The following is a 66,839-nucleotide window of genomic DNA, read 5'->3' as shown; positions in this document are numbered from 1 at the left end:
GATGTGTGTGGAGGTGCAGGTGAATTTGAGGCGGATATGGAAGTATCCCTTGGGGCCTTGGAGGGAAGTAAGGGGGGAGGTGTGGGCGCAAGTTTTGCATTTCTTGCGGTTGCAGGGGAAGGTGCTGCGAGTGGAGGTTGGGTTGGTGGGGGGTGTGGACCCGACGAGGGAGTCACGGAGGGAGTGGTCTTTTCAGAACACTGATAGGGGAGGGGAGGGAAATATATTCCTGGTGGTGGGGTCCGTTTGAAGGTGGCGGAAATGACGGCGGATGACAGCGGCCCCCACGCCCAACCCCGCCCCCCCTCCCAAACCCTCTGGGACACCCGGACAAACCAACCCAACCAATTGCAGCAAGATATCCTTGCTCCTGTACGTGGATTCTCCCGCAATGAAGGCCATCATACCATTTGCCTTTGTTACCACCTGCTGCACCTGAATGCTTACCTGCAACAACTGTTGTACAAGGACACCCAGATGTTATTGCACCACGTCCTTCCCCAATCTATCTCCATTCAGATTGTCAAACAACCATGATTATTAATTAATTCCCACTGATTCTGCCTATTACTTTTGGGCAGGGGTCATACACAAGCTGGCAAGATCCTGTTAAAGAGTGCTTTGAAAGCTGATATCAGAATTAAAGATGAAGGTTTACTTGATGGTTTGTGTTTTTTCATTACCTGAAATGCCATGTCTGCCAGAATTTCTCCATATCTTCATGTATTCCAAGCCACTAACAACATTTTAGACATTTCCTGATACCCAAGTAGCCTCTGTCCTGAACCTAGTTGATGGTCCAACTGGCCAAATCAGATCTCAGAATGAAACCTGGCTTAATAGATTTTTTTTAAACTTTCGTTAATGTGGTGGTCATTAACTGAAACAGGCAGCAGAGTTTCTTCAACAAGAGGTTTATTACACAAAAAAATCAATTACATAAATATAGAATACAGTTTGAAAGCCTTAAAATACAGTTAAAGTTTCATTATTTTTGCTGACATCATCCATTGCAGACACTCAAAACTGGAGAAATTATCCCTATGCACCTGACCTTTCGATTCAACTTAACAGATTCTCCCCACTTCTTTCATATGAATGCCAGAATCTTTTTCCAAATTACTCTCAAAACCAAGAGCTTAAATTTTCTGAACTTCTAATAATCTGCAGACATTTCTGGTCTGGACATTGTAAAAACTAAACTTTTATATTGAGATAATTATTAGCTACTAGATCATGAGTTTCATTTTTGCATCGATCGCTATGGTGGTTTGTCAATCTTCAGCAGTCAGTCCAATGCGACGTTATAAATTCCTACTTCTGAAACGGACTAAAGGTTGGGACACAGACAGACTCTAACCTCACACCTTTAATGCTTTGTCTGAGCTGAGATGTCACTTCCTTTTAATAAAACCTGAAGTTATCTCGGGACTGTGACTTGAAAGTAGTTCTGGGATTTACATATTAATCAATTGAAACCTGCATCCCCACTCTAAATGATTAAAGACTTGACAGCAATCTAGGTTTGTTCAATACATCACATCATGACACACTGATCTTTTACTGTAAATTCTGTATCCTATGATCTTGCCCCACTAGCTACTTGCAGAAAGAGCAACACTCCGAAAGCTAGTACTGCCAAATAAACTTGTTGGACTATGACCTGACGCTGTGTGATTTTGAACTCTCTAACAAGAGAAACAGTAATCACCTCCCAATGTTTAAATGCACTTTTGTTGTGATATTCCACCATCAACATCTAGAGAGACTCCACTGAACTAGAAACATAACTGAACCAACCACATAAGTATTGGTAATGAGAGTAAGTCACAGATGGTGTGTTCTGCAGCTATTCACTCATATCCTGACCTCCCCAATTTTTTATAGATAACAAGGTCAGGTGTGTGATCCAATACTGTCCACTTGCTTAGAAAGGTACGGCTCAGCTAATCCAAGCATAGTAGCATTCCATCCACCATACTTACTGTGCCAACTAGAGTGGTTTCAGTGTGTGCCACCTCCAAGAATTTCCCCCAGTTCTTCTACAGGATCTCCCATACCCACAATTTCTAGTGTATAGGGCTAGATGAGCTAGTACATCAGGACCCATGAACTATAACGTTCCTTCCTCGTAAATATTGAGGAAAGAGATGAATCTGAGACTGGTACAACTGGGACAAAGTGCGAATCAAACAATCAGGACAGACAGGAACAAACCATAGAACAAGGTAGGACTGATGAATTAAACTGCATTTATTTCAATGCAAGGGGCCTAACAGGGGAGGCAGATAAACTCAGGGCATGGTTAAGAATGGAACTGGGATGTCACAGCAACTCCAGAAACATGGCTCAGGGGCAGACAGGGCTGGCAGCTTAATATTCCAGGATACAAATGCTATTGGGGGGGGGGGGGCAAGAAAAGAGCGGGAGTAGTGTTTTTGTTCAGGGATAGCATTACAGCTATAGTTAGGGAGGATATTCTTGGGAATACGTTGGGGGAAGTTATTTGGGTGGAACTGAGAAATAGGAAAAGAATGATCACCTTATTGAGATTGTATGATAGACCCCCTAATAGTCAGAGGGAAATTGAGAAACAAATTTGTAAGCAGATCTCCGTTATCTGTAAGAATATCAGGGTGGTTATGGTAGGGGATTTTAACTTTCCAAACATAGACTGGGGCTGTCATAGTGTGAAGGGTTTCGATGGAGAGGAATTTGTTAAATGTGTACAACAAAAATTTCTGATTCAGTATGTGAATGTACCTACTGGAGAAGGTGCAAAACTTGACCTACTCTTGGGAAATAAAGGCAGGGCAGGTGACTGAGGTGTCAGTGGGAGATCACTTTGGGGCCAGCAACCATAATGCTATTTGTTTTAAAATAGTGATGGAACAGGATAGAGCAGATCTAAAAGTTGAACTTCTAAATTGGAGGAAGGCCAACTTTGACAGTATTAGGTAAGAACTTTCAAAAGTGGATTGGGGGCAGATGTTCACAGTTAAAGGGACAGCGGGAAAATGGGAAGCCTTCAGAAGTTAAATAACGAGAAACCAGAGACAGTATGTTCCTGTTAGGGTGAAAGGAAAGGCTGGTAGGTGTAGGGAATGCTGGATGACCAGAGAAATTGAGGTTTTAGTTAAGAAAAAGGAAGCATATGTCAGGTATAGACAAGATAGATCAAGTGAATCCTTAAAGGCAGTAGGAGTTGACTTAAGAGGGAAATCAGGAGGGCAAAAAGGGGACATGAGATAGCTTTGGCAAACAGAATTAAGGAGAATCCAAAGGGATTTTATAAATATATTAAGGACAAAGAGCAACTAGGGAGAGGATAGGGGCCCTCAAAGATCAGCAAGATAGCCCATGTGTGGAATCACAGGAGATGGGGACATACTAAACGAGTATTTTGCATCAGTGTTTACTGTGGAGAAGAACATGGAAGATATAGAATGTAGGGAAATAGATGGTGACATCTTGAAAAGTGTCTATATTACGGAGGAGGTGGTGATGCATGTCTGAAAATGGATAAAAGTGAATAAATCCCCAGGACCTGATCAGGTGTAGCCTAGAATTCTGTAAGAAGCTAGGGAGGTGATTGCTGGACCCCCTGCTGAGATACTTGCATCATCGATAGTCACTGGTGAGGTGCCCAGACTGGAGGTTGGCTAACGTGGTGCCATTATTTAAGAAGGGTGGTAAGGAAAAGCCAGGGAACAATAGACCAGTGAGCCTGATGTCAGTGGTGGGCAAGCTATTGGGGGGAGTCCTGAGGGACAGGATTTACATATATTTGGAAAGGTAAGAACTGATTAGGGATAGTCAACATGACTGTGTGTGTGGGATATCTCACAAATTTGATTGAGTTTTTTGAGGAAGTAACGAAGAGGATTGATGAGGGCAAAGTGGTGAACGTGATCTAAATGGACTTCAGTAAGGCGTTCGACAAGGTTCCTCATAGTAGACTGGTCAGCAAAGTTAGATCTCATGGAATACAGGGAGAACTAGCTATTTGGAAAGAAGGTAGAAGACAGAGGGTGTTGGTGAAGGGTAGCCTTTCAGTCTGGAGACCTGTGACTAGTGGTGAGCCACAAGGATTGGTGCTGGATCCACTGCTTTTCATCATGTATATAAATGATTTGGATGTGAAAATAGGAGGTATAGTTAGTAAGTCTGCATATGACACCAAAATTGGAGGTGCAGTGGACAGTGAAGAAGGTTACCTCACAGTACAACAGGATCTTGACCAGATGGGCCAATGGGATGAGAAGTGGCAGATGGAGTTTAATTCAGATAAATGCGAGGTGCTGCATTTTGGGAAAGCAAATCTTAGCAAGACTTATACACTTAATGGTAAGGTCTGAGGGAGTGTTGCTGAACAAAGAGACCTTGGAGTCCAGGTTCATAGCTCCTTGAAAGTAGAGTCGCAGATAAATTGGGTAGTGAAGGCGGCATTTGGTATGCGTTCCTTTATTGGACAGAGCATTGAGTATAGGAGTTGGGAGGTCATGTTGTGGCTGTACAGGACATTGGTTAGATGATTTTTGGAATATCGTGTGCAATTTTGGTCTCCGTCCAATCAGAAGGAAGTTGTGAAATTTGAAAGGGTTCAGAAAAAATTTACAAAGATCTTGCCAGGTTTGGAGGATTTGAGCTATAGGGAGAGGCTGAATAGGCTGGGGCTATTTTCCCTGGAGCATCAGAGGCTGAGGGGTGACCTTATAAAATTTAAAATCATGAGGAGCATGGATAGGGTAAATAGAGAAGGTCTTTTCCCAGGGGTGGGGGAGTCCAGAACTAGAAGTAATGGTTTTGTGGCAAGAGGAGAAAAAATTAAAAAGGAACTAAAGGACAACGTTTTCACACAGAGTGGAATGTTTATGGAATGAGCTGCCAGAGGCAGTGGTGGAGGCTGATACAAGTATAACATTTAAAAGGTATCTGGATCGATATATAAATAGGAAGGGTTTAAAGGGATATGGGCTGGGTGCTGGCAGGTGGGACTAGATTGGGTTGGGATATCTGGTCAGCATGGACAGGTTGGACCGAAGGGTCTGTTTCCATGCTGTGCATCTCTATGACTCTATAACACACCATCTTGACCTCGAAATATATCACTGTTGCTTCATCACATGTCAAAATCCTAGAAACTCCCTAACCGTAGTGAGAATACCTCCACAACAATGACTGATGGTTCAAGGTGTCTCACTATTATCTGCTCAAGGGCCATTAGGGATAAGTGAACACACCCATGCCCTGTGATATTTACAAAGTTAGATTTAACTGGTGTGTAAGATTGAAGAGTCTCGATCAAGAGGACTATATATTTTAGAAATTAATAACACTGGGTATAGATTTAGCTTGGGGGGAATTTATCATAAGAATATAAAAAATAGGAACAGGAGTTGGCCATTCAGCCCCTCAAGCCTGCTGCACCGTTTAACAAGACTTTTTTTTTTCCCCACCTAAAGAATGATAACTGGACCTGGGAAGGTGGGAGCAGAAATTCTCATTGCACATAAAAAGTATTTGGACATTCACTTAAAGTGCTGTTCCTATAAGGCTATGGACCAAAATCTAGAAAATCAATTGACAGCTTTTTTCTAGCTACCAATTATAATGCATTAACTAGCCATCTTCTGTGTAGTAACTGTTTGTAATTTTTCCTTCTTTACTCAGTAAAGAGACACTCTATGGAGCCCTTATTGCCCAGCACACCAGGTTTTAGGATAGACTCTGAAAAAAAGCAATAGTGTTACAGGAAGGAAGATTTTCAAAAAGAAAGAGTTGCACCTATATAATGCATTTCACAACTTGGAACGAAAGAGTAAAGGATACAGAAATCTACAGAGGACTAGACACATGGAGAGTATTAATCACATGCCTGACTTGTTTTCTGTAAGTGATGTAAAGAATGGAAGATTCAGGAGGTCAGTCAATTGCCGGAGAATACACCACTTGCTCTTGTAGTGAGTATTTGTGTTGCAGGTCAACTATTATGATGTTTCGGATCCAGTGAAATTTCTTCAGCACACAAGAGTCACCAGACTAGAATCATTCACTCTGCTTTGTCTCAATAATGCCCCAGCAATTTCTGTTTTTTGTTACTGTCAAATATTGCCTTTACTTGTGCAGATCTTAAGCTAAAGAATTCCATTTCCACTAACCAGTGCCTTAAAATCTACCACACAGACCAAGATTTTCATCACTTGTTTGGCATCCCCTTTGAATCAGCATCAAATGTGTCTGATGATGCTCCTATGAAATGCCATGGGGTGTTCTACCAGCATTAAAAATGCTGTTAAAATAGCAAATAAAAACCAAAAGAACTGCGGATGCTGTTAATCAGAAACTGTTCTGGGGAAGGGTCATTCAGCCCACAACATTAACTCTGATTTCTTGCCACAGATGCTGCCAGACCTACTGAGCTTTTCCAGCAATTTCTGTTTTTGTTGTTAAAATGTCAATGGATGGTATTACAATAAATCTTTTTTTAAATTTTCTCAAATCCAACATGGCATCAGTAAATTTAATCATCTCTGAAAAAATACATCCATTTTAGCTTTTAAGAAGCTGATTGTTTAAAGGAATCCCATTCACTGATCCCAATACGTCTATATCACAGCAGTTCTGCAACTGGAGCCAAATTCATTAATTTTATGAAATGTTGTGCCAAAATGTAACAAATCTAGAAACTAGTGAATGAGACAAGGGGAGGAAAAAACTCAATCATTTGTGTAGTGCTTCACCCTTCCAATCAGAAGGGGAAAATCAGCCAGGCTTTTTTGTGACTCAAATCTCAATGCGTTGTTTTTTAAAAAAATTCTCCAAAGCAGGGTCATGACTTGTAGCAGCAACTAGAATCATAGAATGATACAGCACACAGGAAGGCCATTTGATCCACTGTGTCATGCAAATTCTTTAATGATTCTCCAACTAAATTAATTCTCCATATTTTTCTTCATTTAAGTATGTTCCATAAGGTATTATTAGAACTGCTGCCACCATCTTTGCATAGAATGATGGATACCTGTATTAAAAAGTTGGCACATATGTAGTTGTACTTCTACTACACTTGTATGAGGGCATTAAAACATAAATTCACAGCACAAAAGGCAGCTATTCAGTACAAGTTGACCACATCTAGAATATTTTGAACAGATTTGAACCCCTTACGTAAGGGAAGATCATGAAGTAAAACCTATATCTCAGCCACGAATGTATTAGTAAGGTAATCAAGGGAACAAGTTATCCCAAGAATCCACCTCCACTGTCCTTCTCCTTCTGCTGCTATAGCATTAAAGGCATCTTGTGAAGCAGCTCAAAGAAGGATGCTAATAGGAGGAAATGTTTGCAATAATTTGTGGTTTCAGGAGGCAGCATTGCAATGCTGAGCAGATCTGTTTTGGACAGAGGTTGGCAACGGTGGCCATGGTCAATACATGTTTGGAATATTGCATGTGGTTCTGGTCTCCTTCCTATCAGAAGGATTTGTGAAATTTGAAAGGGTTCAGAAAAGATTTACAAGGATAGTGCCAGGGTTGGAGAAATTTAGCTATAGGGAGAGGCTGAGGCTATTTTCTCTAGAGTATCAGAGGCTGAGGGGTGACTTTATACAGTTTATAAAATTATGACAGGCATGGATAAGATAAATAGACAAAGTTTTTTTCCCTGAGTTGGGAAGTCCAGAACTATAGGGAATAGGTTTAAGGTGAGAGGGGAAAGATATAAAAGGGACCTATGGGACAACTTTTTCTACATAGAGGGTGTGTATGGAATGAGCTGCCAGAAAAGTGGTGGAGGCTGGTACAATTACATTTAAATGACATCTGGATGGGTATATGAATAGGAAGGGTTTGGAGGGATATGGACCAAATGAGACTAGATTAAGTTAGAATATCTTGTCGGCAGGGACGAGTTAGACCAAAGGATCTGTTTCTATGCTGTACATTTCTACGTTGGTAATGGGGATCCATGGTCAATGGAAGTCGGTAATGGGGATCCATAGTCAGTAGAAGCTGCTGCTGCTGCCCCCTCCCTGGAAACGGCGGGAAATACAAACTGGAACCGCCTCACTCACCAACAACAGCCGCGTCTCCCTCCGCCTCCTCAAAGTAGTGCCCTCAAATTTTACACTCGTCAACCGCACCCTATGTTAATTTAGGCCGCGAAGGTAAACCACACGTACTGAAAAAAAAGAACGATTTTCTCCGGACACCTTTCGTGGAGAAACTCTTTACGATTCGCTCCCGGAGTGGTCGGTCTGATTCGCAGAGAAAATGTTCCAGAGTTCAGGGCAGGCGGTAAAGTTGGATTAAGGTTGGAGGCAGCCCCAGGGCGGGGGAAGTAAGAAAAGGGGTTGGAGAGAGAGACATAACCCTCCCTGGAAACAGCCTCAAGGTCGGAGCGGGCAATATTCGAAATTCGGCCGAGAGCAAAGACAAGAGCGGCTCAGCCAATCAGGGGTCACCTTGAATAACATCAGGCGGCGGCCGGTGAAGAGCTGTAACGTCCCAGGCCACTGGCGCACGCGCTTAACCAATCAGGAGTCTATTTAGATAGGCAGTAGGGATGTAACGGCAGTGGGCATTGACTGACGCGAAAGACGAGTCGGAGGTCGTGTAAGATAACGCCCAGCTGCCGTTGACGGGCTGTGATACGCACGGTTAGTGGCAAACGCGATCCACCAATCGGAAATGGCAATGGATAGATTACAGTGCCCTGGCGTCACAAACCAATGAGAGATCGTGTTAGTTAAGACAACCGTTTGGCGGTATATGATGACATACACCAATCGAGGAATGCGTTGGATATCCGCGCTACTGACTAATGAAAAACCGCATTAGATAGAGTCGGGAAGTAGTGGCGGGCCAGTAGGAAAGCGGAACAAGCGCGCTCGCGCTGCGCCTGGCGACATCCGCCAATCCGATCGGGCATTGGATTGCCTGGGCATCTACGGGCCAATGGGAGGTCACATTAGATAGTGGTTGATTGCGTGAGTGGAGCAGGACGTGGGGGGCGTGGTGCTGTCTGGCCACTTGGCGACGGCTTTGTGCGACTGACGTATAGACGAGCCAATCAGGCGGAACAGACTGCGCGTGTGGACCGGCCAATGGGGAGGCGCGTTACGGGGAGCGGCGGTTTGCGACTGGAAAGGAGGGGGAGGGGAGAGGCGCGCGCGCGGCCGGTGCTATATCGCTCCGCCGCCGGCAGCACTCGGCTTTTGCGCAGCTGCGGAGCCGGGTAAAGGCGTGAGAGAAGCTTGCGCTCTTTGAAGGAGCGAGTGCGAAAGAGAAAACAGCCAATAAAATATAACACCTCTCCATAATAAATCCCCTCCGTTTATCTATCTATCGTTCTTTTTAACCCCCCCCCCCCCGCCCTCCTTCCCCGCCGTGTGTGTGTACATCATATTTTCTGAAAGGAAGCAGAATCTGAGTGACCCAGAACCATTTATGGCCGTTTCTGCCTGAGAAAAATCCTCGTTGTTTCCCACATGAGATTCGTTAACATGGAGCTTATCACAATTTTAGAGAAAACCGTCTCACCAGGTAAGGGGCCTGATGGTGGAGGGAAGGGGGTATTATTTTCTTTTTCTCTCTCTCTTCCGTGTTATTTTAAACTATTCCTTTTTTTCCCGCCCGCCCTTCTCTCTCTTTCTCCCCCCCTTTCCTCCCCAGATCGTAATGAGCTGGAAGCAGCGCAGAAGTTTCTGGAACAGGCGGCTGTTGAGAATTTGGTCAGTATTGGATTCTGTTTTAATTTTTTTTTGAATGGACGAAGGGGGCGATGGTTTGATCTAAATCTTCGGTTTTACAAAAAAAATGTCGTGCGTGGGTTGATGGGGGAGTGTTGTTGGTTTTTAATTTTTTTAGACAATAATAAATCTATTCATTTTAAAGGGGGGGGGGAAACCAAGGGCCTTCATTGAGAAAAGGTTCCCCCCCCCGCCCCCCAATTTTCCCCACCTCCCGCCCGCACGGGCGGGGGAGAGGGGAAACTGGAGTGAAAAAAATGGACAACCGAACTTGTTGGCAGGAATTGACCCGGTGATTGGCAAGGCGTACGAGCCAATTGGCGCACGCTAATGGCTGGTGGGCTTGCCCGCTGGCCAATGAGGACACGCCGAAGGGGCCGGGTTTCCGCTCTGCGCAAGTTTGGTTGATGGGAAGGGAAGCTGGGAGTCGAGGCCTGAACGCATGTTGCCGGCTCAGCCTCCTCTCCCTGTGTGTGTCTGAGAGAGAGAGAGAGCAGCCTAGCCCCTGTACAGACCGGTGGGGGAGGCCGCGAACCATTATAACGCATGATAAACTTATCACCTTTACATAATCAGAGCATTATTCCTTTCTCAATAATATTTGAAGATCTGCTCAATTTAGGGCTTGACATCATGCGTGTGATTTCCTCCTGTGGTGCTATCGTATAATCTTTTAATTTAGTTAAAGTGGGTTGGGAGCTTCTATTTCTTACTCAGTATTCGTATCAATTGATCAATTTGTAATACATCGAGAGATAAGTTTGAAGTGACAACAGCTGTTCAGCCCATCAGGTTTGAACCAAACGAAAAATGGCCACTCGCCCGCATCCTAATCTTGGTCTACGTAGATTACAGCATTTTGGATGCAAATTAGCTTTTGCGTTTTATTTGCTATCGCCTTACATGTGCGAGATTCCTATTTGGGTCCTTTGATGAAAGGCAATTCTTGTCAACCTTTCCTTAATTCTTTTGTCAGTTGTTTCAAATCTATCTTTCTAATGGAAATACCTTCCTTCCTGCTGTCCAGGTGTCTTAATGGACTTCAGTTAAATCTTTCATCTGTCTTTTATATTAGAAACATGGATAATAGGAACAGGTATAGGCCCATCAGTCCTTTGAGCGTGCCTCACCATTCAGTATGTTTGTGGCTGATTGTTCAGCTTGGTACTCTGTTCCTGCTTTCTCCACTTTTTTTGATCCTAGAATAACTACCTTCTGAAAACGTTCAATATTTTGGCCTCAGTTGCTTTATGTGACAGAATTTCACAGGCTCACCACTTTCTGGACAAATAAATTTAGAGCCGAAGATATAGATGCAGAATTTAGCCATTTTGGCCCTTCGAGTCCGACCTGAGAGATTTCTCAATCCCATTCTTCCCTCTCTCTAACCCTTGATCCCCTTATTAATCAAGAACCTATCTATATCTCTTAAATACAATCAATGACTTGGCCTTTACAACCTTCTGTGGCCAGAAATTTCTTCTCCTCAGTTCTAAATGGTCAACTCCTTAAATTCTTAAACTGTGACCATTGATTTTGCATTCCCCAGTTGTTGGCAGTATCCTGAATTTACCCTGTCTAGACCTGTTGGAATCTTTTAGGTTAACTAGTGTTGCAAACTTAATATATTGCATTTGATAGAACATCTGGTTTTAAGATTTTAAAATCCAAGTGCAACTGTTACTATAGCAGGGTCATGGGCTGTATTTTGAGCTTTTTTTAAAAAAAAAGATTGCATTCTGTTGAAGGTTATTGATGCTTTTTTGGTTTAAGTGGCTTGGCATGTTTTTTCATGATGAATTCTCAATTATTTTGTTTTAAACAAGGTTACTTGAATAATATATGTAAAAGAGTAGGTCAATCTGTTAGTTGACCTCTTTAACACCCAAGAATCTTGGAAGCAAAGCAGTAAGTATCATTGGCTTTCTTGAAACAATCTCGTTAGAGCTCATAGCAAGAAAGGAAAAGTGAATGGAAAATTAGTTAGGTGGATTGACACTAGTCAGGAATCCAAATCCATGGTTATTTTCCTAATGGAAATGCAAGTACATTGTGAGGGCAGATTTGGCTTTCATTGGGCAAGTAACAAGTGCATTGAGGCAGCATTTGATTATTTGACGTTAGGTATGGATCCTATAGACACCTGTGAGCTCCTCACAGAAAATGGGATTGTAGAGTGAACATTGAAGATGGGGATATTAAGCTTTTTAAAATTCAGATAGTCATCTGGACAGCTATTTTTGAACTTGCATATCACTTATTTGCCACTAATTTGTCTGCACTGTTTCCCTTTTGTCATAGTTAGTCTTCACCTGAAGACTCTTAATATAATTCTACAGCTAGCCTGTCAGTACTGCACTCAAATGTGAGTGTATATCATGTACATCAGCCTTACACTGCATTCCCTTTAAGCATTGGCTCATGGAATAAGAATGAATAGCAGAGGTTGCAGCTGACTTGTTTTTTGTCATCAGCTGATTCAACATCCTGCATTCAAACCTGCTGTCATTTTGGTCTGAATGGCACCAAGCTCCAGTGAGTGGAGCCTTTGGCTAGTAAATCACCAGGAAACCTTTCTGACCAAGAAGGCATATGCCATGACCAGGCTTGTGTGGCTATAGGCGTCTGAAATTGAATGTATTCAAGCAACGTCTTGCTCCCCATTACTTGTATGTGTAAAAACTTGATTTGTGTTCAAAAACATGGCTGCCAGCCGTTGTTATTGTGTGGTGCATATGGACGATAGACCAGTGTGCCCCTCCATTCTGCTACGAGGACATTTGTCCTGTTTCCACTGGTTTGGGGGCAAATAATTTCTTCATATTTCAAGTTGATATTTTCAATTCTGCTAAAGTGGCGGTTTTGCCTATGAATTATTGCACTGTAGAAATTCAGTTTGGGAAAGTTGGTCCTGTACTACATTTAACTGAGACCCTTAATCTGTCCAAGGATATCTGATTAACCTAATAGTTTGGTGTACTACAAATATGCTATTGATTTTATAGGATGCTACTAAATTAAAAAGGTAGAGTTTTCAGGTGACTGAGCAATAGGTACATGCAGGGCTACAATTCCAGCTAGGAAACTGGAATAGTTCTTTAATAATGTAAGTTGATTTGCTGTATGTCAGGGCTGCTTCAAACTTAAATTGATGTCTTATCTTGAAAATATCAATTTCACCTGAATGTTTCCAATGTTTTCCTTCAATGCTCATTTCCTGCACAGTTCTATTTCTGCTTTTAAATGGTGCCATTAATGTCAAAGTGGTCATAATCAGTAAAATAAAATAAAGAACTAACAGTACTGGAAATCTGAAACAAAAACAAATCGCTGGAAAATTCAGGTCTGGCAGCAACATTGATAAAGACAGCAGAATTAACAATCCAAATCTGTTGACTTTTTATCAGAGCAGTTCAGAAGAGTTCTGATGAAGTCCCCAGACTTGAATCAGGTCTGAAGGGAGCAAGCTTTAGTTTCTCCAGTTTCTGTTTTGATCGTAAACAGTACTGCATAAACCTCTCATAAACTATCTTTAGATTTTATCCTGAGTGATATGAGAACGAGTTTCAAGTACTTTTGAGACTTGACTGCAGTTTTAAATATTTAATCCTATCTAATGGGCGGCACAGTGATTAGCACTGCTGTGTCTCAGTACCAGGGATCAGATCGCTTTGTAGGGGTGGTGCAGGCTTGATGGATCTCAATTGGTCTCTGTGTACACTGTAAGGATTCTGAGTCAACACCCGTTTCGTTTTGTACTTTTAAGCATCTCTGATTTCCATGCTTCTTCAGACCTTTTATTTACTTGTCCCACAACCAGTTGTTTATTTTGGCCTTACAGTATGGACCCCTTTCTCTTTGTCAAGGTCATGATTATCCTGACCTAATCTAATGGTAGGTATCTTAATTGAAAGAAAGGCCACAACCTGTAAAGCAAGCGCTTTCTCTCTGCAAGAATGCTCCTGTACATTGGTGCTTCCAGCAAATTTTTTTCTATAGTTCCAACATCTGCAGTAGTTTGCAGTATGATATTTCATATCATTCTGCCATGGGCAGCTTTTTGGTATCTCAATGTGTGGGTAACTGAATATGAATCTTCTGATGGGTCTCAGGGTTTACTGAATTAAAGGCCATAACGAATGGTGATTTTTGATTAGTTCACATTAAAGTGTGGCTTCAATTTTTCACTGATCCCAGGGAGAACATATTTGTAGCTGTCTTTGTCTCCTTGATAATATGTCTGCATTTGCACTAGTGGAGGCAGCTTGAATACAGAATCCCTGTAGAATTCTCCAACTGTATCATGAACGGGGAGAATTACTGCCCACTAACCCTTCTACCTCTGGGACAGAATGAGTCATACCAAAAAATGAAATATATGAAATATAACAATACGTCACCAAAAAATGGATAGTTCTATTTTAAATAAAATATTTCTGAATAGTTGATTTTCCTTTAATATTTGTATAAATTCCATGCAAATTAAATGCAGTTTTGTGTTGCCACAATATTTCTGCAGATCAGAAATCTGGCCACTTGAATTGAGCAAATTAATAATGTTCTGAGGAAGAGTCACTTGACCTGCAACATTAACTGATTTCTCTCTAAAGATGCTGCCAGACCTGCTGTGCTTTTTCAGCAATCTTTGTTTCTGATTTACAGCATCTGCAGTTCTTTCGATTTAAATTAATACATTGGTTGTTGTAATTTAAGGTAGTTGGGCTCTTAGATTTTTATAGAGATTGTAGATGCGCCCCCACACTCCGAACCTTTTCAGTATAATACTTATTTCACTGTCCTGTGCTGCTTCTGCAATCTCATTCTGATAGCAGCGATTAAAGGTTGGACCGTGCAGTTGGTTAGAATGAGTTTCTATAGTTTTGATGCTTGTTCCAATAATCGTGTAAATGCATGGCATAAGATATTTTAATAATCCAACCAGTTTTTTAAATGTTAATACACTTTTATTTTAAATTGATGACACCATCATTATCCCTTAAGTTCTGTCCCATCAAGACCCCAATGAGACCTCATCAATGGAAGTGAGGATACACAATTGGGAAGCTGAAAGCTAATACATTGGCATGTCGATCAGTGTGCAGAACCTTCAAATAGCTTTGCAGCTTTTAATGAACATGGTCAATAGTGGTGTCCCTGTGTAAAGTCCTAAATCATGTAGCTGCTAGACTGGCTCTGCAACAGGTGGCAAGGAAATTAATGAGCAGAAAAAAGTGTTTCAGCAACACTGAAGAAATTAAGCAGATCGGATCACACCTTGAGAGACACAAATAGTTAACATTGATTCTAGTGACTTTTCAAAGAATTAGTGTTTCAGGGCAGTAAGTAGCCTGTTGCAGTGCTGTATGTGTGGAGCTGCCCAAGAAAGTGATATATAATTGTAAACATTGTCTCAACCTTTCCTTATCAGCTGTTCCCAGGGATGCCCCCTAACAGGGGGTAATGTGAGTAGCTCTTTTGAAAGGAAACTTTGCATTTGAGTTGTGTACAGGTTAGAGACAAGAGTTGTACTTTTTTTTTGATAGATTTTCAATTGATACGTGAAACAGGATAAGAGTAGGTCATTTGGCTCCATGAATCTGTTCTTCCATTCAGTGTAATCTTGGCTGGTCTGCAACCCAAGTCCACAAATCCTGTGACACACCTTTTCGCCAACTCCTTAGATTTTTGCCTAACTTTCATCAACCTTGATTACTACTTGCAGAAGTGAGTTCCAAACTCGTACCAACCTTTGGATACAGCTCTATTTCCCACTGAAAGGGCTAGTTATAATAATCTACAGTGTAGTAAAATATGCATATTATGTTACATGTTTAAAAGTGTTTCTGATATTTAGTGGAAAATCTTGCAAGACAGACCGTATTTTCTGAAATTTCTGCAGCTGGCTTGTTAAAAGTATGGCAGTTGAGTAAACAAACCTCAACAGAAGTTCATCCCCATTGACTTTCATTGTTCCACGCTGTCTTTACTTGCAGCATACATTTTTAAAGCTTAAGAGGTGATGGGAAAGGAGAATGGTAACGTGGTGATGTCTCAGGGCCAAGTCTTCTATTCACTCATGAGAGTTGGGCACTTTTTTTGCCTGTATGTCAAGAAAATGGCAGTGGGCACTGTTGCCTTGAACTGCTGCAGTCCATGTGCTGCAAGTAGACCCACATTGCCACTGGGGAAGGAATTCTATGACTTTGAAGCAGTGATACTGAAAGAACAGTGATATATTTCCTAGTCAGGATGATGAATGACTTGGAGTGAAACTTGCATCTAGTGATTTGTGTATGAGCTGGCCTGACATTCCAGCAACCTTAGCTAATGCAAATCTACCATAGATGGATTTCATTTTGCTGAATAAAGCACTCTAATGACATGCAACCAGTATTGATTTTTTTAAAAAGTCCTGTTCACTGAAGTGGGCAACATTGAAGGAAAGTCTGGCCTATATGTGACTCCAGATCCACTGTTTCATGGTTGACTCATAACTGCCTTCTGAGATGTATCAAATTATGACAGTCTGATTTTTAAAAGTGAAACTGGGCAGACCATCTGGCACTGACCAAGGTGCCTAGAATATGTACAACCCTGTTGACCCTGCAGAGTGCTCACTAATGTAACATCTGGGGTCTTGTACCATAATTGGGAGAACACTCCCACAAGCTAGCCAAGCAACAAGCTGATGTAGTTGTTTCCATGGAGTCAAACTTGCAGGCAATCTCCTGGCAGTTGCCATCACTGTACCTATGTTGTATCCCACTGACAGGACTGACTCTGGTGGTGGTGTATGTAAGGATGCCAGGAATTGGCATGCCAGTCAGTGCACATGGAACCCATAAGAATGCTGCTGAGGAGCACCACTATTGGCCAAATCCTAAAACAATTAGCTTCTGACTGGGTGTGCAGTAGGTAGTGAAGAATCGACTCGTGCAAAATGCTAAAAGAAATTGAGTGGGTCTGGCCAAGTTTTATGAAAAGAAACAGTTAACGTTTTAAATCCAGTTACACTTAAGTTCTAAAGAGACATTGGACTTGGTGTTAACTTAGTCTTTCCAGATATACTGCTAGATCTGCAAAATTTTTTTCAATTTGTGGATCTATTTCTGTTCCAATGTATAATATTAGTTTTATTTGAAGGAAATGCATACTCGCTCATGCTTGTTCATCTACTTGTCATAGATGCATCTGTCCTTGGCCATGTTAATGACAGACGTTGTCCTTGTGGAGATAAAGTCCTATGTTCAAATTGAGCATGCCTTCCATTGGGTTGTGTGGCATATTGAATTGGTATAAATTTCTAGCACCTCAACATGATGCATTATGGGTTTTCAGAATTGTGTTCAACTGCAATCTATTACTAATGAATCCTCAACTCTGCCATTGCTCCGAGCCAGAAGATAACTCTTGCTCAATGAAGAGTGTGGGAGTGATTGGTTGTAGCAGCACCAGAATAGTCTAAAAATGGTATCAACCTGGATAAGCTACTATTCAGGAATGAATTACTACAGATGCTGGGACGGTGGCACAGTGGTTAGCACTGCTGCCTCACAGCGCCAGAGACCTGGGTTCAATTCCCGCCTCAGGCAACTGACTGTGTGGAGTTTTAATTTTCTCCCCGTGTCTGCGTGGGTTTCCTCCGGGTGCTCCGGTTTCCTCCCACAGTCCAAAGATATGCAGGTTAAGTGAACTGGCCATGCTAAATTGCCCGTAGTGTTAGATAAGGGGTAAATATAGGGGTATGGGTGGGTTGTGCTTCGACAGGTCGGTGTGGACTTGTTGGGCCGAAGGGCCTGTTTCCACACTGTAATCTAATCTAACAACAAATGCTGAAGATCGCAGTAGGTCAGGCAACATTTGTGGAGATAGACCTGAAATGTTAGCCTGCTCTAAATGACTCTTCAGAGCTGAAGTGTGAAGGGGGATGCATTTATGCTTGGGGCTGAGGGGGTGGTTTGGGTGTAGAATGCTGGGGAGCAGAAAGGTGATGTTGATAGTTACCATTCAGGATTGCTTGAGTTTCAAGCATGAGTTGAAACTTTATTGCTGGAACTGCACAGCAGGTCAGGCAGCATCCAGGGAACAGGAGATTCGACGTTTCGGGCACAGGCCCTTCTTCAGGAAGGGCCTGAGTTTCAAGCAGCATAGCTACACTCAGCTAAGCCATCCCATGACTGATGGATCTGAAGTCCCGTTGCATCCAGTCATGGTAGGCAATTAAACAACTTATTGGAGGAGGAGAAGGCTGTACAAATAACCCCATCCTTAACAATGAATTTTATGACCAGCTCGTGGTTATACTGAGCTTTGTCATTCATATGCGTGCCAAATGTCTTAAAGCTGCAACGCTACACCTCTCACCTGTACCTTAATTTGCTGACCATTCAGCTGAGGCTTAATGTTATCCAGCATTGACAAGTTTCGTGTTTGGTAAAGCAAAAATAATTTGTGTACAGAGAAAGAATTCTGGCTTCGAAGGCAGAATTTGACCTGATCCCGTTTATAAAGCTAATCCAGAGGATATTTTGGTCTAGTATGAGTTATTAACAATTCAGTAACACTGTTGTTGATTGTTGATTTAGTTTCTCAGCACATTGCGGAGCCCACAGGCAGATGATATTTTACTGTATTTTGTGGATACCAGGATGTTGCGGTGGATTTCTAATTGTAATGTTGAATACTTTCCAGTAAACTAAAATGCTGGAAAGCGATCAGCAGGGCAACAGAGCTTACTAGTGTCATTGCTTGAACTGAATCATTCGAGTCAGTTTACTAGGTCGTAGTGAAAATTTTTGAAATCAGAATAGTATTTGACCTGTGACAGTTGGTGCCATTGTCCTTGAAATTTTGAAGTCAGCTCGTCAACAACAGAATGAAGACACATCCTGCTCCTGGTAAATGCTTCAGGTGGTATATGAGGGCATTTCCCTATGGCCTTGCCCCTTAGTTTGGTCTACCAATGCATGCTGTCCAGCCTCATGCTTGAACAATAATGTTCAGAAAGATACAGCTTTCACATTAGTTAATCGCCTTGTTTCTCAGAAATGCGTCATGTCTTGAACCTGTTTCTGCAGTCTAACAAGTAGAAGCTCCCTTAACTAACTGCCGACTCAAACCCCCTCCCTGGTAACTGAGGCTTAACTAGGCTGTTCACAACCATGCTAACTTGTTTGATCTTGAACTAAATTCATTTTATGTTGCTAACATTATAGAGTTGATTGGCTTTGTCTTACTCAAATGCTTCTGCTGTTAAAATACTCAGCTCTGTCTTTGTTACCTATGGCTTGAATTGTTACCTGTTGCTGTCCTGCATAGTAATTTATGTAAATGTAAGGTTATCCAAAATTCAGCCTGTGACTAGAGTCCCAACAAACTCTGTTCAGTACCATCCTGTACCTGCTGATCTACATTGGTTCTTCAGGCAAAATCTGTTTTAAAATTCTCACCCTCTTCATTTCGCTCCATGGTCTCACCCTCCCCACCTCAATATCTTCCAGCTCCACAGCAGAGATATGTTCCTCTTGTATATTCCCAAACTTTAGTCACTCCTTTTTTTTTAATGGCTGTGGCTTTATTTGGCTGGGCCTTAAATTCTAGAATCCACTTCCTAAAGTCTCAGCCTCTCTAGTTCTTTTCGGTTTTGAGTTGCTGCATAAAGCCTATGTATTTGCCCTAATGTGACTGTTGCAATTTTGTTAGCATTCCTGCAGAATGCTTTGGGAAGGTGTTTTACCATGTTAAGTACATTTTATAAGTTATTTGCTTTTGTTAGCTCATGCACTAACTTTCCAACTTTTATTTGTCGCTTGGAACTCTGTAGTTGCGCTTGCACTTTCAAGTGACTGGCGATGACTTTGGATGGAACAAGTTTGTTTTAAGTCTCTTGCATTGTTGACTAGTGTAGTGTTCAGGGCTCTTACCTCTGCATCTAAAGGTTGTAAATTCAAACTGCAGGCTAAGCTTGAACACCACAACTTAAAGTGACTTGGCTATCAAAGATGCTGGTTTTTTTAGTAGCCTGTGAACTCCTGAAGTAGCTTGGTTAAATTTTTTTTCTCTATACCTTTTACCTTCTGTAGTATGGATCTCTATCATGGTGGCAGAAGCTACCCAGACATAACTTCTCTTTTGATTGAAAGGTCTCTGATCAGTTCATCAGAGTTTTCTTAAAGACTTGAATCTGATACTGCTTTCTGGTTCTGAGCATTAATGCTGAAGTTCGTTGTCATCCAATTATCCGAACTACTTTGTAAAGATAACTGTAGACTTGCATTCCTGAAGAAGGGCTTATGTCCGAAACGCCGATTCTCCTGTTCCCTGGATGCTGCCTGAACTGCGCTTTTCCAGCAACACATTTTCAGCTCTGATCTCCAGCATCTGCAGACCTCACTTTCTCCTAACTGTAGACTTGTCCATTGCCATTTTACCAAATGTATAAGTTGGAAATCTTTAATGTATGACTCAAGTACAAACTATAGACTATTATCCAAGATGTCTAGGGTTCTGGGTGAAATGTGTTTGTAAGCATTAAACTAAAAGTGCTTGGTTAGTAATAACTGCTATACATGAAATTAATTCTTCTATATTTCTATTAATCTAGCCTACCTTCTTGGTGGAACTCTCAAAAGTGCTAGCAAATCCAGGAAACAGTCAAGTTGCTCGAATTGCAGCTGGTCTACAAATCAAGAATTCCCTGACATCTAAGGATCTCGATGTCAAAACACAATACCAACAAAGGTGGCTTGCAATCGACACCAATGCCCGACGAGAAATCAAAACCTTTGTAAGTTGTCACTGCAGTGATAACCTTTTAAATAAATTCTAATATTAAAAATGTATTTACTACTTGGGAGAATGAGGCTTTATGCCTTTCAAACATTATTTTACACTTGCCAAAATAAAAATCTAACTGATCGTGAAAAGGGAGTAGTCCTTCACATTTTTGACTTGGTCAACTTCAATGTGGATTAAGTAGTGTTTTTCTTTGGATAACAACAATTATTTGTCTGTAGGTGAGTATAGCTTTACAGCAGATAACAGGGGTTAACCTCTTTGCCCATGGTGTGTAGTTTTGCGTGCATGACTAATGTCCAAAAGCTATACTTCAGAGCAAAGTTTTATTGAAAAGAAAATTAAATCCTGATTTTGAAGTATGTTTGGGCAGTCTCTAGCTCCTAGCAAGCTAGGAAAATAAAATAAACCTGATTTAAAAATTTGTTCTGTTCACTATATTTAAATCTGGTGGTGTTTGGGGGTCTAAGCAAATACAATGGATTATTAATAATGGCTTATCAAAAATAGCTTGCAGCTTAGCTACTAACCAGTAATGTAAATACATAAGTGACATGACCTATATCTAGTTTTAAATCTTTGCTTCTTCCAGGCGTCCCCAAATCACTGTCCATCTTTAGGCAATTTCATTCACTGCAAATGATATCTAGAAATGGCTGGTGCACTAGATACTTTACAAAAGAACTATGGGCCCTTGTGACATTTTGGCAATAGTCCTGAGACTTTCAGCTCCAGAACTTGCCACACCCCTAAGTCCAACTATTTCAATGCAGTAGCATTATTAGTATTTGGCCAACAAAATGTGGGAAATTGTCCAGCTATGTCCTGTGTGCGCACAGTAGGACAAATCCAACAATCATTTACTGTCTCTTATTTGTATAATCAACCATAAATAGTGATGGAAGATGTCATCAAAAATAGGGGTTCCTCAGGATGGTGTCCTGGGTCCAACCATTTTCAGATGCTTAGTGAATCATCTTTGTTCCGTAAAGTCAAAAGTGGGGTGTGTTCACCAATACTTGTTACTGAACATAGTACAATCATAATGGAAGATTGGGAGCAGGCCATGTGATCCTTCCAGGTTGCTCTGTCATTCAGTATGATCATGGCTGATCTGTATCTCGTGCATTTCTCTACATGACTTTGTGTTTTTCATATCAAAAATGCGTCTAACTCTCTTGTGTTTGCTCAATGACCTGTCATTGGTACGAAATTACATGCTTTGAAGAAATGCTTACTCACTGCACGGTGGCTCAGTTGTTAGCACTGCTGTCTCACAGCACCAGGGACCCAGTTTCCATTCCCACCTCTGGCGACTGTCTGTGTGGAGTTTGCACATTTTCCCAGTGTCTGCGTGGGTTTCCTCCGGGTACTCCAGTTTACTCCAACAGTCCAAAGATATGCAGGTCAGAAGAATCAGCCATAGTGTTGGATGCCTTAGTCAGGGGGATTGAGTCTGGGTCGATTACTCTGGGAGGATCGGTGTGGACTTGTTGGGCTGAAGGGCCTGTTTCCATACTGTAAATAATCTAATCTAATCTCTTTGCTAAATTGGCCACTCTAGTCAAGAGACTGTGACCTCTGATTCCAGGTTCCCCAACCAAACTCCATGCATCTAGTCTGCCTTGTAGTGTTGGAATATTCTGAATTGAATTGTCTAGATTCCTTGAAAGCTAATGAATGCAGGTTCAAGGATCAGAAAATGAACTGGACTGACCTTTACTTGAGATGACAAGAACCAATCAGAGGCTAGAGATCTTGCAGCAATTAATTCGTTGCCTGGCTCCCCAAAGCTTTCCCACCATCTAAAAGGCACAAGTGAGGAGTGTGATGGAATACTCCCTGTTCTTGAATGCATGCAGCTCCACTAACACTTAAACTTTACACCAAAGTAGCTTGCTTGATTGGCACCATTTTCACTCTGTCCACACAAACACAAAACTAGCCATGTGAACCTTTAAATGTGAATTGCAGAAATTTACCAAGGTTCCTTATATAACACGTTCTAAACCAATGACCCCTACTGACACAAAGAAGCAGGGCATTTTCTCAGCAACTACAATAGGAAATAATTGCTGGTTCACCACATGTGTTCTGAAGGATAATGGAATAGGAGGTCCAAGGAAGGTATTAGTGAGGATATGGTGCATCACAACTGGACAGATTGTGTATTAATGTTTCTTGCAAGTTAAACTCCCTTTTGGTCACTTTATTTTCAAGTCCCAAATTTTGATGTTATGACAAAGTTATTTATCAGTGCAGTTAATGAATATTTGAGTATGTTTGTATAATATTGAGTTGTATAACTCAGTGTACACATACTACTAATGTAAGATTGAAAACTCACTGGAAGATTTATCTATGTAAGAACTTTTCAGACCTGTTTGCAACAGTGGCAAATCCATTATGTAAATCTGTCCGTACATTTCAGAAAATGTCTGCTTAATGCCATCTTAATCTTTGTTTTTATTTTGCATGTGCACTGGCTGTGGTACTGATCAAAAATATCCCAATATTATGCATGAATACACGAGAAACTAATTTGCTTGCCCCTTCATGCTTCCTTCTGTTTATTGTTTAACATAAAGCCATAGTGTCACTTCTGAAATAAGATAATGTCTGAAGTGTAAATTTTCAATTCTTAGTGATGACTTGATCTTTTCATTTTTTTGACTTTGATATGCACACCTGTGGTGACTTTGCTAAATACAGATTTTAGCTTCAATACCATAATCTGAACCAAAGCAGTTAGTCTTTGCTATTTATTTCTGATCTCTGCTGTTAAAACAATGAACTGTTTAAAACAGTGCTATTACGATAATAGATTAAGAGCCCAAGTTCAGTTTGTGATGTCTGTTTTCTAACTTCACTGGCAGCTCCAAATCTTGTTGGACTGGGGTGAACAAAGTTAAAAATCGCACAACACCAGGTTATAGTCCAACAGGTTTATTTGGATGCACTAGCTTTTGAGGTGCTGCCTCTTCATCAGGTGGTTGATGAAGAGGCAGTGCCTTGAAAGCTAGTGCTTCCAAATAAACCTGTTGGACTATAAGCTGGTGTTTTGTTTTGAAATTAGAAGTTAAAACTCGCAATGTGGTGCAAGATCTGACCTACATAGTATGTGTATGTTTTAGTAGGCTCTTGGGAATCAACCATTCATATCGTTCTGGTACAAATAATATATTTCAAAGTTTCCTATGATCTGAATTTGCTTTCTTTACTGGTGGAAGTATTTTTCTTTTCTGCATCTGTTTGTTTTATGTATCTATAAAGTGGCCAGTTTGAAGCTTAATCTATTCTAACCTAACCTAATTATATCACTCTAGACCTTTCCTGATCTTTTAGCTTCATGATTTTTTTGTGATGGAAATGTTGCAAATACTGTTGCTTATCATTGAAGAAAGATCTTGATTTAAATTTTAACTTCTCCCACAGGTCCTGCAAACTCTGGGCACAGAGACCTACAGGCCCAGCTCAGCATCCCAATGCGTTGCAGGAATTGCATGTGCAGAGATCCCCGTTGTTCAATGGCCTGAGCTCATTCCTCACTTGGTTGCAAATGTTACAAACCCCAATAGCACTGAACATATGAAAGAGGCTACTTTGGAAGCTATTGGTTATATATGCCAGGATATAGTGAGTATTTTCTTCGTTATCCTCAAATACAGTATTGATGCAGTTAAGCTTGCTTTCGTCTTTACGACCAATGACTTTTTGCAACTGTCATTGAATATTAACTTTCATTTTGAATTGTGAATGCCACTGTTGCTTGTGAATTGCATATTGATCTGAGAGCCTGCCTAGCACTGCATACTTAAATTGCCATTTATTTCATTTTTCCATCAATTGCAATTTACACTGAAGAACTGATGCTGATATCAATTTTAGTACTTAAATTTATATGTACTTGCCGTATAATATGGGCTAGCTTGTATTGTGCAAGAATGCATTCAGCAGCAATGCACTTGATTGCATTTGAATTTCAGCTTGGTTTGGATGATTCTGTTGTGAAGGAAGATTCAAATGCCAGCAATTTGTATGGCTTCATATAGTGGTGGATGCAGCTTCATGGTTGTTAATATTCCTCTCAACCAATTATTATCAATTATGAATTTGAGGTTATTCCAAAGGTATTGTCTGCAGCTTATTTGCCATCAATGCACGTAGCCCTACAAAATAAAAGGAGCTGTAGATTTAATTTGAATATTGAATGTTGGTTTGGATTATAAACCTGTTCCTGAATACTGATAATACCGAAATATTGTTTAGGAATATTCTATCTACAAAGACATATTATCCACTATGAAGTGTTTGATTGTAGCTAAGGATTGGCTGACTTATGTATCACGGTAGTACGTGATTTTCTTTGCTCGTCAAGCCTATTAACCTTGCATGAATTGCATATCTTTACCTGTTAGAAAAGGAAGGAGTCATACTGGGTAGAACTTCCAATCTTTTGGCTGACTTAATTTTGCTCAGATGGTAACTTGATATTTTGTGTGCCCATTTACACCTTCATCTGATGCAAAGAGGTTATTATTTCTCTCGAGGTTTTTAGACCAGTGGGTTATCTCAATTCCTAGCAGCTGAGTGTCTCCTAAGTTACATGAGGGAACTTTGCATTAAATGAAATTAATTTTAAAATGCAAGTTTGAAGATGAACTGAACATTTTTAGATTAAAATTGCAAACAGTTTAAAACTAGTGAGCTGACTTAGTGAAAATGAAAAAAAAAGCTGAACTTATTCAAATAACCACTAATTCTTGTGATTCTGCCTTGAGAATTTGGCATGTTAGAGCATTGTATAATCTTTAAAGAATATGTCTAGCAAGGTCAAAGTGAAGAGGAAAGTGCAAAAGCTGAATAACACTTATGCTTTTTGAAGGACCCTGAGCAACTACAGGACAAATCAAATGAAATCCTGACTGCAATTATTCAAGGAATGCGGAAGGAGGAGCCCAGTAACAACGTGAAATTGGCTGCAACAAATGCACTGTTGAACTCATTGGAATTCACCAAAGCTAATTTTGACAAAGAGGTAATCTACCATGCCTTTGTATTAACATTTAACATTGTTTGAGAGATTCCTCTATCTGGATGCAACCTGGCAGAAAACGTCAAAGCAAGCCAATCAGATTCTGTGTGACAAAGCAATATTTAGGAATGTAGGTGTATTGGGGTTCTCCTCTATCTTCCTCTTTCTTTCCCCTCTCTTCTCCCCCTCCTCCTCCTTGCTCCTCCCAAAAAATTAGTCAGCTTAGCATTATAGTTCTTTGGTCAGAAGTCTATGATGAGAAATCATGCACCACGCTGCAATGCACCTGATGAAACAATGAAATTAAAACTGAGACTTGTTGACCATGCTTCTAGTAAAATGTTCTGCTATTGAAAATGATGTAGTGTTTGTTTCACACTGTAAACCCCATCTTTCTGATCATTTGGTACCTCAACTGAAAATTAATTTCGATGCAGTGTTAATGTACTTTCCAAATGGAAAAAAAGCTGCAAGGTTAAAGAATTATAAAAAAAGTTTAATAAAGAGTAAATGTTCTCAGCAGAATAGAATTGCCTCAAAGTTCTAAATATTCAAAGTATCAAACATACTGTGCTGCCTACAAGTTGACCCTATTCAATAGAATTCCTTCAGCGATCACCAAGTAGTTTTGCTGTTTAGTGACAACACTACTTGATTTTACACTGTTTGGTGTTAATTTACAAACAAAAGTGCAAGAACAAATCAAGGCAGATTTGCCAATGGCTTTGAGAAAATTCAGTGGACTGCCATACTCTCTGGAGCCCACTATAACAATGTCCTTTCCTGGTTGTCTACATAAGTATTGCCAAGCATTCATTGATAAGGGGTAGTGAGGTTAAATTTTAATGCATCTCTGCATACATTTTTATTTTGCAGTCTGAAAGGCACTTTATTATGCAAGTAGTCTGTGAAGCAACCCAGTGTCCTGATACAAGAGTAAGTAGCATTAAATTCCCTAAACTAAAAACGTTCACAAGAAATTTACCATCACTTTTAATTGAACAATTGTTTCAACCTAACAGGTCCGAGTTGCTGCCTTGCAAAACTTGGTGAAGATTATGTCTCTTTACTACCAATATATGGAAACATACATGGGTCCTGCTCTTTTCGCTGTAAGCATAATTTGTTTGTATCTACTCTATTGCCCTGTTTAGGGGACATGAGGTTTTGTTGCAAAATGATTCTTCATACTACGTATAAACATCCAAATCAGCTACTAATGTAAATCTTTTACGTACAGGTTAGAATTTGAAACTTTTGAGAAGACTTTGATCTGGGTAGATGCTTTCTGTAATTTGATATGGTTAAGTGTCACTTTAGCCCTATGGTATTTAGTCAGAAAATTGTGGATACAAAATACAGTTTGGAGATTAGAGCATGTAACTTTATCCAGTACTGAGGAAGTGCAATATTGTTGGAAATGCTATCTTTTTGAGATGAGTTAACTGAGATTTGCTTTACACACTTATGTGCAAATAGAGAAAGTAAAGCACTGCTGCCTCACAGCGTTAGTGACCAGATTTCGAATCCCATCTCGGGTGATTGTCTGTGTGGAGTATGTACATTCTCCCCCGATCTGTGTGGGTTTCCTTTCACAATTCAGATGTGCAGGTTAGGTGAATTGGCCATTCTAAATGGCCCATAGTGTTCAGGGATGTGTAGGTTAGATGCATTAGTCAGGGTAAATATAGGACAATAGGGTAAGGGAATGGGTCTGGGTGCATTACTCTATGGAGCGTCAGTGTGGACGTGGGCCAAAAGACCTGTTTCCATCCACACTGTCGGGATTCTATGAAAAGAGTGACCTTGCCAGCCTCATTAATGCAATTTCTGGCAGTTTATCTCATTGCTGTTTGAGATTTTGATGCGTAAAAATTTAGTACTGTAGCTAAACTATAAAAGAGCCAACTCTTACATTGGATGTCGATGCTAAGGTTAATGAAAGTATTAATAAGTGCATCTTCAACAAACTAAGATGCCACACCGCTGCCTTTCACAGTTATGAAGCACAGTGCAGTAGTGAATTAACTTGACATGCTACTGAAAAATTTCATTCTAAGCAAATTACTTGTCCTGTTGCTAGTTTCGATTCTGATGGCACAGTGCGCCATGCCCCCTGCAGACTGAATCATTATGCTGTGGTGATTTGTATTCTAATCATAGATTTTCCAAATAAACAATTAGATGTCTCCCAAAAAGCTGACAGCATTTAATTTATGCCTTTGCTGTCAGAAGATGATTTAGATTTTGTATCATTGGAAAGCTGCAATAAATAGTGATATGGTGCAAGTAATGAAGTTAGTACCATTGTTTAACTTTAATACGGTTAATCAATTATAAACACAAGTTTTAATTTGAGGTGGCACCATTCAGGAGTTGTAAATAATATAATGGAGTGGCTTTCTGAATGACCAGTATCTTGCTAAAGTAATTCTGAACATTGGGTGACCACTTAATAATCATGATCAGTGTTTGCAAAGCACTAATTTGAAGATTTCAATATTACTTTTAATTTAGGCCTGTTTTAAGGACTGTATTACTAGTGTCAGTGATCAATCTGTGAGCAAATAGTATTTAATGTGTGCACATTTAACAGTAACTTTTTGTTTTGGGGGTAAAACCTTTCAAGATTACCATTGAAGCTATGAAGAGTGATATTGATGAAGTGGCCCTACAAGGAATTGAATTTTGGTCCAATGTTTGTGATGAGGAAATGGATCTTGCTATTGAAGCTTCAGAGGTATACTTTTTAAAATATATCTTGCAATATTTTAAGCTTTTTTTAAAAAAATTCAGGTCACTGGATATATCTAATTTAATTCTGTTTCTGCTTGTTGGGCTTTACTGTACATGGAGGAAAGAACCTTTGTCTCTGTGTGAGTCCCAGATTAATGCTAGAAAGCTTTACTTTTTTAAAAAAAAATTATATGGTGCCTTTCAAGTGTAAACTTTCAATATCTATTCTGACATTATTTTACTCTTGAGGTAAATAGCTCTAGTAGGGAGTTTATATATTTAAATTCAGTAGAACCATATCTTATGATGGTGCTCCATGTGTGCACCAAGTTGGCAATTAGTCTGTGATGAAAAAACATGCACCACGCTGAAATTGTTCAGTTGATGGATATATTGAAACAAAGTTGAGACTTAATTTGCCAAGTTTTGAAGAATATTTGAAGTTTAGGTTTAATGTTATGTAGTTAGTTGACCAGGTTAGTCTTGGAATTCCTTTTCTAACAGTCTTGTAGGTTTCCTACATGAATTAGACTGTAGTAGTTCAAAAAAACAGTTTCCTTCATAAGGGCAGTTAGGGATGAGGACAGGATAAGGCCTTGCCAGCAAGGCCAAAATCCCCTTAATGTTTTTAAATTATTCTATTTTAATAAGTACTTTATACTTGGTCTTTATAGGCAGCAGAACAGGGAAGACCACCTGAGCACACCAGCAAATTCTATGCCAAGGGAGCACTCCAGTACTTAGTACCCATTCTTACCCAGACACTGACTAAACAGGTAAGATGACAACTTCAATGATGTTTAATTATCTTTCTATGCTGTTGTGAATTCATGATGAACAGCACAGCGTTTTTGTTACAAGTTGTTCCTGTAATATTTACTTGTTATTTCTGATGATCATGAAGCAAATTTAAGAATATGAAGTAATATTACTGGAGCTGTGGAATATTGCATTGTGCTTTCTGTTCTGAAGTACAGCTTTGTACAACTTGGTGTCCCTTTTAAGGCTAAGAGCTGTATTTACTGAATGTTAATAAGAACATGTATGAACCTTCTCAATTAGAGGTGAGGTTTTTGTCAAAACAACTGAAAATTACTTTGTAGTGCAAGCAAATTTTCTGCCTCCAAAGCTGATTTGTTAATAAGTGGATTTATAATGTCAAGACTAAAGTTCTAAGCACATGACTGCCTCAATTGTTTGTTGTAGTGTACTGTAGGTGAGATATTATGCAGTTTTCATTGTTATCTAATAGATTAGGCGATTCACTTAAAGCCATAATTCTAGGTATAAGCGATGGGAGGGGGGCTTTTCCTGCCATACCTGTTGTACATCTATTGTGTATAGAAATTATTTCCAAGTATCATGCTTGTGATCACAGCTGAGCTCGTCTATTTGCTTCCCTTGCCTGATTGTTTAATTGCATGTCATTGCCTGTAAAATGCTTGGAGGTACTTTGAGGTTGTGAATAGTGCTGCATAAAAGTTTTTTTTTCTCCACAAGTAAAATTGAGTTCCTGCTTTGAGACTTTACGGTTCTATCTGTAGACAGGTTCTCCAGATCATCATTGGTTTCGGAACAAATTAATCTTGTACCACAAAACAGTCTGTCCCAACCTGCTAATTTTAAAATATAACTTGTTACAGTTGTATAATCATAATATAAGGACAGGTGTTTGTAGGTGGATTCATCTGACTTGAAACCTTATTACTTTGGTAACAGATAATGTATCATCCAACTCTTAGAACTTGGCATATTCGTATCCATAGATGTATCTGACTGTCAAAAATTCACCAATTAGGACTTCCTCCCCCATATAATTGAATTGAATTTGTCACGTGTACCAAGGCACAGTGGAAAGCGTTGTCTTGCAAGCAATACACGCAGATCATAGTTAAGTTGCATAGATAGTAAGTAATAAGTAATAATCATTAAAAGAAGTAATCTGTTTTGTGAAGTAGCTTCAATTAGAATTTTTAAACTGATCACTAAATAAGCCAAGGCCTCTGAACTTTACAGGGAATATACTGGGGTGAGGAGTATTGTTACTGTACTTGAATTTACAGTATGTTAGGTGAGCTAAATTCTAGAAAGTTTCTAATGTATTCTAGATTTTTACTGTTCAAAACAATTTTTTGTTGATTTAAAGTGTGGTGTTAACTAGGACAAAAGTGAAATTTCAGTATCTGAACAAGTCTTTGAAATACATTTCCATATTCTTGTACCTTCTGAAGAAGCAACACCCTGCATCCCTTTCGAGTGTAACTTCTGACAGATGACCTGCTTGAATGCAGAACAAGATAGCTAAGATCAAAATATATTTAAGATTTTAAGCTTCAATGTGCGGCATGTCTAACCATAATAGTCTGTATTTTTTTAGTCCCCAGCTCCCCTGTTTCCAGTCTTCTGATTAGTATCAACAAGTTAATACCAAAATTCCCCTTTTTGTGCCCATGTTCACTGAGAAAAACCGAGTTAGCATAAAATGTTGATTTGTATATGGTCAGTTGATTCTTGACAATTGCTGGAATGCAATATCTTTATTTTAAATCGTTCACCCTTTCACTATTAGGATGAAAACGATGACGATGATGACTGGAATCCATGCAAAGCTGCTGGTGTTTGTCTCATGCTGCTGGCAACATGCTGTGAGGATGACATTGTTCCACACATACTTCCATTTATCAAGGAACATATCAAAAATCCGGACTGGAGGTACAGAGATGCAGCAGTGATGGCATTTGGCTCTATTCTGGAAGGACCTGAACCCAATCAACTGAAACCACTAGTGATACAGGTAAACATATAATCTACTGGAGTTTGTCACTGCTTATACAGCTACTAGACAATGTGTTCCAAATATTCCAACCATTCAGATGTCACTTTATGGATTTGAATAACGGTAAATGTTTTGTTGGAGCACCTCTTCAAAATGGTTATGTACTTAGGCTGTGATTTTTATATTCCTGTGCTGCTCCTTTCAGCTATGTGGCTAGGAGCTGCCTTAAAAAAAACAATGTTGATCTGAAAGATGGCTATGTTTCTAAATTACTGCTGTAGTAAACTTAGATTTTAATGCTTGGTCAGTCGTTTTCCTGACCTTTTTGATTTAGAGGTGGGCAATAAATGCAAACCAAGCCACCAAAGCCACATCCCTTTATAATACGTGTAAATCAATTAGCTTGTGAAGCTTAGTTTAAATGATTTGTTTTCCCTTTTTGAAACATGGGTTGCTGACTCCTGCAAGGCATTTTGCCTTGATATGAAGTGTCCAGATAGTTAGTCATGCTTGAGATCATAGGGAATTGTAATTTTTGTATTCATGCTGAAGCTTTCAAGAATTGGGCAAATCCAAAAACGGTTAAAATAGTCTCAGACATAATTGTTTTAAGTCCCGTAATTTCACTAACGAAAACAAACTGTTGGAAAAGCTCAGCAGGTCTGGCAGCATCTATGAAGAGAAATCAGTTAACATTTTGGGTCTGGTGATACTTTCTCAGATCTGGTCATTTCACTGTAGACTTAATGATGTGTTGTCTATCATTGTGACTATTTTAGTAGTTATCATTGTTTCTAAACGAATTTCTAATTGCAGGCAATGCCTACATTGATAGACCTAATGAAGGATCCTAGTGTAGTGGTTAGGGATACTACAGCTTGGACAGTGGGTCGAATCTGTGAGTTGCTTCCTGAGGCTGCCATCAATGACATGTACTTGACTCCTCTGCTGCAATGTCTCATTGAAGGTCTGGGAGCTGAACCTAGAGTGGCTTCAAATGTTTGTTGGGTAAGTTGTTTGTTGCAATTACAGCAACCTGGAATTTTTAAACTTCTGTTTGTTCTTAACCTATACTGATGTGATTTATTAAAATAGAAATTCTAATCAAGCAATGAGTTGACAATGCCTTTAGATTCTTTAATGACTTTAGTTACCTCTGACTCACTACTTGGTGCCTTTGTTGTCAAATCTGCAAAAAATAAATGTCCTCCAAGTGATAAAAAGGGGGACATGAAGCTTTTTAAATTGATTTTGCTTTCTAATGCCACTGTACATTTTGAACTAATGTGTATAAAAAGTTTTAAAATATTTACAAATAAATATTTACAAATACTTTTAAGAAATTCAGGCAGTTATACTAAATTTTTTGAGTATTTAAATTAGAAGTGGAGCACTTTTGGCTGGGAGCTGAAGAGCTGTCACATTTGGCAGTAAGTTTAAATGTTAACCATGAGGGATTATTGAAACATCTGACAGATAGTGGGGACTTTGTGACCTGATAACCTTTTGGGCATATGAGAAGGAAAAGTATGGCTTGCTAGGGCATAAGTTTCAAGTAAAATATCTTGATTATCTTATTACCTACCAGAAAGTAGTCCATACTGGTCATAGGTCCATCAGTCATATTGGAGTTCCACCGCCAACCTAGTGATGCCCTGCTTGATGTGTGGTAATTCTTTTTAAGAGGATCCCAAGTTCTGCACCTGAACAGGGTCCTGAAGCAAAATCCAGTTGCAAATTTGTAATAGTTTGTAATTTCTTCAAGGAAAAATACATTAGAGGTTAAAACCTCTGCTCTGGTGCCTTGTAATCCTAAAGGGTGCAGTCCAAGATTATGAATACTGCATGGCCACTGGATCTGATATAGGGGTACATAGTGCTGATGATCTAAAAACCAGACAGGACCCCTTCTAAATATATTAAGAAAGTAGCCTTGACCCAACGTTTGGAAGGTGTTGTGTTGCAGATGCAATTCGATTGGTCAAACTACTCAACAATAAGCAAAACATTTTATTCCAAAACTACAGTTAAAACAAAGCGAAACTTGGAATAACAGCTCTGTTGCAGTACATAAAGAATAATTATTTTACTACTAAAAACAGTAACTGTTCCAAAATAGTAATATCCCATAAACACACCCTTGGCAAAAGGCAAATTCAGAAAACAGATTCATGTGCAACTCCTGTAGCAGGCAGACAATCCCCATCTTTTGGCTGTAACGAAGAAAGGAGGAAAATAGCTTTCACTTCTTCCAGCCCCCAACAGTAACTTCTGAAAGTGAAACTAAAAACCCTGGTTCTGTGGGAGTTCTATTGCTGCTGTTTTTATTGTTCCAAAGTCTGTCTTTTCTTTGTTTTAAAAAAAAAAGACCTCACAAGCTGTTTGCTTTCTTACAGACTGCATACTACCTCTTGTTTAATATCTCTCTAAAATCTAGGACAAAATAACCTTAAAGTCACAGCATCATCACATGGCTATTTTAAATAGATGGTCAGTACTTGGGAGAGGGGTGAGAAGCAGCAATCCTTTAAATGTTTTTTCCAATTGTGCGTGCCTCTGAGGTCCATGTGTAGCAGTGACTTCCAGAATTGGCAGAACTAGCATGCCAATTGGTGCAGAACCTCAGTAACCATGCACTTAAGGGACCACTTATGTGAATATGGAATTTGGGGTTTAGGTGAGAAATGTTAATGACTGAACTGGAACTTGATGCCATGAGCACTTCTATCTCTCTGCCTGTAGTTCTTCTTTGTACTGATCTCTATAATCTTCTCTGCTTCTGTGTTTCATTTGGTAAAATTAACTAGACTGTCACAATTGTAGCAATTAAATTGTAAATCCTAATTATACTTAAAAATGCTAAGTATGCTATCACTATTTTTGCAGGCATTCTCAAGTTTAGCAGAAGCTGCTTATGAAGCTGCAGATGTGGCAGATGATCAGGAAGAACCTGCAACATATTGCTTGTCGTCATCGTTTGAATTGATAGTTCAGAAGCTATTAGAAACTACTGACCGGTAGGAGAAGTACCTTGCACCTTTGCTTGATGTATGTCGGCTCTTGCCAATCTAGGCATCTGCTATTAAATTAAACTTGTAACTTGTTTGCAATTTCTTTTATCACTGAACTATATTTCATTAGAACAGCATTTGGTTCATTTGCCACAAATATTCACTTCTCATTCTTAATATGTAGCTGCTCATAGCTCATAGTTTGCAGTTGTCGTTTGACAACTGAGATACCCATTTGTCTTCACAGTCAAATATCGTGCAACTAAATGAGTCATTTTTGGTTGGGTTGTTGAATCATGCAATATCTTAGTGCTGTGGTTAAAAGTTCTGAAGATGTAGATTTGATGTAGTTGAATAAAATGTCTTTTTAGGCCTGATGGGCATCAAAATAACTTGCGGAGTGCTGCATATGAGGCACTGATGGAGATAGTCAAGAACAGCGCCAAGGACTGCTATCCAGCAGTGCAGAAAACAACTCTGGTCATCATGGAAAGGCTACAACAAGTGTTGCAAATGGAGGTATGTAGATTATGTATGTGACGGGTACCTGGTATTTAATATTCTGTTTTTTGGTTTTAAATAGCCATTCTGACTCAAATGTGAATGTGGAAATATTGAAAGTATTTCAGTGGAGTATGTAAGTGGATTGACTATGCAAACTCTTTGACAGTCACACTTGTGATCAGTTTGTTTAGTTTTATTTCTTTGCTACGGGCAGCAAATGTTTTCCTACAATATAACAATTATCAGTGCAACCCAAGTGTCAGTATGCTAACTGAATGCCCAAACTGGATACGCCTTTTGGTAAATTTAATCTGTCCAAACTAGTAAAATTGGTTAAATTCTTTGGAAAAAGTGCCTTTGTGTTTGAGCTACTTGGGGCACCAGTGTGTACTTTGCAGTTGAGATGTTGCCATGAAGTGATGTAGCATTAATGTAGATAGAAAGTATGCATTGAAATGGAGAAGTGATTAAATACAGGATATAGTGGAGTTCAGCATTTGGCCTACACATTTACTGATCACTTCAGTAATAACTCTGCTTTTCCTCTATGGCAAATAAGCAGCAAAAAGATATGAAAAGTGACAGACGTGAAAAGACTACCAGTTCCTTGCAGTCATGATGCAACAAAACGTTTTCATCCATTCCCTTTTATCAGCAGCAACTTAGTCTGAAAGAGACAATTAAAAGGAACAAAAATTTTAGATCAGTTCAGAAAATAGCAAAATTCCTTCAGATCAAAAGATGTTACATTGTATATCTTGTTTCCAGCTGCCACAATGGTCCATGTACCACCTTTATATACTGTTATTTTCATGAAAGTTGTGGAAATCCCTTCAAATGTTTTCCTTGTTCCATCTAGTCTCACATTCAAAGTACCTCAGACAGAATTCAGTACAATGATCTTCAGTCTCTGCTGTGTGCTACCCTACAGGTAGGTAATTTTTTTTCTCTTATCTTTTATGTTCTGGTGAGAGCAGTTGTGCTTGATTTTTGTGCTGGATAGTGCTACTCTGTTCTGTTTTGTCAGGCTCCCTGTGCGTTTTATTAGCATGTTTTCATTACTTGCAAGGTGCCCGCTGCTTTCTAGTTTAAAGCTATTTTACTGCTGCAGGCTAAAAACATATGAAAAATAGTAGAGCTTTTAAGTAGAATATCCATGTCCATTAATTGAGGCAGTTATTGAGTTGGATTTATGTGATGTTTTCTTGCATAGAATGTCTGACAAGCTCATGCACTATACAGAAATAGTGATTATGAATGAATCTGAATGTGTTTAGGTTTTCATAACAAATTTATAGATTTACTACAAAAAATTGGTCTTGCCCTTAGAATGTATTGCGGAAGGTGCAGCATCAGGATGCACTACAGATTTCTGATGTGGTGATGGCATCACTGCTAAGGATGTTCCAGAGCACTGCTGGCTCCGGAGGTGTGCAGGAAGATGCCCTCATGGCTGTCAGCACTCTAGTTGAAGGTATGCTTCATCATTTAAGAGTGCAGTGGAAGAACTGTACAAATGTGAAGTGTAGTTTCATTTTAATATTCTATTATTTGGGAAGTGCCTAACCCACCTTCTTCCCAAGACCAATTATTCTTGATATTTTTGCTTTTCCATCAAGATTAACATTGGAACAAAAATTTCAATTGGTTTCAATCAAGGAATGGGTGATCAAAATTAATCTGATTTAAATTCTATCCTTCCTGTGCAGAATTGAATTTTTGAGTTCTCAAATTAGTGACAACCAAACTCTGGGCAGAAGGTGGCTCAATGGTTAGCACTGCCTCACAGCACCAGGGATCCATGTTCAATTCTACCTTCTGGCGACCTTGAGTTTGCATGTTCTCCCCATTATTGCATGGGTTTCTTTGGGTGCTCCTGTTTCCTCCCACAGTTCAAAGATGAGACTAGGTGGATTGAGCATGCTAAATTCCTCATACACTCCAGGGTTGTAGATTAGCCATGGGGAATGCAGGTTACAGGGATAGAGTAGGGGTGGGTCTGGGTGGGATGCTTTTTGAAGGGTTGGTGCTCGCCCAATGTTACAAATGGCCTGCTTCCACACTGGGATTCTACCATTAAAAGTATGAACAGTTGTATTGTTATCTTTCAAAGATCAACAACTTATAATAGTACTGTGGGCTTAATTCAACTTAGTTTGCATCCCTCCTTGAAATGGGTCGTTTTTAATACTTTAAGTGCAAAATTTGCACTGTGTGTACCCTTGAATAATTGGAACACTTACATCAAAATGAATGAGTTGATTCTATATCCCACAAATAGAAATTGAGTCCCTAAATGATTGAATTGTGTTGAAATTTAAATATCCATTAAGTAATTTGCTAATTCATATATGTAGGAAGATATCTGGAATGTACTAAGCCTTATTTAATAAGTCCATTCAGTTACATACTAAATTATCATCACTGAATCACTATCTGTATACTTGGGATTACCATTAATCAGAAATTGGAGCACCGTATAAATGGAGTGGCTAGGAACCCTGCTGTTACTAACTCAGCTCCTGGCTTGCCAATTTAGGAGTGAGTGTACTTCTCACTTGCCTGGGTGAGGGCAGATCCAACAACCCTTGAAGTTTGGCACCATTTAGAACAATGCAGTCTGCTGGATTTGGCACTGCATACACAACTCCCACCCACCACACACTTACCCTCAGGCAGAGCAATGTGCACCACCTACAAGATGCAGTGCAGAAATTCACAACTCCTTACACAGTACCTTCCAAGCCTATAACCATTCCCAGATAGAAGGGAAAGGGCAGATATCATAAAACATGGAATTCCTACAATATAGAAGCAGATCATTTGGCCCATCCAGTCTACACTGATCGATCCTCCAAAGAGCGACCCACACTCTGCTCCTTTTTTGCCCCATTCCCCCTGTGACCCTACATTTGCTGTGGCTAATCCACTTAGCACATTCCTGGACACTGGATAATCGAGCATTGTCAGTCCATCTAACCAACACATCTCTGAACTGTGGAGGAAACCGGAGCACCCGGGGGAAGTCTACACCGATGATGGGGAGAATCTGCAAAATCTACATAGTCACCAGAGGATAGGGTTTGATCCGGGACCCTGGCGCTGACAGGTAGCAGTGCTAATCAGTGTGCCATCATCACTGTGGGAATACCACCAAATTGCTCCTCCTCCTCACATGGAAATGTACTGCTGTCCCTTCAGTGTTGTGGGGTCAAAATCCAGGAGCTCCTTCCCCAAACTTTAAAATTAGCTATTACTAGCTACCGGAGTCTGCTATTGATCCATTTTAGTATGGATGAATAACTGGTGTGTTGAGTTGTGCAAGATTAAAATGCTGTTGCTTTAATTATCCAGTTTACATTTTTGAGCAACTAATTTTCTTCCTTACACTTAGAAAATGATGAGTATCAATCTCCTTTTTCTATAGTACTAGGTTCAGAGTTTTTGAAGTACATGGATGCCTTCAAACCCTATCTAGGGATTGGACTAAAGAATTATGCAGAATATCAGGTAAGAATGCCTTTTTTTTTGCGGATGGGTGGGAAGTGGGAGGAGATCCTGATGGTAGGTTTACTAGGTAATTTCCATCTGCTCTGAAACACTTGCAGACGAGGCATCATCTAAGTAGGCTTTTAATCTTTACTTTCTGTATCTTTCCCTTCCTATTCACCATCCTTTCCCCCAAACATGCCCCAACTACTTGTCTTTACCTGATCTTGAATGTAATTTTTTTAAATGATCTTCTGTTGTACCTTTTCACATTCTTGCAATACTTCACAAGGCATGAATTAGTTGTGAAGTGGAGTCACTATTCTGCAGCAATCCCAAGTGCCTACTTTTTCTCCTTTTTTAGCCTCAGATGATGGAAGAAGAAACCAAAATACAATCTGGAACATTCAAAAGCTCCCAGTGCAGCCATTAAGGATAAATAATCCACCTTTTTTTTTTGGTTATGCTGAATGGTGACAAAATAGCAAAACTTGTTTGTTTAGATCAAATGTCCACTAGCACAGGCAGAGGGAATCTCTGACGATGTACTTCAGTCTATCATACAGTTTCTTTGAAGCTCAACCTGGCCCACAACATTTTTGCTATTTTAAAGGCATGATATAAATGTGGATTAATAGTTTAGTTTATTTGCCGAGTACTTTGGTCAGACCACATTTGGAGTATTGTGCGCAATTTTCGACGCTATATCTCAGTAAGAATGTGCTGGCCCAGGAGCATATTCAGAGGTGGTTCACGAGAATGGTCCCAGGAATGATAAGCTTAACGTATGGGGAACATTTCAGGATTCTGGGCTGATACTCGATGGAGATTAGAAGGATAAGGGGAGTATGAATTGAAAAATAAAAAATACTGAATGGCCTGGACAGAGTAGATGTTGGGAAGATGCTTCCATTGGTAGCAAAGGCTAGGACCTAAAGGTGCGTCTTTAGAGTGAAGGGAAGAAGTTTTCGGACAGAGATAAGGAGAAACTACTTCAGCCGGAGAGTGGTGAAATCTATGGAATTCATTGCCACAGAAGGCTAGGGAGGCCAGGTGACTGAATATACCTAAGACTGAGGTGTTCTTGAGAATCTAGGGTTGTGAGGAGAAAATGGGAGAATGGAGTTGAGAAGTTTTATCAGCTATGATTAAATGACAGTAGACTTGGTGAGCTGAATGGCCCAATTTCTGCTCCTATGTGTTATGGTCTAAGATGGTTTAATGAATAAGAGACCCAAGGAACCTGCAATATTTTTCAGAACTTTTCAGTAACTTGACAATTAACTATCGGCTTGTAATTACTTTGAGAACATAGCATGAGCAATCTCTGCATCTTTTTCAGGAGCAAATTAAAGTCAGTAACGCTGGTGCTCACTTAGTTTTGTGTGATAGAGAAAAATAGTTGTATATGGCTTATTTATCGGCACATATTTCACATTGCCTAGGCTTTAACCTGTGCATTGATTGATGAAATGGATCAAATTAGAATTTTCTTTCAGTGGAAATTAGCTTGGTGAGGCTTGATACCAAATAGAATTGCAACCTTTGGTGCTAAGATTTTATATGGGAAATTTGTATGGGTGAAGTTCCATTCTTGTAATACCGCAGAGAAGTACCATCACTGACTGGGATATTGGGCTAGCTATAATTATTAAATATAACCTGGTTTGTCAAAGTTGGCCTATTATTTTAAATACTAATGTTTTTGAAGGTGTGTCTTGCGGCAGTGGGCCTAGTTGGAGACCTGTGCAGAGCCCTTCAATCTAATATGCTACCTTTCTGTGACGAAATGATGCAACTTTTGCTAGAGAATCTGGGGGTAAGTTGGCATCTAAAATATCAGATTTAATTTCTTGATTAACATCTAGAAAGCTTTGTGTTTGTTCAAACTACTATGACTTAATTATAAATTTTCAATTTATGCTGAAGTGGTGATTGAGACAATTTGCTTTATTGATTAAAGGTTTTCCTGAAGTACAGCAAATGCTTTATTTGCTGGTACATTTGGAATTGGGAGTGTCAGTTGATCAAGTGTTTGGGTTGATTACATGGACCTCCTTCAATGTAAAAAGACTATACAAAGTAATAGCATAATACAGGGGATATACGCACTATTATACTTCATTTGCAACATAAATCACTTAATGCAATGTTTCCTTAAATAAAACCAAACTTTTTCACTCCCCCTCAACTGACTATTCAGACATTGCGGAGATTGTGATAATACAATAAACTTCCAGTGTTGTATCACTTTTGCCGGTTCATGTGGCACTGGTTAAAACAAAATTTGCTGTATGTTTGTATTATCTAAAATTGGGTTCTAGCTATTGTAGGATTTTTAAATATTTTCTTAGAACATTGGATGTAATTTCCTTTTCTTTCAGAATGAAAACGTCCATCGATCTGTTAAGCCACAGATTCTGTCTGTGTTTGGGGATATTGCCCTTGCTATTGCAGGAGAATTTAAGAAGTATCTAGATATTGTCCTGGATACCCTCCAACAGGCATCACAAGCTCAAGTAGACAAAGTAAGTCCAACTCAAAGCATTTAAACCCCACTGCAACACAATTTGACTTCTCGTTTGAAAAAGTGTAGTTAACTTGATAATATGATGAACTAATTCATATCTTTATAATTTTTATTATCGTGACCTTGTACACCAGATAAATTCTGTTTTATATAATTGTAGACCATCAGTAAATTAAGCAAGTTTTTTAATTGCGAAGACTTGGTTTCTTACACTTGATTTTTATAAAGATCCTGTTTAATAAATTTAGGTTGTACCTGAACTATGCATGTATTTGCACTTCAGTCAGCTGTGCTAAGGTTCTTACTTATTTTTAGACAGATTATGATATGGTGGATTACCTGAACGAACTAAGAGAAGGTTGTTTGGAGGCATATACTGGTATTATTCAAGGTCTGAAGGGTGACCAAGAGAATGTGCATCGTAAGTTTAATTGTTCAAAGATAATGAATCTAATTTTTGAAATTTGGATGTAGTTAGTTTTAAAACTACTTGCATTTGCTTCTGCAGCTGATGTGATGTTGGTGCAACCAAGAGTAGAATTCATTCTCTCTTTTATCGATCACATTGCACGAGATGAAGATCACACAGATGGGGTAGTTGCCTGTGCTGCTGGACTGATAGGGTAAGCGTCTTTAGATAAGGGAAATGATTTTTTTTTACAGCTGTTAATGAGAGGTCACCCATTTACAACTTCAGTAGTTTTCCACTTTTTCAACACTGGCACAGTGGTTAGCGCTGCTGCCTCACAGCACCAGGGACCTGGGTTTGATTCCAGACTCAGGTGAGTGTGAAGTTTGCACATTCTCTCTGCATGGATTTCTGCTGGGTGCTCAGTTTTCCTCCCACAGTTCAAAGATATGCAGGTCATGTGGATTGGCTGTGCGAAATTACCCAGTAATTTCCAGGGATGTGTAGGCTAGATGGACTAGCCATGGGAAATGTGGGGTTATAGGGATAGTGTGAGGGCTATTGTAGGATTCTGATTCTAATATGCTTTCCAAGTAAGTAAATGCATGGCCTTGTTCATACATTCTTTCTGGAGGTGTGTATATTCTCTAGAAATTCAAAACTGATTATGTGCGAGGCCAGGGAGTTTATTTTTAAAGACCTGTTCATTTTATGATTCTTGAATTGTTTTTCAGAGACTTGTGTACAGCATTTGGGAAGGATGTACTGAAATTAGTTGAAGCCAGGCCTATGATTCATGAATTATTGACTGAAGGAAGACGATCAAAAACGAACAAAACTAAAACTTTGGCAACATGGGCTACTAAAGAGCTTCGAAAACTGAAAAATCAAGCTTGGTAAGACATCTGTGTTGCCTAGGATGCTTATTATACTGGTTATCTTCAGTGGCTTTGTTCTTGTTTTTATAACAAGTTTTAAAATAAGTAAACTTAATGGGCAATTTTTTGAATTCTATGCATTTTGCACTCGTTTAACTAGATTTTTAAAAAAATTTTAATGGCCCATTCTCTAATTATGATCCCACTGAGAAGGGAGAACAAAGTGTTTTTAAAATTTTAAATCTGGAAGTATGTGTTAACACCAGAGACCACATTGAGACTCTATTCCTTTGTTTATTTTCCCCATTGTATTTAAAAGTCAGGTGACATATTTGGAAATCCAAAATGCAGTTCAGAGGAGAACTAACCACATTAACACTGGGAAGGAAAAGGAATTGACTTCTGGCTAGTTTTTATTCTCTCCTGGAGTACAGTGATTTTGGATAGAGTTAACAATCTTGGGCAGGTCTCAACTTTATAAAAGCCTTTATTGAGAACACTTGTGCTCCTGGAGGAGAATTTATTAGATGGAGATGATGTGGAGGTTCGAGGTCATGTGAAGTCAAGATTGTTGAATGAAGGGCTGGGGGCTTCTGAAGCATTTTCACATGGTAAATCTTGTGGAAACAGTTTATTTGGAAGCATTTAAAGGAATCCTTCACTGATTTCAGGGCATCAGTGAGGAATTTTGATGGCGACACAGTGGTTAGCACTGCTACCTCAGCGCCAGTGACCTGGGTTCAATTCCCGCCTCAGGCAACTTTGTGGAGTTTGCACATTCTCCCTGTGTTTGCAAGGGTTTCCTCCCACAGTCCAAAAATGTGCAGGTTAGGTGAATTGGCCATACTAAATTGCCCGTAGTGTTAGATGAAGGGGTAAGTGTAGGTGAATGGGTCTGGGTGGGTTGCTCTTCGGAGGGTCGGTGTGGGCTTGTTGGGTTGAAGGGCCTGTTTCCACATTGTAAGTAATGAATCTAGTAATGAGTCTATTCCTTTAAATCCATAACACTATCTCACTAAAATTTCCTGAAGAAGGGCCTGTGCCCGAAACGTCAAATCTCCTGTTCCCTGGATGCTGCCTGACCTGCTGTGCTGTTCCAGCAATAAAGTTTCAACTTTGATCTCCAGCATCTGCAGACCTCACTTTCTCCATGAATCTAGTAATCTAAAGTCCAGACCCTCCTGAAGTTTTTTCATTCATTTGTCCACAATTATTTTCTTTACCGTGTATTATTGTTGACTGTCAATGTAGTTGCCAAATCTTCAAAACATAATACAGAAATGCTCTTTCCTTGATCCTATTCCTTTAAATCCATAACACTATCTCACTAAAATTTCTTGCCAAGAACAGACTCCCTATCATCTACAAGTGTACTTTGCTAACTTGTGCAGATCTATTTTGAATTTATTGCACTCCCATTCCTTATTCCTGCCTGCAAAACATGTATCATTTACCATATTCAGGTTATTCTGTGCTTCATTGACTTAAGTTTATTTCACTAATGAAGTTGTTGATTCCAGCTGTTTTAATAACGAATAATTGCAACAAATTCCTTAAATTGTCCTGATCATTTCTACTCCATTTAGGTGACATTTTAGTCAATCCATTTCCCTCACAAGGACAAATAGTCAGGATGGTAGGGTAACTTTGTTCGTATAAGTTGAAATGTGTTAGCAAGAAATGACCTTGGATCCTGATAATGTACAATCTGAATGGATAGAATTTCAAACATTACATGAAGATACGTCTGGGATTAGACAACGCACCCTTCCAAACAGCAGCTCTAATGTACAACACAAAATAAATCAGGAGATAATGGCATGCCTGAAGAAAAGGCAGTTCATTAATCATGGACAACTTTAATGTTGATCGGAGACCATTAAATGGGCAGAAGTGGCCACGAGGAAGATATTGTATTTGGACTGTTTCCTGAAAGTGTTCTGGATCCAACTGTAGATCAGGCTAAAATGAAAAGAAAAATGCAATGCTAGAAATCTGAAACCTAAACAAAGAGGAGAAATGTAGGTCTGGCAACATTGATGGAGAGCAAGGAGAAAGTGAGGACTGCAAATGCTGGAGATCAGTCAAAAAGTATGGTGCCGGAAAAGCACAGGTCAGGCAGCATCCGAGGAGCAGGAGAGTCAACATTTCAAGCATAAGCCCTTCAGGAATGCAGGGTGGGGAGCTGAAGAGGGCTAAGAGATAAATGGAGGGTGGTGGGGCTGGGGGAGGGTAGCATGGAAGGTGATAATTAGATTGAGGGGCGGGTGATGGTGATAGGTCAGAGCAGAGGATGGAACAGATAGATGGGCAGGAAGATGGACCAGTAGGACCGTTCAAGAGGACAGTGCTGAGTTGGAAGGTTGGATCTGGAATAAGGTGTGGGCTGGCAAGATGAGGAAACTGTGAAATGGACTGATTCCAAGGCAGAAGATGAAGTGTCCTTCCTCCAGGTGTCAGGTGGGTTGGATTTCGCAGTGGAGGCAACCCGGGACTTGCACGTCTATGAAGTGGTCGGCCACAGGGCATTGGGGGTTTTGGGTGCATGTGTCCCAGAGATGTTCTCTGAGCTGTTCTGCAAGTTGGCATCCAGTCTCCACAATGTAAAGGAGACCACATCGAGAGCAGCAGCGGATACATAGGTGAGGTGTTTAGATGTGCAGGAAAATCTCTGCCAGGTGTGGAATGATCCTGTTGGGCCTTACATGGAGGTGAGGGGAGGTTCCGGTGCAGGTTTTGTGCCTCTTGCAGTGGCAAGGAAGGGTGCCAGGAGTGGAGGGTGGGTTGGTGGTGGCATGGACCTAATGAAGGGGTCACAGAGGGAATGGTCTCTGTGGAATGCTGATTGGGGAGGGAAACGGATCTGACTCTAGTTGGTGGAAATGGCAGAGGATGGTTGTGTCCAGAAATTGGTGGGGTTTCTATTCTTGTTGAGGGGTGGGGTTCAAGGGCAGAGGTGCACATGAACTGGAGATGATGTGCTGGAGGGCATCCGCTCTGACCTATCACCTTCTCCCCCCCCCCCCACCCCCCACCTTCATCTCTCTATCGCCCTCCAAGCAACCTTCCTGCCCTACCCCCCCACACACACACACACACTTCCATAAAATCCCTGAGGAAGGACTTATGCCTGAAACGTTGACTCTTCAGCTTTTTGGCTGCTTTTTCAGCGCCACGCTTTTTCTCTTTATGGAGGGAAAGCAGAATTAACCTTTTGTCTGGTGACTTTTTAGAACTCTGGAAAATACAGGTACTGCCAGACTTGAATTTTACAGCTATTTTTCTATTCTCTTTTATGGCTCAGACTATTTTTGATCCAGTAATGTGTAATCTAATGTAAAATAAACAGGTTTAAAGTCCACTAGAGAACAGTGACTGTAATATAGAATTATGCATTTAGTTTAAGAAACGTGTCAAACAACTGAGGATATTTATATGGCAATGAGGGCTTAGGTGGACCGGGAAAGGAGTTTAGCAGAAAAAATGGTTGAACAACCGATCACCTTTTAAAACCTTACTAGAAAAATTGAAAGTACTACGGAAACTAATGGGACTAAAGGCTGACAAGTTCTCCAGGTCTGATAGGTTGCATCCTTTTGATTTTAAAGGAAGTAGCTCAAGCAATAGTGGAAGCACTGGTAGTAATCTTGCCAGAATTCTTAGATTCTGGAAAAGTCTCAGGTTTGGGAAAGTGTTTGTTGAAAAAGGGATGGAGCCAACAAAAAGTGACTAGGGTAGTTAACTTTAACATGTCATTGAGAAAATATTGCATTTATTAGAAAGCAGTTAAGGATTATCAGATCAGTTACTATCTCATCGAATGGCAAAGCAGACTTGATGGGCAGAATGGCTGCCTTATGGTACACATGAATCTACTGTCTCAATACTGCACAATTGAGAGACTAGGTAGCCAATAAATTTTTGCTAAACTGAAAATGCTTGTGACCAATACAATGCCCCTTTTTTTATGATCTTTATCCACCATATCCTTTCTCTGCGTCCTCCATTTCAGTTTAATTTTGAATACACTGGAGTTTGGGGCATTTCACTGTTTAGTGGTACTTTGATTTACACCTAAAATTGCACCCTAAGCATTTCTGGAGTTTGTTTGCTTATTGCAAATCCCAAATTAAAATTATCAGTAGCATTTCTGTCCTGATTTCTGTTAACTACAGTTCTCCTTCTGTAATGTCACCTACTGCCAGTATGTAGCAGGTCTCACCAATTAGCATTGTGCCCTCCCTTTTCTTGTCATATGTCAATTTGACCTTTTGTTATGAATGTTGCTGGGAAGGAAAGTTTTTTTTTGTCGGAATTGAGCATTTGATATTTGTTCTAGTGTATGTTTATTCACAAATTTTAACTCCAGTCGAAACTAGAAGGCCATACTTTATATTTTGGAATAGTCCAAAATTTGTGTGCACAGATTGGGAAATTTCAAAATCCAATTTATGCGGTGTTGCATATAATCTGCTGAATTATGTAAACTTCCATAGTATGATCTTCCACCTTTCCAAATTTCAGTCTGACCTCACCCCTCAAGCTGTTTTCAGATATCATTGTGATAAGTTTTATCAATGCAAGTCCAAATATTCATCAGTGTTCAAATGATCTGAATCCAATCCACCTCCCACCCCCACCCCGGATAATCTTTCTTTTCTTTGGGACAGACCTCTGTCCTCAATTACACCCAGAAACTCCTATCATTGTTGCTCTACTGTCTTCCCCATTAGGCTTTGCTTCCAGTCGATTTTCATCAGTTCCTTGAATCAAGGGAAAGGGAAAGCGACAGGGAGTATGGAGTCAAGTAGAAAGATAAGCAGCAGGTTAGCTTGTGTGCAGGGTTTAAGTTCAAGGTAGACTACGAATGAAGCAAAAAGGAAGGATAACTTAGGATATATTACTAGAGATGTTGGAAATCAGAGGATAATAAAATTAGCATTAAGGTGCTAATGCTCGTAGTATTCGTAACAAAGATTAATGGTGCAAATCATCGTGAATGATTATGATATGGTAGGCATCACAGACATAGTTGCAGGGGCTTCAGGACTGGCATTTAAACATCCAAGGATTTACAACATATCAAAGACAGAGGTGGGTAGAGGGGGTGGGGTTGCCTTGTTAGTTAAGAATGAAATTAAATCTGTGGCACTGAATGACAGGTTCAGATGATGTGGAGTCTGTGGGTGGAGTTGAGGAACGACAAAGACAAAAAAAACCATAATGGGAGTTATGTACAGACCTCCCAGCAGTGGTCAGGGCCAGGGGTACAGGATGTATCCGGAGATAGGGCTTGTCAGAAAGGCAAGGTCATTGTGATCATGGGAGACTTCAATATGGCAGTAGACTGGGTGAATAATGTTGCTGGTGGATCCAAGGAAGGGGAATTCATGGAATACTTACAGGAATGGCTTTTTGGATCAGCTTGTGATGGAGCCCACAAGGGAGCAGGCTATTCTGCACTTAGTGCTATGTAATGAGCCAGACTTTTATAAAAATCTTAAAAGTAAGGGAACACTTAGGAGGCAGCGGTCATAATATAGTAGAGTTTCGCCTGCAGTTTAAAAGAGAGAAGGCAAAATCGGGTGTAATAGTGTTATAGTTAAACAAAGGTATTTGCAGGGGCATGAGAGGAACTGATGCAAATCGACTGGAAGCAGAGCCTAGCGGGAAGACGGTAGAGCAATCATGGCAGGAACTTCTGGGTGTAACGGAGGACACAGTACAGAGGTTCACCCCAAAGAAAAGATTATTCGGCAGGGTGGGGGAGTTAGACAGCCATGGCTGGCAAAGGAAGTCAAGAAATGTATCAAAGAGAGAGCCTATAAAGTGGCCAAAATCACTGGGAGATCAGAAGATTAGGAAGACTGCAAAAACAGGATAACAGAGATAAGGAGACGAAAAAAACATGAAGGTAAGCTAGCCGGTAGTATTAGAAATGATAGCAAAAGTTTCTTTCAATACATAAGAAACAAAAGTGAGGCCAAAGTAGAAATTGGGCCACTCCAAATTAATGCAGGACGGCTAATGCTGGAAGATAAGGAAATAGCTGAAAACTTAAATACTTTCCGTCAGTCTTCACAGTGGAAGACATGAGTAATATCCTAACAGTTAAGGAGAGTCGTGGGCTTAGTTGAGTATGGCAGCCATTACAAAAGAGTGCTAGAAAAGCTAAAAGGTCTAAAAATAGATAAATCTCCTGGCCCCGATGAACTACATCCTAGAGTTCTGAGGGAGGTGGCTGAGGAAAAAGCGGAGGCGTTGGTTGTGATCTTTCAAAAGTCACTGAAGTCAGGGAATGTCTCAGGTGATGGGAAAATCGCTATTCTAACCCCCTTGTTCAAGAAAGGATCAAGACAAAATATGGAAAACGTTAGGCCCATTAGCCTAACCTCTGGTTGTAGGTAAAATTCTAGAATCCATTGTTAAGGATGCGATTTCTAAATTCTTGGATATGCAGTGTCAGATTAGACTAAGTCAGCATGGATTTAGTATGGGGATGTCATGCCTGACAAACCTGTTTTGAATTCTTTGAAGAGATAACAAGTAGGTCAGACCAGGGAAAGCCAGCAATCTGTCTGGACATCGAAAAGGAAGGACGTACTGACACTGGAGCATGTCCAGCAGAGATTCACATGGATGATCCCTGGAATGGTGGGCCTAACATACGATTAATGGCTGAGGATCCTGGGATTGTATTCATTAGAGTTTAGAAGGTTGAGGGGAGATCTAATAGAAACTTACAGAATAATGCATGGCTGAGAAAGGGTGGACACTGGAAATTTGTTTGTTAGGTGGAGAGATTAGAGCCCATGGACACAGCCTTAGAATTAGTGTTTAGAATGGAAATGAGACATTTCTTCAGCCAGAGCGTGGTGGGCTGGCTGGGCCATTAATCTCCTCTTTGAAGACTTTTAATAAATTCTTGATCTCAGAAATTAAAGGCTATGGGGAGAGTGCTGGTAAGTGGAGTTGAAATGCCTGTCAGCCATAATTAAGTGGTGCAGTGGAGTCACTGGGCCTTACTTTCACTCCTGTGTCTTATGGTTTTAATTCTGAAAAAACTTGACCTTGCAGAAACAAGATAAGCAATGGAAGTACCAAGGCTTGATTGGTCTTTGATCAAAGAAGTAACCCAGCTACATTTGTTCACTGAAAGGCTCACTCTCAGAATATGGGTGGGTAATCCTATCCCAAACTTTACATTGGCAGTAGAGGATGGCTAAATCAATGTTATACTCCAAAAGGTAATTCTTTTAAACTGAATTCAAGCCTATACTTTAAGACCATGAGACCATAAGAAATGGGAACCTCCCACATCTGAGCAAATGCTCTTTCCCACTTAGCCTGTATCACACCTTGGTTGAAATTCACTAGAGGAACAGGACTGACTGAGTTGCTGTCTTCTGTAGCAGTGAAATTTCTCTTGTATTATATGGGATTATATAATGCAGTCATGACAAGTTGGTGTTGCTGCATGTAATCAAATATATTTACACAAGCACCACATCTGATTTAAAACTAGACCATTGGCCCTTTTGAGCCTGCTCCACCATTCAATAGGATTGACACTCATCCAGTTTCCTGCCCTTCTGCCATAACTCTTGATTCCACTAGGGATCAAGAATTAGATCAGCCTTAAATATGAGAGTTTTGTTTCCATTAGCTACACTCCTTAAAGCACTTGCCCCTTTATTTGTTAACTCTGCATATTTATACCACAGTTCAGGTCCAATTAACACTAATGCTGTTCCCTCATTCCATTTGGCCTCAGGCATTCCTACCAATCATATAACAATAATAAGTGGGACAATGGTGCAACTAGAATTGACAGATTCAACCAAGACTAGGGTTGATGTTTGAGAGTTAATATTTTCCACACTGAGGCAAGACTTGCAAAGATTCTAATTCAAGGTTGTAGAATGAAAGAAAGTGAAAAAGATTGGATGTAGGATAGTTTACAGTGGAGCAGATGTTCAGAAGATCAGAGCTTCAGGGAATGCAGCTGACTTCCAAAGTCTTCCCCCTCTAAATGAGCCATTGTCTGGCTCAATGCCCACCAAACAATAGATTAGCGTTGGATAACTGAGCAGCTGTTCTGACCTCTCGCATTTTCTAAAATAATTAATTTGAACTAGATGGTAGTGCCAAACAAGAGCATCCTGGGGTTTGAGAGCTGCACTGGGGAATTTTCAGCTGGTATCTTTTTTTGTTCCAGATTCTGACAGCATTGGGATGAGGAAGACACCTGAGGCCCCACTGGAATTCTCAAATCTTTGGAACAGAAGTGAGGAGTGTGCAAGGATGTTGAATGTTTGAGAATGTGAGAATGAGTGAGTGAGGTTTGCATCACACCACCTGATCCAGCAGTATCTTGGACTGAACGCCGAAACAGAGGCCAACATAACCTGCAACAAAGAACGAGAAGAAATCCCTTTCTCTCAAACAGCGGGAGTGTTTTAAGAAAATAAATTCAAAGGATTATGGACATTGCTGCTGGGAGGAAAATTGAATCCTCAGCCTGGCTGATGTAATCGTACTATGTGGAAATTCGTGCATGAATAATGAGGTTGAGGTTCTTGGTCAGGGATGAGTGTGTGTGAGTGAGAAGGCATACACTTTCTCTACTTCAGATACATTACAATTTACTTAAATGGTTAGCATTTGCATTAAAGAGTTGAATCTACTGAAGCAGCACAAAAGAATTGAATGAGAGTTGCTCTTATTGGGAAACACTGATGAATGTTCAGAGCTTCCTTGTGCGAAGCTTTAGTTAGTCTTCAGCCTAGTTTAAGGAGATGGTATCCCCTTTCTAAATAGCTTGCATTGGCTATATTTTCATCCACTGAATCAGATCCAAACAACATGCCATTTAACCTATTCCAACTATTTTTGAAAATATCCATATAGTTTCTCAAATGCAGCAAAATTTTGTATAGACCTTTAATTAAAGGTGGCCTATTTTTAGCAGTGTTACTGCCATTTGCTTTGAAAAATAACGATGCGTTGTGTTTTACAAGAACGCTGGGATAGATAGATAAATGGTGTGTTTAGATGTTTTATTTCCATACCTCTAAATTCAGTGCATGTAGGTTAACAAAGGGATCGTGGTCAAGCAAATCTGGTGATCAGTGACAGGTATTTGGAAATAACCATAATAGTGCTGTATGGTCAAGGTGGCAACTATATCCCCACTGTTGTATCTTGCCATCATTGTCATACCACCACTTTTGCCTACCAGGTATTTTTGAATTGATGGCCATGTTGGCTGAGGGCTTGTTGCTTTCTCTTCACATCATGAAGGATACTATCTCTTTAAAAGAAAAAAAAAGAAGCCTTTCTTCCCCTGTAATGAGAAATAAAACTGTGAAAAAGTGTAAATGATGCAGAGGGATTTGAAAAGGTTCAAGAAATCAAAATGAAAATGCATCATGCCCTAATCTGCCGGATAGCACTTTGGAACCCCCCCCTTTCCCCTCCACAATTTGTACTGTAGCAGCTGAAACAACATAGAGTGCCAAAGATTTATTAATTGTATTCAGGTCATGCTTTGGATTTCTAAAGAGTTTGGAGGAAAACAAAATCAAATTTCATATTGAAAGTAGGCATGTAGGATGCCATTCAAACGACTTGGTGATCTATCTTGCTTTTATTTGATTAGGAAAATAAAGAAAAATTGTGGTATTGATGTCTCGCTGCTCTTGATATCAGACGCTAACTAGACCAGAGACACTTGTAAAACAAAAGTGGCATATTTTTCCAACAAAGTCTGAATTTAAAAAGTGTCAAAACATTCCCCAGCACAACTTGTACTTAGTCTTACATTGTGATTCTGAAACAACTATACTTCCACACAATAATGTAACAACTGTATACAGGGTATTGGATATGTGCCTTAGTGTCAGGTGAATACAGTTTGGTGCTGTTTTCATCCCACTTCACTGCAGGCTGAGAGTTGAGGCACCATGTATTTACACTGGCAAAAGGGTGTTTTATCCAGTTAATAATTGCAAACTGGGAAAGGTCTGGGCCTTTTCATGCCTTTATTTTGTACTTTGGAGATCGTACTGATGGGGAATTCTGATCATTCCTCAGTGCTACCTGTTGCTGTCCTGTGGGCTTTCAGCTGTAGAAAACAGGATAATAAAGTACACTGAGAAATAGTAAGTGTTCTTTGTGTCTTTATTGATCTTCAGTAGTTTTTCTTCACTATTTAGTTGCTTCTTCCAGAATAGTGAACAACAACCCTTTATGCATTCAAGTAGCATGTAAAAAAGCATGTTTGGATTAACTTGACCTTTCATAGACTGAGTCTTCCAAGATTAGAGTCTACTGAGCTATCAACTGAAACTGTGTTTCAAGCCTGTGCAAATGTTATCTTCTCACTTTGATGCTCACCCTATTAAATATAATTAACTCAGTGCTGTGGGTTTGATTTGAAATTCCATTCAGTCACTACTTCTAAAACAAGTGAAGCTATCCAAACTAAATGGACCTTCAAATTTAAATTTTTGTCTGTGGTACCTTAAAATGGTTCAAGATTGTGGTAGTTATTTGGGGAAAAATAATTAAACAAAACCCACGCATTTGCAGCTATAACTCGTCAATGTTATAGCACTGTAGAGTCGTGATAAAACTGCCAATGACTGTTTAGAAATAGCTTTTCTCAGATGTATTGTCTTTAGCAGTCCCTTGGGATTAAAGATGGTGTGCTTTCCCCTCTCACTTAATGGGTTATGAGATTGATAACATTTTCAGTGCATCTCCAGATCAGCTCTGGTCTGAAGTCAAGCAGCTGCTATTTAGAGTTAACACTTGAACAAAAGAACATGTAGTTATCTTTGAAATTTTTGCTAGTGAGACTGGACAGTGGACAAAGTCAATCTTTCTGTTTAAGCTGTCCTCAGTTTGTGGAATTTGTCACTTAATGCTGACACTTGCATGGACAACTGATGTAAACCTTTTGGACTATCAAAGGTCCAATAAAATGAAATGTTCATGTATTGCTTTTGATAGAAAAATGGCACTATGATAGAAATTGTACTGGATCCTGAGAGAACTACCCAGCTGGGACTATTCTCCAACCCTATCTCTGGTCTTCTGAATTCAGCAGTATCAAATATGTATCCAACTCTGTTCTGAACCTGCCACCTATGGAATCCATTTATACCCCTATCTTATGCAGTGCATTCCAAATCACAACTGATTAAGGAAGTTTCTCATCATCTAGCTCGCTGTGATTATCTTGGAGTTGTGACCACTAGTTAGATTTATAGATTTAGATTTTATTGTCATGTGCACTCTAGTACAGTGAAGTGTGTAATGTTGCCAGAGTGCCATCTTGGGTACAAGGGTACCTAGGAATAAAATTACCGACTCGTGAAAACAACATATCCTCGTTTGCCATGTTAAAATTGTTAGGAACATTGTAAACTTCATGATCATACTTAATTCCTGCTGTAAGGAGAATAAGCCCAATTTCTCTGCTTTTATCTAAAATCCCTCATTCCCAAGTATCATTCTAATAAATTCCATTCTACAGGAGGGAATAACTTCGACTGAAGTCATAACAAAATGCGTGACCAAAGATTTTTATGTCCCAATACAAAGGGGGTGAGAATTATGAAGTGCAAACACCAGTAAGGGTGGATTGAATGAACAAAGGTGTCAAATAAGTGATATGTGGCATTTTGGGGATAATTGTATGGCTGAAGTATGTTAGACAATTGATGTACTAAAATGAGTTAGTTTGGAAATATGGTGACTTAAGATGAATGAGTGAACCTCTGCTGTTGAGATTATCTGGTACCCTGAGATTTGGATCAACAATGCTACTTGAGACCAATGATGGCTAGGATGTGAAATTTGTCTAAGTAAAAGCAAAATACTGCTAGGGTCATTAAGCTCAAAGTTGCTACTAGAACTGATGTGTTTTTCCAGCTGTTTTTATTTCATGAAAATTGTCACAGGTGGGCAGGATATCTTGATTCGAAGGGCAGCAGCAGTACTTTAGTTAACAAATGTTCTATTCTCTCTGCCTCGCACGGTATTCCATTTAGAACTTTACTGATACAAAAAAATGCAATCAACAACTAAAATATATTTGTAACTTTGAGTGAAGAGTTGATTTAGTTTCCATGTAATCATTATTCCTTAGCCTTCACCCTACTTGTGCTGTCCGTCCTACCTTTCCATTTTTTATGAAATCCTTGGATGCTGCAAGACATTTTGAGGCATCTACATGTTTGAATAACAATTTGTTTTGTACACTTGAAGACAACTTTCATACTCTTTCCAGGAATTTACTCACCTCCCAGTCTATTCCTGATAATGAGATTAGTCATCTTATTGAATGGGAGAGAAGACTCAAAAGCCCAAGTGACCTTATTCTCATGTTATAGGTATCTACAGTTGTATAACTAGGTTTCTGCTTGGTTATACTGAAACAGACTTAACCAAAATCGCCACTGGTTGTTTTTCAGACTTGAGGCCTGTGACCAGTGGAGTTCCACAGTGCTACTTTTCATCATTTTATATAAAATGATTTGGATATGAGCATAAGAGGTATAGTTAGTAATTTTGCAGATGACACCAAAATTGGAGGTGTCGTGGAGAGCGCAGAAGGTTACCTCCAATTACAATAAGATCTTTCTCAGATGGGCCAATGGGCTGAAGAGTGGCAGGTGGAGTTTAATTTAGATAAATGTGAGGTGCTGCATTTTGGGAAAGCAAATCTTTGCAGGACATGTACACTTAATGGTAAAGTCCTGGGGAGTGTTGCTGAACAGAGAGACCTTGGACTACAAGTTTGTAGCTCCTTGAAAGTGGAGTCACAGGTAGATAGGATAGTGAAGAAGGTGTTTGGTGTGCTTTCCATTATCGGTAAGAGTATTGAGTACAGGAGTTGGGAGGTCATGTTGCAGCTGTACAGGACATAGGCCACTTTTGGAATATTGCATGCAATTCTGGTGTCTTTCCTATAGGAAGGATGTTGTGAAACTTGAAAGGGTTCAGAAAAGATTTATAAGGATATTTCCAGTGTTGGAGGATTTGAGCTAGAGGGAGACATTGAATAGGCTGGGGCTTTTTTCCCTGGAGCATTGGAGGCTGAGGGGTGACCTTATAGAGGTTTATAAAATCATGAGGTATATGGCTAGGATAAGTAGACAAAGTCTTTTCCCTGGGGTGGGGGAGTCCAGAACTAGAGGGCATAGTTTTAGGGGTGATAGGGGAAAGATATGAGACCTAAGGGGCAACTTTTTCATGCTGACAGTGATACATGTATGGAATGAGCTGCCAGAGGAAGTGGTGGAGGCTAGTACGATTGCAACATTTAAAAGGCATTTAGATGGGTATATGAGTAGGAAAGGTTTAGAGAGATCTCGGCTGGGTGCTGGCAAATGGGACTAGATTAGGTTGGGATAGCTGGTCAGCATGGACGAGTTGGACCGAAGGGTCTGTTTCTGTGCTGTACATCTATGATTGATTTATAGTTCTCTCCCTCACTGCTTTTTACGCAATGAAATAAATCATCCTTATGTCTAATTGTAATCCTGCATTGATTTGATTCTCTTGCCAATACAGTTGTATCTAGAGTATCTCTTGTTATTGCCCCCAACTATATGGTGATGGTAAATGGAAGAACTGGAGTCAGTTTATGTATACACAATTCGGACATCCAACTCCACCTTTCTACTGCCCCTCTTTTTTTATTTTTATAAATTAAAGGCAGTGATTCTGTATTCATTGAAGCTAGTGAGGTGGTTCAGTGATAGTTTCTCATCAGTGATCCAGAATTCATCTGTTGCAGGTGCTTCATAACATCCAAACAAGTGAAAGTTTGAGAACAATGAAAATTGACAATTAACAGGTGGCTCTGTTTGCTTTTTCCATGTGTTGGAATAAAAGGTACCAGGTCATTTTGACAAACGTTTTCTGTATTTTTAAAAATGTAATTTTCAACAAATAGGGACACTGGAAAATGTTTATTTTAAAGGTTGTGGCACTCCCTGATCATTACTTTTACTTCAACATTAAAACAGATTATCTGATTACAGCTGTTTATGGGAATGTAGAGTCATAGTCGTACACCACAGACACAGTCTCTTTGGTCCAATCAAACTAGTCACTCCTGCCTGCTCCTGGTCCATATCGCTCCAAAACCTTTCACATTTGTATACTTGTACAAGTGTTTCAAACATAATGTACCCATATAATTTCCAAAGTTCATTCCACACGTGTCTTTTTAAAAAAAAAAGGCAATGTTTTTTAAAAGTCTTTATTTAGGTGAAAGGACAATGTGTTCTGAAGTGTTGAAATCCCCTATCCTATGGGAAAGACAACTACCATTAACACTATTTATACCCCTCATTATTTTATCACCTCTCCTATGCTCTAGTGGAAAAAAGTCCCAGCCTATCCAGCATTTCTTTATAACTCAAACCTCCATTACCAGAAACAGCCTGGTAACTCTCTTCTGAAACCTCTCCACTTAGTAATATCAACCAGAGCTGAACAGTGTTCCAGAAGAGGCCTTACTAATGTCCTGTACAACCTCAACATGATTTGCTGACTCAGCAATTGAGGCAAGTGTGATAAACACCCTTTTAACCACCCTGTCTACATGTGACAAACTTCAAAGCATTATGTACCTGCACCTCTATTCCACAACACTACCGAAAGCCCTACCCTTGCATGTTGTACCAAAATGCAATACCTTGTGTTTATCCAGATTGAATTCCATCTTCCATTTTTCAACCCATTGACCGATTTGATTAAGATCCCTTTGTAATCTTAGAAAACCTTCTTTGTGGTCTATTATACAACCAATTTTGATGTCGTCTACAAACTTATTACCCATGCTTTCTATGCTCTCATCCAAATCATTAATATAAATGACACGCAATAGATGATGCAGAAATGATCCCTGTGGAACACTGCTCGTGACAGGCTTCCGGTCCAGAAAGGAACTCTCCACCACCACTCTCTGCTTCCTGACATTAAGCCAATTGTGTGTTGTACTGGCAAGCTTACTGTGAATCCCATGTGACCTAACTTTACTAATTAGTCGATCATGTGGAGGCTTTACGAAACTGCATCTACTGCTCTGCACATATCAATCTTTTCAGTAACTCCCTCACAAAACTCAATCAAGTTTGAGAGGTATGATTTTCCTTGCACAAAACCATACTGACTATCCCTAATCAATTTGTGCCTCTCTAAATATCCATACATCCTAAGTTTTATGATCCCCTCCAACAATTTTCCCCCCACTGAAGTCAGACTCAGTCTATAGTTCCCTGATTCCTCTTTACAGCCTTTCTTAAACAAAGGTGCAACATTTGCCACCCTCTAGTCATCAGGCACCTCACCTGTATGTGTAGATGATGTAAATATTTCTCAAAGAACTCTCACAATTTCCCCCTTTATTTTTCTCAATATTCTGGTAATACATTAGATCAGATCCTGGAAATTTATCCATTTTTTATATTCACTAAGACTTCCCAAACTTTCTCTTCTATAATGCTAACTTCTTAAAACATCAAAATTTATTTCTCTGCAGTCTCAAGACTCTATTTCTCTCTCCACAGTATAAATTGACATGAAATATTCATTTAGTATCTCTCCCATCTCTTGTGGTCAACACAAAGATGATTCCTACTTGACATGCCTTAATAAGCTTTTTACTTCCTGCATTATGCCATTGTCCATGTGTTAGAATGTACTCAAGGACAAAATACCGTACTAGAGCAGCGATATCAAACTTTCAAGACCACATTGAAGGCTTATAGTCCACATTATCAGAGGAGTGGGATAAAGTAATTCCACTTGTACTTTTTGCAAATGGGATGCACCTAATGAACCAACTACATTCAGTCCATTTGAATGAGTTTTTGGGCATGAGCTGAGAGGACCACTTAAGGAGAAATTGGTGAGTCTGAGTTTGGAGACTATATATTTGAATGATGTGTCAAATTTTATGGGGATTAAATAGGGTGGGTGAATTGGCTGGACAGCATTTAAAAATAGCACAGCATGTGATGAAACAGGAGGCAGACTAGAAATCAAAAATTTGCAGTTTTGCTTGTGGAGATAAAGTGTCAGTATTGCTACCAGTTAAAGGCAAGTTTTAGTGAGCCTCAGCAAGTGAAAAGGAAATTGAGTGAGGTGCATTTCTTGATAAGAATGACACATAGGAATAAATCTCACTTTGTGTTATGTGAATATGCTCAAAAAGTATTTTGATAGGGAAAGAAGGCCAAAAGGGAATATGTTACTGGTGACAACACAAAGTAAAGAACCAAGTTCAGATGATTCTGAATTAGATAGTCCTCAAATTAAATTGGACAATGAGGAAGTTTTCAAAAATTGTCATCTTCCAGGGGAAAATCAAAATGATCTGACAGTTATTACAATCACATTGGGAGATATGTGGGAACAAGCTGGGAAATATTAATCTAATTATGCATGATGCAGATCTAGGAAATGCTGTTCTAATTAAGCAATATCCCTCTAGATTTAACCCTCTAAAGTTGGCACTGGTTCAAAAAGAGATTGAAAGCATGCACAGAGATGACATAATCAAAATGAGTTGTAGCAAATGGAGCTCACCCATAGTAATGGTGCCAAGACCAGATGGTACCCAACTATTAAGTGAGAACTATCAGTTACAAAATCTGATTCACGTTTGGAAGACTATATTGAGAAGGTGGGACTTACTCAGAGGATGCTAACAAGTACCTTTATTCAAAACAACAAAGGAAATTTGGATTTTGTGACACCAAATGCACTGTAACAGTTTAAAGTCATGCTATTTGGTATGAAAAATGTGCCAGCCACATTTCAAAGACTAATCAAAAAGTGGAGCAATAGAAGCAGCATGAAGGGGTGGGGTCAAGCTCCCACAAAATCAAGATTTTAGTTTAATTTTGTAATTAGTTTAACTCAGTAGTTGCTGGGCTCTTGAAGCTAGATGTTGAAGCTGTTATCCCGTCCTCTCCTCCAGATAAAAGCTTGGATCCCCTTCCTACTGCTAGAATGGGAAGTGAGATAATCTATTTTACTGAATTGCCTTTATCAATCATCTATTTATGGGATGTTATTATAATGAAACAGTTGTTGTTAAGTAATCAATTATTCTGATAAGCTTTCCAGTAGAATTAAGTTGATTGCAATTCTTCTTTCTTTTGTTTGTATTTTAACTGTAGTTTAAGAATGAAGTTTGACCAATCAAATTGCATCCAGAACACAATGCCTGACACTTTCCTTTAAAATAAGAAAAAGTTGGGATCTAGTTTATTTTCCTAATCTATTTTGAGGGGGTTTAGTCTGGTGCCTAACATGCAAAATTGTATATTTTCCCAGGACTGGATGAGATGTATCCCAGGCTGCTGTGGAGACAAGGGGGAGATTGCCAGGGCTCTGAAATTAATTTCAAATTCTCTCTGGCCACAGGAAGAGTGCAAGAGGACTTCAGTGCAGAAAGTGAGGTGCCACTATTCAAGAAGTGCTGCAGATTCTAATTTCTGTGTTAGGGAAACCATTGGTAAAATCCTGAGGGGCAAAATTAATCTCCACTTGGAGAGGCATGGATGAATTTAGAATAGCCAACATGGTTTGTCAAGATTCGGAGATGCCGGTGTTGGACTGGGGTGTACAAAGTTAAAAATCACACAACACCAGGTTATAGTCCAACAGGTTTAATTGGAAGCACACTAGCTTTCGGAGCGACGCTCCTTCATCAGGTGATCCTTCATCTGATGAAGGAGTGTCGCTCCGAAAGCTAGTGTGCTTCCAATTAAACCTGTTGGACTATAACCTGGTGTTGTGTGATTTTTAACTATAGTTTGTCAAGGGGAGATCATGCCTAGCAAATTAGATCCAGTTTTACAAGGAAGTGACTAGGTGTGCATATGAGGGTAGCGCAGTTGTTGGCATATCCATGGACTTCAGTAAGTCTTTGACAAGGTCTTCTGTGGGAGACTGGTCAAGAAAGGTTGAGCCCATGGGATGCAGGGCAATTAGGCACCAGGTAGAGGACATTGGTTGAAGGTTGCTTTGTGTCCAGTGGTATGCTGGGTTCTTTGCTATTTGTAACATATGTTAATGATCTGGACATAAATATAGGAGTGATGTTCAGCAGATGATATGGTACATAGTTAGGAGTAAAGCCTTAGACTAAAGGATTATATGGATAGGCCTGTCATGTGGGCAGAAAAGTCATAGAGTCATAGAGACGTACAGCATGGAAACAGACCCTTTTGGTCCAACTCGTCCATGCCAACCGTTATCCCAACCTAATCTCGACCCATTTGCCAGCACTTAGCCCATATCCCTCTAAACCCTTCCTATTCATATGCCCATCCAGATGCCTTTTACTGCACACAGTATTCCATCTTTGGCTTAACTAATGTTTTATAAAATTGCAACAGGACTTCCATTATCCTATATACAATGCCCCAGTTAATGAAGGCAAACATCTCATATGCCATATTCACTACACTGCCTACCTGTGCTAACACCTTAAGGGATCAATGGACTTGTCCTGAGGTCCCTTTGTTCATCAGTACTCCCTAGTGACCTGGGTACATGATATTACGCATGATAGAGGGAAGTAGGAGAGATGGTGCTATTGCATTATTAATAAAAGAAACTATCATTGCAGTAATAAAGGAGGACATTCCAGAAATCACTGCAAATGTATGTGGGGCATGAAGTGGCATAGAAGCAACAGAGGGTAAAGTGACAAATATATTTTAATCCTGAAAAGCGTGAGAATGCATTTTTTTGGGAGGATGAACAAGGCAAGGGAATGCAAAATGATTGGGAATACCCTTGTAAGTACAGAGGATCTGAGAAAACTTAGTGTGCATGTTCATAGATTTTTGAAAGCAGCAGGACAGGTGATTAAGAAGGTATATAGAATAGTTAGCTGTTTTCATCAAGGTTTTGAATACAAGAGCAAGGAAGCTACGATAGAGCTGTACATAATATTATTTAGGCCACAGCTGGAAGATTGTGTGCAGTTCTAGTCACCACACTTTAGGAAGGATGTGATTGTAGTAGAGAAAGTGCACAGGAGATTCACAAGGATGTTGCCTAGGCTGGCGTGATTTCTCTATGAAGAGAGAATAGATAGGCTTCAGTTTTGTTTCAAGCAGAGAAAGCTGAGGAAAGGAAACCTGATTGAGGAGTACAATTCCTGAGGGACATAGAAAGGGTAGTTAGCAAGAAGATTTTCCCCTTCATAGAAGTGACAGTAGCCAGGGGATATAGATTTAGCATAAGGGCAGGAGGTTCAGAGGGAATATTAGGAAATAAAACATATCACCCAGAGTATGAGATTTTAGAGATCTACCAGGATGTTGCTGGGAAGGGAAGGTTTGAGTTAAGGGGAGAGGCTGGGTAAGCTGGGACTTTTTTCAATAAAGTGTAGGAGGTTGAGGGCGTTACCTTAGAGAGGTTTATAAAATCATGAAAGGTATAGATAAGGTGAATGGCAGGCATTTTTCCCTAGGGTGGTGGATTTCAAGACTAGGGGGCATATTTTTAAGGTGAGTGGAGAAAGATTTTAAAAATATACGAGGGGCATTTTTTTGACACAGAGTGGTTCATGTGTGGAATGAACTTCCAGAGCAAGTGGTGGATGTGGGTACAGTTACAACATTTAAAAGACATTTAGGTAAGTACATGAATGAGGATGCACCGAAAGGTCTGTTTCCATGCTGTATGACTCGTATCTGGAATTAATTTCATCGTAGAAGATTCATAGAATCCCTGCAGTGTGGAAGCTCCCCATTTGGCCCATCAAATCCACCTACACCCACCCCATCTATGTTACCCTGCATTCCCTGGTTAATCCACCTGAACTGTAAATCCCAGGACGCTCTGGGCAATTTATCATGAACAATCCACCCTAGCCTGCACATCCTTGGACTGTGGGAGGAAAGCAGAACATTCAGAGGAAACCCATGTAGACACTCGCATAACTCCCCAAAGACAGTCATCTAAGGCTGGAATTGAACCCAAGTCCCTGGTGCTATGAGGCAGCAGTGCTAACCACTAAGTCACCAAGTTAATAATAAAGGAAAATACAAAGTTCCCAAAAGTGGGGTAGAAGCAGGAACCCTCACAACATTTGCAAATTATTTAGACGAATACTTGCAGTGTCACTTGGGAATGGGTCAAGTGCTGGAAACTGAGACTATATCGTAGTCTGCTGGTACATGGGTGACCAGTACAGACATGATGGGCTGAAGGGCCACTTTATGCTGATGTTGTCCTTCTCTGATGAAAATTTCAGCATTTATTCGGAGGCAGTAACCAACAGCACCTTCTCAGCCGGAAAGCGCTCTGTGAAACGGGGGATGCAGTATTTGTTTTTGTGTTGAATTTAGTCGACTTACCGCTGGGGGCCATCGCGCCTTTAAGAGCCTGGCCTAACCGCGCCTTTAAAATGACGCCGAGCTCTGTGACAGCCAATAGCAGACGGTGTTGGTGTGATGCTCCAGTTTGAAATGGCCGAGAGGGATGGAGGTGAAACGTTGGTGGATAAGGCGAGAGAGTAAGTACGGTCCGGTGCACCGGAGCCTCCTCCCCGGGGAGAGGGACACAGCCCGCGGCAGCTCCCGCTCGGATACATCGCCCTGTTACTGTATCCACTTTGTATCCACATTGTATCCGCGTGGGAGCTCGCGCATCCCTCTCAGCGCTGGCAGCTTCTGGTTCGAGTCAGGGTTCCCCGCCCCGTCCTGCTGTCGTTCAGGGCTCGGGAAACTGTTCCTTCCATGTCAGGAGCATGTCCTTCGCAATTTTGATTTGTTTTGATTTATTTATTTACTTATTGTTTCTAAGTGCAGTGAAAAGCTTTGTTTGCGAGCAGTGCAGGCAGACCATAGGAAGCAAGGACATACAGATCTTCGAGTGAAGAAAAAACTGAGGCATATAGGTTACACCACACAGGACGTGTGCTAGACAAGATGAAGATGAACAAGATCAAGATCAGCATAATTTGAAGTTGGAGAGACCATTCATCAGTCTATTAAGGGCTGGGAAGAAGCTGTGCTTGAACCTGTTGGTGCCTGTTCAAGCTTCTGTATCTGCTGCCTGACGGAAGAGGTTGTAGGAAAGCATAACTGGGGTGCAATGGGTCTTTGATGATGTTGACAACCTTTCCACAACACCAAGATGTGTAAATGGAGTCCATGGATGGAAGGCTGGCTGTTGTGATAGTCTGGGCTGTGCACACAACCTTCTATTTTGGCAATTTCTTATGTTTGAAAGGAAAATAAAATAACCATTGTAGATTTTTTGCCCATTTCAAAGCTGTCTTTTGGCATTGTTTCCCTGTGAACAGAAATCAACATTAAGTCTTTCAGGGAATACTTAAATTTGAGTAGGAGCAGGGCAATTGGCCTTTCCAGCCTATTTTGCCATTCAATATGATGGCTGGTCATCTTACTCAGTGTCCTGTTCTTGATTTCTTCCCCCATACTTTTTGATCCCTTTAGCCCTAAGAACTGTATTTAATTCCTGCTTGAAAGCATTAAACGTGTTAGCCTAAACCACTTCCAGTGGCAGCAAATTCCACCGGCTCACCACTCTCTGGGTGAAGAAATTTACCCTCATCTCAGTACCTGTATCTCTTTTCAACTCAGTCTGTGTATACTTCAACTGGTGCTGGACTCCCCAGTCATCAGGAAAATTGTTCCTGTGTTTAAGCTGTCAAATGTGGTAGATTTCAAAAGAGCAAATTGCTGGTTAATTTTGAATTATATTTTGTTCTAATGATTCAGATAATGAAGCTGAAATGAATGTTCTGGGTTGGAAATGCACATTGATAGCTCTATTCGTTTTCATCTAGATCAGGAAATTTGTTTTGATCTGGATTGAATTTGCCAGAGCATGTTGTAATTGGCTTGTCAGCATGTTTCCACTTCTGGGACCATTTAGAAGTTATTTAAAAAATAAAGTGTTGAGCTCAACTGAGTTGTGCTCTTGGTAGGTAAGATCATAGAATCCCTAAAGTGTGGAATCAGGCCATTCGGTTCAACAGGTCCACACTGAACCTCTGAAGAATAACCCACCCAGACCCATTCCCCTACCCTATTACTCTACATTTACCCCTGATTGTGGGAGGAAACCTGGAACTCCCTCCCTAACAGCACTGTAAACACATCTTCACAACTGACTGCAACTTTTCAAGAAAGCAGTAGGAGTGGGAGTTGCCCTTCCAGCCTGCTTCGCCATTCAATATGATCGTGGCTGGTCATCTTACTCAGTGTCGCATGCAGACACAGAGAGAATGTGCAAACTTCACACAGACAGGGGCTGGAATTGAACCCGGGTCCCTGGTGCCGTGAGGCAGCAGTGGTAACCGCTGAGCCACCTTGCTGCCCAGCACAACAACTTATATGTCAGCACCCAATCCGCTATCTTCGATTATTTATTTCCTCCATCACTGGCAGCAATGTGTAGCATCTACAAGATGCCCCACTGCAGTAACTCATACAAAGCTCCTTCCAAACATTGACCTCCTGTTTTAAAAAATTCTCAAGGTCAAGGACCAGGCTCGCAGGAAAGTAGTCTGACACAGAACAAACAGCCAAGAGGCGAGTCTGCTAGAATATAAGTGTTTTATTCCCCGCAGCGTCGCCACAACCAGGTCTCGTACTTACAACGGGTCTGGTTTATACTCACTCTACGTGTTACCGGAACTGGGAGCCGTCAGTTCTCGTAGAGTGGTTGCCAACAACCCACGCTCGGCGGTTAAACGCAACCCCGGAGCAGACTCTACCGAACTGGAGACTTTTCCAGCTGATATACTCTTTTCGAGATCTAAACATTCATGTGAACAGCAGAGCAAGGCTGAAAAACACATTCCATTCTGGTCACATACAGATAAGAAGATTCACACGGGAAGGTGTGTAATAAGATTCACACGGGACTAAGCGACACCTTCCATTTTCGGTTAGATTCACACATGTATTGGGACACAATTTTAACCCTTTCACCACATTCCACTGCTTGGCCCTATACATGTGTTACATTATGATTCACACATGTATTGGGACATAATTTTACACCACACCTCCACTGGAAAGGTGCAGCAGGCACATAGGAACACCACCACCTCCCTTCTAAAGGGATGCACTATCCTGTCACAAATCTGGTCCTTTTTTTAAACTAAAAACTCTTCCTTGGCTAAAGGATACTCTGTCCTTGATTTTTGTCAGAGGGGTAATGAACTGGGGCAGGCTCCAATCAGTCTGGTTTGGTACAGAGATGAAAAGCATTTTGAGACGCCTTTTGTTTATATGTAAACAGATGAGACTTCAGGCCTAAGTGGTCATGTTTTAGAAGTGACCTTTATAAAGAAAACTGAGTGGTCAGCTCTCCAGCTAACTGAGCTGAGCAGTTTTAGTTCAGTCTTGAACTGGTCGGAAGTTCAACAGGGAGCTGTGTGGAAACTCACTCTCTCTCGTTTCTACCCTTCAACTTCAACCTGTAAGCATGTGTTCCATTTGTACTGGTTTTTAAAGGGAATTTGCTTATTGGGACTGTTGTGTATATTCTGAACAGCATAATTAGGCTAGTTGGATAGGCTGAGTTCTGTATTTTCTTTGTGTTTCATAGAAACATTTATTCACAAAATTACACAATTTTTAAAATCTAATAGTCAACCAAGCTAACATATTCCGGGTAATTCTCACTGTATACTTACCAAAACAAATTGGAAAGTTATGGTCTGAGCTGCCTGCTTAAGAATGGTTTGAGTAGTCTGGCTTAGTTCATAATGATCATAACTTGGAAGCACGTCACTGTTCCTTTATTGTCGCTGGGTCAAAAACCTGGAACTCCCTCCCAAACAGCGCTGTAAACACATCTTCACAACTGACTGCAACTTTTCAAGAGCAATTGGGGATGGGCAATAAATACTAATTCAGTTAGCAACAACAAGCATTGATGAATGAATAAAGAGAAAGTTTATCTTTCAAAGCATTTACCCACAGAAGCTCTGTCAAAAGACAGTTGGAAAATACTCATAATGCAGGTCAGGCAGCATCTGTGGAAAGAAAACAGAGTTAACTTTTCCAGTCCAGTCATCTTTGTTCAGGACTGATTGTAGCTCAAAAAAGTTTGGCATATATGCTGAAGATGCGGTGGGGAGGAGTAACTGATAGCTGGAGATGGAACCCTGAAAGAGAGAGAAACATTTAATGTTGGTTGCGAGATGAATATTAACCTGGACAATCTTGCTGCTGTTCAGAATAATGGTGTGAGATTCTTTGCATCCACTGAGCTTGAGAGCCTGAATTAAATGTTTTATCTGAAAGATGGCCCCCTCAGTGGTGCAATACTTTTTCATAGCGCTATGCAGTCTCGGCCTCAATCTGTGCGCAAGCCTCTAGAATAGGGCTTAAAGACATAACCTTTTGACTTAGGCAATTGTGCTCTTAACTGAGACATAGTCTTTGTTGCATTTAAGATATGGCCCTGTCTGCTTCACAGGGGTGTTTATCAGATTGACAAATTACTGAGGGAAATAAATGAAGTTTGAGACATTTTAGAAGCGAATTAAAATTAATATTAAGAGGCGTGGGCATGGAAATAGAGAATGACAGAGCTGCTTCCCAAGTGAATCACTGTTGACTGTTGTGCTCGTTTATAGCAGCCAATCTGACAGCGTCAGTCACAATTGGCTGGTAAGGTACCAGGAGGACCAGTTCCAATACCAAACAACCCAGATGGCGTCCTTCTTCAAAGACCACAATTTCCCCCCAGACGTGATCGATGATGCTCTCCACCGCATCTCCTCCACTTCCCGCTCCTCCGCCCTTGAGCCCCGCCCCTCCAATCGCCACCAGGACAGAACCCCATTGGTCACCTACCACCCCACCAACCTCCATATACATCAAATCATCCGC

At 40.1% G+C, this 66,839-nt stretch overlaps 2 protein-coding genes across 2 annotated transcripts in view; both read left to right on the top strand.

Moving 5' to 3' along the window:
- Positions 1 to 9,146: 9,146 nt before the first annotated feature.
- kpnb1 (karyopherin (importin) beta 1) lies at positions 9,147 to 52,076 on the top strand. Its single transcript, XM_043674807.1, has 22 exons — positions 9,147 to 9,545; positions 9,675 to 9,733; positions 20,355 to 20,537; positions 23,981 to 24,181; positions 25,431 to 25,583; positions 26,457 to 26,516; positions 26,603 to 26,692; positions 28,210 to 28,320; positions 28,991 to 29,092; positions 30,886 to 31,110; positions 31,909 to 32,100; positions 33,979 to 34,109; positions 34,475 to 34,622; positions 35,467 to 35,538; positions 35,937 to 36,081; positions 38,035 to 38,117; positions 39,808 to 39,915; positions 40,481 to 40,624; positions 40,942 to 41,047; positions 41,135 to 41,249; positions 41,770 to 41,931; positions 50,132 to 52,076. Coding segments are annotated over exons 1-22 (2,646 nt in total). The 5' UTR covers positions 9,147 to 9,490; the 3' UTR covers positions 50,133 to 52,076.
- Positions 52,077 to 62,368: 10,292 nt separating this feature from the next.
- si:dkey-225f5.4 overlaps positions 62,369 to 66,839 on the top strand; it is an 18,828-nt gene continuing 14,357 nt past the window's right edge. The window contains exon 1 of the mRNA XM_043674806.1: positions 62,369 to 62,476. Within this exon, the coding sequence (XP_043530741.1) occupies positions 62,415 to 62,476 (62 nt within the window). The 5' untranslated portion in view covers positions 62,369 to 62,414. The remainder of the gene's footprint in view (positions 62,477 to 66,839) is intronic.

Source organism: Chiloscyllium plagiosum, chromosome 33, assembly GCF_004010195.1.
Source record: "Chiloscyllium plagiosum isolate BGI_BamShark_2017 chromosome 33, ASM401019v2, whole genome shotgun sequence".
NCBI lineage: Eukaryota > Metazoa > Chordata > Chondrichthyes > Orectolobiformes > Hemiscylliidae > Chiloscyllium > Chiloscyllium plagiosum.
The sequence above is the reverse complement of the archived record's forward strand: the minus strand, read 5'-3'. Positions and strand labels throughout refer to the sequence as shown.

Excerpts from the sequence above, each read along its gene's own strand:
- kpnb1 (XM_043674807.1), top strand. The coding sequence starts at position 9,491 with ATGAGATTCGTTAACATGGAGCTTATCACAATTTTAGAGAAAACCGTC. Across the intron at positions 24,182-25,430 it reads GTTATATATGCCAGGATATA|GACCCTGAGCAACTACAGGA; the intron begins GTGAGTATTTTC and ends TGCTTTTTGAAG. Across the intron at positions 26,693-28,209 it reads TGGGTCCTGCTCTTTTCGCT|ATTACCATTGAAGCTATGAA; the intron begins GTAAGCATAATT and ends AAACCTTTCAAG.